The 72,089-nt window shown below is 37.4% G+C and overlaps 1 protein-coding gene across 5 annotated transcripts; it reads right to left on the bottom strand.

Annotated features, from left to right (window-relative positions):
- Positions 1–13,362: 13,362 nt before the first annotated feature.
- On the bottom strand, positions 13,363–57,583 carry LNPK (lunapark, ER junction formation factor). 5 transcript variants are annotated; one of them, XM_086615444.1, is made up of 13 exons: positions 57,500–57,529; positions 52,872–53,026; positions 51,556–51,600; positions 50,158–50,345; positions 46,689–46,747; positions 43,435–43,475; positions 36,541–36,621; positions 36,401–36,455; positions 29,022–29,240; positions 23,731–23,836; positions 22,945–23,015; positions 21,509–21,679; positions 13,363–14,611 (listed from the first exon to the last, which is right to left on the bottom strand). In XM_086615444.1, the coding sequence occupies exons 2-13, from the start codon at positions 52,896–52,898 to the stop codon at positions 14,418–14,420; spliced, it is 1,257 nt and encodes a 418-aa protein (XP_086471570.1). In that variant the 5' UTR covers positions 52,899–53,026; positions 57,500–57,529; the 3' UTR covers positions 13,363–14,417. The 5 variants fall into 5 exon arrangements, with proteins under 5 accessions (XP_086471570.1, XP_086471574.1, XP_086471573.1 ...); XM_086615448.1 differs by having other exon boundaries at positions 36,401–36,452; XM_086615447.1 differs by having other exon boundaries at positions 51,556–51,597.
- Positions 57,584–72,089: the final 14,506 nt, after the last annotated feature.

The raw sequence follows: 72,089 nt of genomic DNA, 5'->3' as shown, positions 1-72,089 counted from the left end.
GAGATTTTTTTGCTTGTTTGTTTTTGTTTAAATGTTCCAAGAAAAAGCAGTAATTTAGTTATGTGAAGTGCAGAACAAAAGCCAAGCCCTGCATTTTCCCACTGCAAGATAAGCAAGAGACTTATCTTTGTCCAGTGCAAACACTTTCTCATACCAGAATAACCACCACAAATACCATGTAATTGTTGACATAAGAGAGCTTCTTCCTCCAGTAACTGCATTTCCCAGAGTCTCCTGTGATTTCTTGGCCAAGATCCTCCCTGCAGTAACTTTAACACAGATGATATTTTTAGTCCTAATAGAAGTTTGTCAGCTGACTTGAAACTATGGGCAGTCACCAACCTCCTCCAGTCAGATGCTGTCTCCATATTTAACCTCTTGAGAGTATTCAAAACTGCCCCTACAGAGTCTGGCAGGGATAGGGTTAACTTTTTTCTTAGCAGCACCTTTAGTGCTGTGTTCTCGATCTGTGGCTAAAACAGCATTGGCAACACAGCAATGTTTTGGCTGTTGCTGAACATGCTGGCCAGCCTCAAGGCTTTCTCCCTTTCCCACTCTGCTCCCCCACCGAGTAGGCCAAGGGTGGGCAAGCATAAATCTTCTGGAAGATTTAATTACTTTTGACAGATTACTAGCAAACAGGACCCACCAAAACCCTTTGCAGGTTCTCCATTGCCACTCAGCTCTTTAACCATTTGTAGTTCCTCTGCATGTTACTTGAGCCACCACAGAGATCTGGGTTTAAGTATAGGTCAGACCGTACACAAGAGCTTATAAATATTGTTGATAGACACTTTAATAAGTTAATCAAGTCTTAGACAGTAGCGGTTTTGGCTACAGAGTTAATTCTTCTATTGCTTCTAAGAGTGCATATCACCTTTCTAGTATAATTCATCTTACAGATGTCTTATTAACTCTTTATTAATCGTAACAGGAACTTGACTATCAAATACAGCCAAGCTCCTGCTTGTGATAGAGGAGTGACATGTTCTGCAACAGTCAATTCAAATCCCAGAGGACAGTCTTCCCAAAGAACCACAGACCTCTATATTCACTGTTCCTCCCACCTGGGGGGAAATAGCTCAAAGACTAGTTGGGTTTTTTTGTGCCTCGTTCTTTTTCCGTGGTCCCTCCTTCCCAATATTTTTTTATTCAGTGAAAAACAGATTCGTTCAATTAAGTTCTCTAGAGACCCTCCTTGGAACTCCAAGAAGCAAAAATTTAAAAATAATTTACCTACAGTCCTAGCATACCTTCAGCATAAAAGACAGTAACCAAATAATTGAGAAGTGCCTTTTCTCTCTATGATCTCCTGGACTCCTATCTTACACGGAAAATGGCACTCATTGCCCATGATCAAGGAACTTCCAACTAAGCATTACAGAAACCATTAACTGTTTTATCAAAAATGCTACATAATTCAATTCTAATCACTTGCACAAATATCACATTTGAACAAGATTTCTGAGGAAATAAATGATGCCATAAAGTCATGTTCAGTAAAATTATGGAGATATCCCTTCCTGGCTATATAGAATGTCCTTGTCATTAAGAAATGAAAAATTACTGGTAGACAAACCACGCTGTATTGAAGCACTTGAGCCTTTTGCCAAAGAGAAACCTGAAATGAATCTTGGGTGGATTAGTAATGCTTGAATATTTTAGGACTTAATATTACCATGTTTATTCCTTCTTATATTTGCTGTACAGAAGTATCCATTCGCTTTATTCAAAGAGTGTCATGTTCTCAGTTATCATGGAGTTATCACCATCATTATACTCAACAGTGAACACATATAACCGTAACACAAAAGTTAACTTCTCTAGAATTCTAGCCCTGACTCTCACCCAAGACTTTTCATTCTACAAAGAGATCCACTCAATGAAACGCTCTTAGTCTAGTAAACACCTTAAGGGTTCATTTTTTGTTCTAGTACTAAAATAAAACCAGGTAATATTGCAGCATTGTATAAGCTCAGAGGGAAGAGTTTATTAAATCATTATTTTTGTAAAGGCTGAACAATAAAAACAAATGCTTTTTTTGACTGCTATTAAACAAGTACATATTTACAAAATACGTGCATCTTGTACTCTGTGGATGTATCACAGAATTTAGCCTGAGATGAAGTCCATTGACTGAGAATCCTTATGAAAGATATCATTAAAGTTAGTTTTAACCGGCTCTGTGGAGAACAGAAGTCCAAAGCATAACAAGAGAGCCTTGAAGACAGACATTCTTCAAACACAGCTGAAAGCCCACTCCCTTGACAAGCAACATTTTCGGAGATGTACAGACACACGTTTTCTTGGCCAGTCGTGGGCAACAGGGCATTTGTAGAGCCATGACATCAGATTCTCAACTCTACTGCCCAGGGAATTTTCCTTCATCTCAGCTTTTACATCAGTGAAGGAAATTAAAGGTGGCATCAGCATCCTTACACTGAAAAGTGCGCTTCTGGAAGCCACAGGACTTGGAGGAACTTCCCTTGGTCCTCAGTGTGCCAGCCTTTGGCAGAACCTGCAGAAAGCAACAGCCAGGCAACACACGTCCTACACATCCCTTGATCGTAGGTGCTACATCTATGGAAGGCTCCTATAACCCCAGCTTTCAGTGGGGCACTAATGGCTTAGGGGGAAATCTCAAGGCTTTAACCAGGATACACTGTTCCAAAAGGATAGCTGGATGCCCCATTATCGACTTGAGCATTCACCTATTTAACACCTTATAAACACGTCTGCGTTTAGCGACTGAGCTTTTCGGTATTTGATTATTTTCTCAAGGTACCTTCTGAGCCCAGAAGCAAAGATAATGGAGAATCAGCATTAGTTTCTCTGAGGGAAGGCAAAAGGAAAGATACATTCCTGGGCATCTGTTATGCATGTTTTCGGGAGTTCTACAACTTTAGTTTTGCAAAGCAATTTTCTGACTTTCACTGACAAACAAATCTGATCTGAAAAATCTTACATCAGCAGGTCTGGTTTGCAGATGTTATTTGCACCATTTATTTATCAAAAATAACTAGAAAATATTTTTAAAACATCATTCCAGACTGTACAAATAGGAATGTGACATGGGCTGTCTGTTTTACTTACACTGTTTTACTGCTTCATATTCTGAGCAAACAGAGAGGCTATTTTCCCCAGGGGTTCAGGAGGGCATACTATTTCATTTCTTCAGAAAATTGTTTCTCTGGATTTCAATCTTTTTAGCTAGATATGACAAAATATAATATCAAGAACACTTATGCTTTTTATCAGCTCTATTTTCAAAGCATAAATAATAGATCAGTATACATTTAAGTCAGGTGACCAAGTCTTATTTCAGAAATCAAATAAGCATTTTGCGATTTTTAAATGATGCTGTACATTTTCACTACAGTATCATTATGCCTTTAAAATGCTTTCAAAAGACCAATTTATAAGCATGGAGCGATTTTGAAGATACTTCACTAGTGTTAATAATACCTCACTCAGGTGGCATTCAATTTTCTGAATCCTTGGGTTAATGAGGCAAATAAATCAAAATTAAATTGGCCTTGGAAAAAAAACATTCGAACAAAATTGCATCTATCACATTATACATCCTGAGACTCCTTCAGTACTGTTCACAACGGCTAACAATATTCCAGCTCTCAGAACCATTACACTTACTCATAACACAATCTGAGATTTTAAAATCAAATAGATCAGGCTTCATGACTAGATGAACATAACACCTTATTATAATATATCAGGAGTGTTCACAATAAGCTGCACACGGTCTTAAGTTGAGTATTTTCCATTAAGTGTCCCTAAATTTAAGCTGCCCACCATTTTTTCAATAATTTAACAAACCTCTTCCAGGAGGATTTCACCACTGCAAACCAGTAAGTTTTAAGATAAGCCTTAAAAAGAAAATGCGTTTTGCAACCAGGCTGTCATTCATCTCTTTAAAAAGCCCCTGCAACACACAGCTGTAGCTAAATAGCTGAAACAAATAAAAATCCTAGTATTTTTGAAAAATAAATACTTCTAGTCATATTGCTGTAGTAGGAATGGTGAAAAAAAAAATACTACCTTCGCCCCCTTCTCTAAAGCGTGAGAGAAAGGAAATATTTTCCAGATACTGTAAGAAGGATCCTGATGTTGGGGAATACCAGCGTTGCCAGTTCTTAAAAAAAAAAAAGTAAACAATATACAATACAGAGAAAAACTAAATATGCCTAAGTTGTTACCACAAGTAATAAATTCAGCATGAGCAAACAACAATCAACAAATATTGATGGGCAATGACAGCAATTGCCATTGTTTTGCACTTGTTACTTGTAGCCCAGTAACAAACATGCTTCTTTATCCACAGAATCACCTACCTGCACACAGGCATCCTGTCACCATAAGGAACCTCCTACAAACACAGAGGCCCAGTTGAAAAACAAACTTCCACACAGAGCTATTGTAACCACCTTCATCTGCTAAGTCAGTAGTGTAGACTCAAAATTTCCATATACGCACTATTTACATTTTTTAATAGAAAAAACTGCACAAAAGCAGGTTGGGTATTTTTTTCAAACTAAGTGCTATTAACATTTAAAATTTAATTAAAGTATGCAAAAAAAAAAAGATTTTTTTTTATTTCAAAGCAGTTAAGGGCCCAAGTGTCCTTATGTGACACAGGTTGAAAGCCACAAGGAACAGCACAGAAACATGTTTGCGCAATTTCCCCAGGCAGCACCTTCCTTTGCAAAACCTTCCAGGCTTTGCAAAACAGTTTCTGTGGCCACAAGCTTGATTAGGAGTAATTTATGTGATGATCTAATGTATTTGCTTTACTTCCCAGAGAACAAACGACACCACAGATAGTCAATTTTCTAACTGTTGCTAGAAAAGTAGTGAGAAAATCTGTTAGAGACCCTTCAATTTTGATGAAACTTTCATTATAAAAGTTTAGGTTTATTGTTGATCTATGACTAGTGCGTATGCACAGCAAATGAACAATCTCCACAGCCAGGATTTCAAAAGAGAAAGCTACCCTAGAGAAGGCACTCACCCCTCTGCTCATGGCAGATTTGGGACACACGGGCTCTGTGCAGTCACCATGCCACATCAGTAACTTGGGTCATCTGCCTCCTGCACCAGTGTCCCAGTACCGTCAAACTTTACTGGGGACTAGGGGTTCAGATTTTTGACAGCTTAAAGAAAACCCTTCCAAAAGGTGTTGATTTCACCTCAATATAAAACAAAATCAGCATTTTCCCAGCTCCTGAATTGAAGTTCAGTGCCTAATTCCAGCACACTGACACTGCTCAGCAACCAGCTGCTGAGGAAGCAGATATCTCAGAAGAACAAGAAGTTCTACTTGAAGTTATTCCTTCGAGCTTTGGTCGTGATAGACAGCAGTGAGAGAAAGTCACCATTCAATGGTTACTCAACTGCTTGCTCAGAATGACACAGTAATTTTATTCTGATTTTTAGCTCACAGAACAGAAGCCACAACTGCTATCAGTCCTCTCGAGGCTTTAAGCTCTTTGGCAAGGAGTATTGATTTGTGTTTTTATAGCTTCTACCAGGTGGTGGTTGTGCACTATCATTACCCAATTAATTTATAACAGGTGAGGAAGGAGACTTGGAAACGAAACTAAATGTATCTTGATCTGCTCAGGAAAAAGATCAAACATTGCTGGAGCAGCTAAAAGAGTCTTTTAAATCAATGCATGGTGCAGGTCTGAGATACTCTCGTATGTTCTGAAAGGCACTTAAAAGCATGTAAACTTGCATTATTGTCATGCATGTAACCAATTCTCACAATTATTATCATGGGAGCAACGTGAACACAGCAACACATCAACTGCTCACAAGATCAGACTTTAGGCATAAATCAGAATATGAAACTTAAATGACACTAGAATACAACAAAAAGGGTTAAAGAAACTCCCAGAAAAAAAGTACTGTAAAAGAAGCCAATGGCAGAAGATTTCTTTCTACCACTGAACCAATGCTAATTTAAAAGCCAAGACTCATTTGAAAACATTCACCTGTAAATCAAAAAGTCCCCAAAGAATTATTTCTGCATTTATGCTATTTGCAAAATGTTTAACATAGAGGCATCCTTTTTTTCCTGAAATAATTGCTTACAACATGAGAACTAAAACACAATCTCAAGTGTAGTAAAGGTAATTGCTGCGCTTACTGCTCGTGTCATGTTGATGTATTACTACGTATCAAAGGTCACAGTTCTGTACTCATACATTATCAAATTTGAAAGAGCAATATTCGATTCTGACCAACCTTTAAACTGCCCAGAATGTGTGTGAAAATGGATGTCGGGCTAACTTGGGTTTTAAAAACAATGAACCCATGTTTCGGAAGCTGAGGGGTCAATCAAGCCAGACTGACAGGGTTAGGTGTCACTTCTGTGCGTCTAATACTCTCTTAGATTATCAATGAGGTGCAGTACACTGATCACAAGCTAAAGCAGCTGTACTAATGAAAATGAAACAGTCTGAAAAAATTAGGTAATACAGGTCTGTGACACAGGGCAGTACCTTGTGGACAATAATGCAGGAATAAGGACATAAATCACCATTTAGATAAAATAAAACCTGTAATACCCACGCTGAAACATATGCGTCTACGGAATCGCAGGCCAAAATCAGCATCTCCACAACTCCATACATCCTCTCTGAAGTTGCCACACAATTTTTTATACTGAGTCAAGGCAGGTTTTCCATGCCTCTACTTCACTGCGCAGACAAAATTTTGCAGTCGTATGCCAGCCTGACCTTTGAGGGTGGGCAGCTGGCTGCTCATCCCGTGAGCCAGGCGTTCTCACAATTGGTTGCAGTACAGATAAATGGGTCTTATCAGAACCTACTCAACCTTGAACAACTTTCTTTTCCCACACATGCCAGTCCAACTGGAGGGTGGGGGCTGCACTGAGGAAGCTGGGGCACCCTCATCCCTGTTTTGGTAACACATGAGGTGCTTCAAAAAAAATCCTATGAAATCCAATTGATTTGGTACAGCCAGCACAGAATGAACTACTAAACAGAATTATCATCTTAAAATCATAAATCACTACTATGCGAAGAGTAATCTGACTCTTATCCCTGCCACCATCATAATCCAGATCAGATGAATATTCAACAGCTTTTTCAGAATCAGGTTTTTCCTCAAGAAGTTATATAAAGAGCAAAGGCAGCATATATTCAAACAACAAGCTACATAATTTAATTTCATACTTTTTAATTGCTTCATTTGGTAAAATACTAGATTTCAAAAGGGGAGCATAAGTTTAAATATTTTCTCAATTACAAGCAGAAAAGCTAAGACAGACATTTCATGAAGTCTATTAGACTCTAAGAATTCACACTAATTAATGTCTTTGCCATTGATTTTAATGAAGTTTCAACTGCAGGTGATGTAGCTATTGGTCAAAGCCATAGCTAGGATTAAAATGATATTTCTGATTAAAGATGCTATTTATAGTACATAAACATACATACCCTTTACTAATGCAACAACACGGCTATTACAACAATAAGAACTTAACCATAAATATAAAAGATCTCCCACTTAAATAAAAGCTCAATATACAAAAAAACACAAGTTCAAACATTCCTTAAGAAATACCAACTTTTACATTTGTTCTAAAATATCATTTGAAATAGTTTTCTTAAAATGAATTTTCTTGGTGTTTTTGTAAAATGGTTTTCTTTGTGAGCTGAAGAAGTCTAAATTAAGTTTCATCAACTGAGTAGAACTCCTTGAAGCGATGCAAGGAATTAGAGGGCAGAAGCATTTCAGGAGAGCTGGAAGGTCTCTGTTGCTTGAGGTTTCTACAAATCCCGCATCTCTATTTTCATTTAGGCAGCAAAATGGAGAAAGAAAGAGGGAAAGAATTATTATTTCAATATAAGTTACAAATTTAGAGATGAATTTGAATTTACAAATTGAACACCCAAAATTGCCAAATCTCTAGTATCTGCACCCCTTATTTTCTCCTATATCTGATTATTTCAGGATTTTGCTGCAGGTATTTCTCTCTGGCAGTTGCAATCTCCCTTTTGCATATTATTTTTGTCACACAATAAGAGGAGAATACTTAATGTCACAGTGGCAAAGGCTTATGAAGCCCTCCTGAAAAACATCGGTAATTGTTTACTGAGAATCCTAGCAGTACAACGCTAGGTACATATAGAGGCAGTCCTAAAGTAAGTTTATTCCCACAGTGACAAATAACTAGTATTACGAGAGTCGGCCAGGACCCTCCCTTCTACGCAAGAATTAAGTCGTGATCAAATTGATTTTATGCAACCTTGAAAGGGTTACATTATGATTCAGTGCTTTAGATTTCGTGCTGTTGCCAAGTTAGATAATCTATCAAGAATCTTAGAAGTGTTTGCTTTAATCTCAAAACCCCATGGTTTGGGATCAAATTATTGTATAATCAATACATTTCATTTTAAAACCTTTCTCTCTATCCAGCCATCATACACCTCTCTAGGTCTTATTCTTGCAGATAAAAGATTGAATGTGACCTGACAGGACCCCAGAGAGGTTCACAAATCAAAAGCAATGGTGAAGAGAAGTCAAATTGAGACTCACGATCATAAGGAACAACTCAATTTTTATTTTATTTTTTTAAATGCTGGAGGGTAGCGGTTCCAATTATTAAACGTTATCATAACTTGCTCTAGTTTGTTCTGTAAACAAACTCCTAGTAAAGACCAAGTGCTATGAAATTCCGATCTACTCAGGATGCCATCTACTTCCTCCAAAGAGCCATAATCCAGAGCATGAAGTACACTCGATTTCAGACTAACAGATACAATCTCAAGTACAGCACACTTCTGATGGAAGCTTACAGTTTGACCTCCACAGAAGCTTTGGTGCAATACCACCCACCAAGACCTGGAAGCTGACAGTCTTATGCCAATCAGCCCCCTAGGAACATTTGCATTGGAAGAGTCAGTTTTAATTCCTCACCTTCCATCACCCTACACAAACTTGAGACCTGTGAACTCCACCTAAAGACCACAAGCTGGAAGAGTGGAGCACTGCCACAGGTCAGTAATAACATTTCACACTTTCCTTTCAGTTAATCAAAACTTTCTGGCAACAGTCAAAAATTTCTTCCATGAACCATCACGCAGATCCTGTTAATACATTCTCAAGCGATAATGAAGCAGTAACAGAAGAAACACACACCATTAGAAAAGACCCACGGGTCACAGATAGGAGACCTATTGTCTCCTATTGTCTTCTCGTTCTCAAACTCCATTTTAAAGCTAAGGCCTGCTGCAAGGCTATTTGTCCAAATTATTAGGAACTTCCAGTCCATTTTCTTCCTCGTGTTTATGCATTTGATGCATTTTTAGCCTTTTTTTAAATTAGTTTGTATTAGGGATATTTCTTCTGTACAGTCTCCTGTACACTACAAACACATGGGAAACTTCAGAGGCTCACTACACCAGAACTCTGGACAGGTTTGCTTTTGTCAGCTCAAGAAAGTATTTGAAACATGAGATCTGAGACACTAACTGTTAACCATGTGACTGGACAGGAAAGAACATCTTAGAGATATTAGGCAAAAAAAGAATCCACAAGACATGGAAGGAAATGAGGGCCTAAAGATTTTGCTTGAGAACACTCAGTGAACTGGTAAAATGATTATTTGCCAACAAAGACGCAAAACAAATCTTCAAGGTTGTTGTTTTAGTGAAACATTCACAGAGAGGCCATTCCTTACCCCGTGGACAATCTTCCTCACTGTGGAACACCTAACAAAACCTCATTCCAGAAGCAGCTTTCTTAGAACTTTCTTTACATCCAGTACTCTTGTACTGAGTATGTTCGGACTTCATGAGGATTAAGACTTTTGAAGTTTTTAATAGCAGACTTAGCTATCGAAAAATTAAGTTTCCTCTAGTCTACTCACCCGTCCATCACCACAGATCTACAAGCACACAAATATTGCTTAGTTCAGAATGACGCACCAGAGGAGTGTTTTTCCTAGCCTTTGAAGGTTAATAAGGCTATAAAAATTAGTTACTGCTACAGTTTCACTGATCGTAGAAGTAGAAAAGAAATTCTAAGTTTTTGTTTACATAAAAAGGATAAGAGTAACTTTGCTACCATCATCCCTAGTAACAGCTAGACAGTCTTATTCTACCAAGTTATTGTCATCTGCTTATTCTGGAATTAACTCTAAAAAGCAAACAAGTTTCTCCAATATGATTCATTGCCAATTGCATCCTTATCATTTCTGACATAAGAACATGCTATTAACCTAGGGTATGTGCTGCTATGTACTAACAGGCAAACCCTGCTACGTTTTCTGCAAAATCTTTTCAAGCTCTTTATCTCTTGATTAAGACCTTGTTCTGACAGACAAAACCACTCTCCCTTCCCCCCTCCAATCTGTTTCACTCTGTCATGAATCACATGGGGCTCAGCCTTCTTGTTCTTCACTTCAAAGCAACCACACGCACCCCTCTAGTTAAATGCTTTTGATAACCTCTAGACCAGTCCATAAATTGTCAGCTTTTGCATCATCTTCATTTGCCTTTCCTTGTGAGCTTCTGCTTTTCCTGTATGAAGGCTGAACAGCTTTCTCGAGACAATCCTTCTTCATACCAAGATTCCACTAAATTATCTATTTCTGTCAAAATGTCCAAAGGTAATCAATTGTGTGCTCCTTCAGAATAAGGATTAGAATTTGAAGTAACATTCCCTCATTTCCCTGTTCTGCAGACTTCCTAGTAAAACTTAAATTTGACCAACTGACTCATTTCAATTTATTTGGAACTAGAAAACTCATTTGTCTTTTGTGGCAGATTTTACATAGCCCTGATAATTCCTCCCTCATATATAAACTACATTTGAATAAAAGGAGATCTCTGCAATTACTCATAATATTTCAGAAGTAATAAAGATATGGCACCAACAAGCTTGCCAAGTGTTACTTTACTACCCCACTTAATTTTGCTTTCATCCAGACCATAGGAAGAAAGGGGACTTGTACAATATGTCTCAGAAGTGAGATTTTTCACAGGACCAGGCTTTTAAGTACTTTTGAACAAAATTAAGATTCAAGCACTAGGAAGTCAGAAGACAAAGAAATATGGAACTATAGCATGTTATTTTTTTTTCCCCCCTTTACTTTCTTCCATCTCTTCATCTTTTGAGAGTTAGTCTGCAATTGGATTAAATATCACCAACAATTGCTGCACCTTTTCACTCTATGTATTCTTACTTTCAAGTTTTTTGGCATTACAAACACATGACTAAGTGTGGCTACTGCTGTTCACTGACAGGTATTTTTGGATTTCAATCCAATTCCTGTTGGACAGGCATCTTTCACTATTGCCACACTTGCAGCAGACAGAAGCCAAGAAGCAACTGCTGCAGAAACAGAATCCTCTTCTCACATTCATACCAGGACTGGGGCACACATACTTGGCAGGAGTAACACGTGAATGCTTACTGTAAATTGAGGAAAGTCCAGAGCGTATTACCATCATACGTATCTCCCTTAGCCTGAATTCACTTACAGATTAATTAACCCTCTACCCTCATTTGCTATAGCTGCTTTAAAACCCTGAAAAATTAGAAAGGTAAAAATAGATCTTTCTCTACCAAAATACCAAGACATCCTTAACATCGTTTCAAGCCTTCTGAAGCAGTTAATGGGAGCAACTACTTGGACATTTTTTTATTTTTTTTTTTAGTATGAAAGTCTTTCAGGAAAACTCTTATTGTGCTTAAAACTCACTTCCTCTCCTTAAAAATTCTAGGTAGTCTTACATCTCATAAAGCGAGGTTTTCACATTTTAACAAGTATTTGTTTTCACATCAGGTTGACTGTCTCTACTTGATCCTTCAGTGACATATTAAACAGAAAGCATCAATCATGCCTGTGGCAAGTTGCTAATGTCACATTTAAGAATGCTGGGAGAAATAACGCTTTCCTGTCCCCCCAACCCCATACCAGATACTGAGTCTCTTTTCTCAAAAAAAAAAAAATCTCGGATTCCCAACACTTTAAGCATCAGTTTCCTCGAGAAAAGCAGGAAATCTGAAAACAGACATCTTCCAAGCTAATGAAAAAAATTTTAATATATAGTTACAATATCAAAAGATTATTTTCTCAGTTAATTCAATAGACATTATTTGCATTACAGCTCAGTGGTTGCTTATCATGGGAAAGACCTGAAATTATTATACAAAAAGCCTGACACTTACAATACAAATTTTTAAAAGTAAATAATACATGGGCCTAGAATAATCTTAACTTCTGAAGTGACAGTAATTCATGTGTTCATATCCCATATGAGGGATCGTAATGTCAAATTTTACTTATTTTTAGTGCTTATAATCTAAGTTCATTCAAAACTTACTGTGCTGAATTACTGAAGTGCTCTGTGATGTATTTTCCTCTCCAAAGAAATCAGCCTTTAAACAGATTAGTGAAGTACAAAATGCAATGTAGAGATTAACACCTGAAAGTCTGTTACAAAATAATGAGTAAGCTTTGACACTTTCCAGGCAAAATTATTTCTATTTTAAAGTTCTGGAATGTAAAACACATTCTCTTAAAATATTAAAGAAGGCATTCCGCTATCACTTTGCATCCTGTACTTTTAACATACTGTAAGACAGGTTTGGAAAAGAGATTGTTTTCTTTATATTCCCCACTAAGACAGTCACACACAAGGTGATTACCTAGTTTTACTAATTGTTTACACAAATATAGCCAAACATCTACAAGTATGCCTTTAATCATAAGCCTACATTCTGTCTATTAAGATTACTAAAATAAGAATTGCAGTTTAGTTATTGAACCAGAAAAAAATTTCTTCATTTATCTAAATACAGACCAAACTTGATTCTGACTGATGTAAGGGTTGAGCTTCTAAACTAACCCCAAAGAATCAGAAAATAAAGCACACATTTGGAAAAAGAAAATTAATCATTGCTGTTCACGTAATAATTATGTCCCATATAAAGACATGGACACTAAGGTCATATTTAGAAACATGTTTTTCTTGGAGAGGCTTTTGTGCTACTAAGATTTAGCTTTATGCTGCCTTTACAGTGTAAAACCATTTCACTTTGGAATCAAGACAACAGATAAAAAAAACGTTTCTGATGTTTCTCCTTTTAACATACAGTGAGGTACACAGAACATCACACACAATAAAACTTTTATCAGAACTACTACTAAATCAATCAAGTTACACACAGTCAGAATTTATTTCAGGGAAAAAAAAAAAAAAAAACCACAATCTGATTTAAGTACCTAACTTCCAGGCACCAGAAAAAATTCTAGTCCAAGTTCTCCCAACTTTTACATTCAACAGAAAATGTTTAACGAGTGTCCTTAGCTTGAAAAGCTATACAATAAAAAAAACACACAGTTTCAGTAATCCAGAAGCAAATATTCACTGTAATTTTAACAAGCCGTATCAACAGACTTTAGACACAGTTAGCAGTGCAGTATCTTTCAGCAAACACATGTGCTTCCCCTATTGATCAGGGATCTATTTCTATTTTATCAAAGCCACCTTAGGTACATATAGACATGTTCCTTTCAAGGTGTCATACTCCTTCTGAACTTCCACAAAGTAACTGTAGAATAGCTCCATACAGCAGAATAGAAATTCTCTTCAGTTTTAGGAACCACAAAGCAAGTATTGCTGCTAGATGTTTTTATTTTCCTTTAACAAAATACACAAAGGCACAAAATTCACTTATATCTTGTCATTATTGTACAGGTATAAATAGTGCTTTGTATTCAAGTACAATCAAGTGCAGAGACTTTCTATATTTTATGTAAACACAAAACAGTTTTATACGTACGTGCCTCTGGTTCATCTGCAATGCAAATACCAAAGGAGACGCCATTTATCTGAGTGCCATTTAACTGAATTCTGTCAAAAAGTTAGACAATGAATAATACTAACACCACTGTAATGACACTTCCATACTCTCAAGTCCAATGTCGGATGACACTTTAGCTTGTAAACATTTGTGTATTTAAAGTGTACTTAATTCATTTTAACAGGGAAGCATTTGAAAAGTATCTTAAGTTGACTAGACCAAACATGTCAGGTCAGTTGCTGCCAGTATTTGCTCTTTAAGTGTGACAGCTAAAGAGATGTCAAATTATAGGTCACTCTCAAAGCTTATACTTTTAAATATGCAAACTGAATGATGACTACTACTGTTAGACTTCAACTAACTATACATTCTGTGAGTTAAAGACACATGCTAAATTTACAATACCCACTTTCACACATAGCTTTGACATACTGTGGCAGTCGAGGCAGTTTAAGCTCAAGCGAGATGTAAGTTGTACCATTAAAAAAGCTCACCTGAATAGTAACAACAGGCATGAACAAAGCTAAAAACTAGCAACAGAAGGCACTTGAAGTACTTTATTCTCCTTTCAAAGATTCTTCACTTTGTTCAGCTGAAATAGACTCTGAAATAGAGTCTTCAGTTGTTGAAATGTTTTCTGCTTCTTCTTTTTCAACTTCTTCAGCTAGCTTATCATTTAGCTGCTCAGGACTTGGTGCTTTATCATCTGTCCCATTTGTTTCAACGATCTGGGTCGTGTCTTTTTCAGGTTCTGTGAAAAGAGAAATAACTAAATAACCACTTCCAGATATGAAGAGTTAGCTAATATTCTTAAAAAGCAAACAAAACAACATTTTGCAATCACACACAGGTTTTGACTAGTCACTGCATGAAGTTCTCAACTGTTAAAAACTATTTTATTTTTCTACCAAGAAGGTCACAGGTAAAACCTGTAAAATTTAAGAAAAAAGAAGTACTATGGAAAAGGGTTCGGATCTCACTATGAAAATATTACATATTACTTGTTCACTCTCAACAGAATCTTTCTAAGCTTGTTCATTAATGTGAGACAGTGTCAGAACTACGACATGATGGTAATTCCGCTTCTTTGTGCTTAGAAACAGAAGTTTTACCAACTGTGTAGCTTTTTCTGTAAGAGTTCAACCTGTGCACAGAACCTGATCATTCTATTTGGTGGAAACTTCTTTAAACATAAGGAGCCAGATAACCAGAAAAAAAAAATTAGAATAATCTAGTTCTCAACATCTCAAAACAGACAATGAAAACTAGTGCATATTCTCAATCTTCCCAAAGGAAGTGTAGGAAGGATACTCAGGAGTATCTTTATTCTCAATTTGAGATGAGAGTTTCTTTGATAATAGGCATATTTTGAAGAACAGTCTTATCATAAGTACTACCTCTAAAGAAGTAAATCTAGCTTCACAACAGGATTTCAGTAGCTTATGAGAAATAAGAGACAGTCATATTTTAAAATAAACATAAGCACTGAAAAACTGAACACTAAGTGTTGCCCTAAACACCACAAAGGTACTGTAGAATGATACTATTGATGGCGGTTTATTTTTTGACTAGTATTAGTCAATACTACACAGCATTCATGTAAACTGTGAAAGCAAACAGTTTGCAAAACTGATGCCAAGTTACAGTTCAAAAACATCAACCTTATCAAAATGTTTGTAATTTCATATTTATCAAACATGTTGGGTGTCTGAAAGTAAATCAGACTGCTCCAGGCTGATACAGAATTCAAACAGGGATGAAAGTTTCAGAACCATTTCTCTGGCTCTTTGGGTCATGATTGACAAAAGTAGCTGCTGCACACCCTTGTCCAGCAGACCTGGTCCAAACTGCTGTCTGTCACCAAGATCTCCAGACCCCTCTTCCCACACACATTCCCATCTAGCTAGTTCCAGGCTCCACTTCAGACTGCTCAGCAGATCAACTTCTCCATTTCTTCCTCTCACTTGATCTTCTACCTTAGCAAGTTTGCAGCCGACCTACCTCCTGATTCAGCTTCCTTCCCTGCTTTCTCAATAACAGGCTGCTCAACACCTGCTCTGGCTTCTTGTTCCAAAATTTGTCTGGAGTCATCTGTCATACGGTCAATCCTCCTATTTCTGCCCAAGCAAATTAATGTTCCCAGTTTCTTTCCAGACTATTCCACTCTCCCTTCCTGCTCTTCAATTTCAATCTTGATCCCATCCCAGCCTGTGCTCAATCTTTATCTCCCAACTGTCAGTTTTCTTTCTGTCTCATCTCTGCATTTTTTCTTCAGCCTCAAATTCTATGAATAAGTTTGTGCCTTTTCCTGCTACAATCCCTCCACACTTGAGTTATATTCCTTCTTTATTGCTGCTGTTTAGGCCCAAGTCAAAGAAAGTATAGGACGTGAGGAAAAGACAACTCCATGCCCTCTCAACTTATTTGTGGCATAGCTCAACCATTACTTATTTACAGTTTCAGTCCTGCAGTCCTCAACTGAATGAAGCTCAGCACTCTGCAAAAGCGACTCATTCTTAGTCTGATGGAGGTAAAGAGACTATTTATTCAATCTGATCAGGAGGATGCCGATCATCTACAACATGTTTCAAGACAGCCCCAGAGATAATCAGCCATTAGTAGAAGCAAGCAGAAGCTTCTCATGAAAAGGAGAAAACCTGATCAAGTGCATGTTCTAACTATCTATATTCAAAGGAAGAGGAGAAGGATGCTGCTTTCATTTTTATATTCTACTAAAAGGTATGGAGACGTTGCTTCTCTAAGAAAAAAAAATGTGAGGTATTATATGACTTTTTCCTTCACCTTATCTTGATTAAACTTAGTGAAATTCTTGACATGCTCCAGGATATACAGTTAAATCAAACAAATTTAGATGGAAAATTTTGGTCTAATAATTAAATCTGACAAAGTTGTAAGGAACTAAAGAGTAGGGCCTTCAAATGAGTAGTCAGGGCAATCACAGTAAGTGGTGCTATCAACTGCTACTAACTCCAACTATAAATATGACCAACCTTCATTAAACATATACAGTGATTCCATTTTAAATACACCGATTAATGAAAAGCTTGCCTAAAGTCAACTTGAACTTAAACAATGCAATATTCAGATATTGTAAGAGCAATAGCTAACAAGAGAAAGCTCTGATCATAGACTTAAAGAAAGGACAAAAGAAAGTTAGTGTCCTTGATGATTAATATTTAATCCATGATGTAACTGAAGAATGCAGCTACACATACATGATCTCAACGCCAAACAGCCCTGGCCTAAGGCAAATTTAAGAGCTGTATCAATACAACTTTAAAAAAACCTGCTCCCGGCTACTCCTTTTTCCCCCCGCAATGTTCCTGCGTAATGCTTAGTACTTAGAAAGTATATTGTAAGTAGTCAGCTACCTCTCCTTGTTGCAGAGAACATTTCACTGCATAACCCGTGAAATCACAATACTGCACCACTATTGAATTAAGTAGATGATGTATGTCTTATGCAGCAATTTGCAAAAAACAGTACAAAATAACTGCACTAAAATATAGCTTCTTTACTCGTACTTCCAAGATCTTTGGGACAAGTTTTCTTCACTACTGCAGCTCCCCATTGGAGCAGACTTTCACACAGTGTCATGTGTCTGAAATATCTTTAAGGAACATCTGCTTTACAGTACTCTGTGTTTATGGCTTTGATATCACAAAAAGCTATTGTGAAGCCTTTGAAAGAGAAGCCCGATAATAGCATAACATTTGACTCCCTGTACCCTTTACGTCCTACCAAAAAGGTAAGTTATGTTGTTCAGCAAAACTGAACTGTGGTAGGCTGGAAATATAATACACTTTTAAACCAAAAGAACTTGTTTACAGGTAATTAAACTCAAGGTGAATGGACCCACTGTCTGCTTGAGAAATCATTGAACTCTAGCCATATTAGCTGAACGATGGAAAGAGCACAGCAGGCAGAAACACATCTTTGAAAAGAAACAATAGTTACAAAAAATATAGTGGGCTCATGATGTCCTATGAAAGCAGAGCATATTTGATAAAAAGGCAAGCCAAATTTCTGAAATAGAAGATGCCTTCAGTCCAGTTTGGTTTATTTTTTTGTTTTGGTGGTGGTTTTTTGTGTTATTTTGTTTTTTTTTTCTAAATACTAAATTCAGACCATTCTGACCAGAACAAATACTCAAGCTTATTTCTCAGTTCTTTGTCCTCATCAAGTTTTATCCCTAGATAAAGATTCTTTTCCACCTATAACACTTGCCCAAAGCCAAGCTCTACTTTTGGTAGAACTCAAATAAGCACGCACTTGAAGCAGCATTACTGTGAACCCTTCTGTTGAAAAAAACAAGTTTCTGCATCCATCTTTTAAATTGAAGTCCTTTCAAATATACCAGCAGTTGCTGTATTCCAAGAATCCTTAACAGTGACAGAGATTAAATCATCATAAAATATTTCATCATGATGGTCAAGGAATTCCATGAAAATCTGGAGACACCACAAAAAGCTGTCTCTAAAAAGTGCTGATCATCATGGCGACATCTGAAGTTCAAAGCCACTTAATGAAGACCTTTGAACATCAGCACCACATATTCACCACAAAACACTGAAGCAGTCAAATTTTGTTTCAACCTTCAAAACGTTGTTAAGCGCTAAACCTGAATCAAGAACACAGCGTAACACCACCAAACATAGGCAAGGTAAAAGTAATCAAGAGGATAAAAGCAGTTCCTGTTGGCTTTTTCAATAGGATCCAAACGTTAATACTTTTAGGAGAAGTACATAAAAGAACCAATTGGCCTTTGATGAAAAAATTCAAGATCAAGCTGTTTAAGAAAAAGGTAAGAAAAGACCTGAAGTATATTGCTTCATTCTGGTACTAAAATTTCCCAAGTTACTCTGCTGAACAGAGAAGCATGACGTTTGTGTCACTAATCCACACCAGACTGACAGCTGACGACTCCATATTAAAAGAATTCAAGGTTCAGTGCCAACAGCACTCCCCATAACCATTCTTCAGATCTCTTATCCACAGTAGTTGCATGTAACATGCTGTCACTGCATGAGCACACAACTGAAAAAAGATTCAGCTTCATGCTCTACTCATTAGTAAAAGTAGTTGACGGGTAAAAAAATATTTGTAGCACTTCTGTATCACATTAGCTTGCAGTTTCTTTGAGCTATACAGCTATGATTTAAACGAGTTACAGATAAGAGCTGGATCTGCCTGTGTTGTCAACATTGTGGTGAAGTTGGTTTCCTGACATTAATGTTTGCCCACATCTGTAAGTGAAGATATTCTCTATTCTTGCTATGACAGCAGCTATATTACTGTAGGGAACAAAAGCCCTCCCCAGAGCTGTACCTCTATGAAAGCTTCTAACCTTGAACTTACAATCAAGGAATATGCTCATTTATTAATGACTGCCTGTAAGCAGCTATGCTTCAAATTAGGGTTCTGATGGAAGAAGTGATTTACTGAAAACAGTATTTTCTCATTCATAAGAGACTACTTTGTGGCAAGTCGCAGGCAGTTAATGCACAGTGACAAACTGATAGGGCACAACTGGCCTCTTCCACATCAACGAGACAATCCTAATATATTACATAACTAATATCTGACCACACACTCTATTTCTGGCTCCTTACTAATTATTAAAACAGAATGGTTTATATAATCTTGGAGATGAAATATTCAGAAAATATCAGATATTTAAACTAGAGAAAATCAAAAGTCAGCATACCAGTTACTTCTTTCCTATGCCTCTTTTGAAAAATTTCACCATACACTTCCTAGCAGGAAAAGAGAACTGGGGAAAGAACCCCACAGTGGTTTCTTTTGTCATCGCTTTTAAATAAAGTAGCGCATTAATACAAGACCACACCAACAAAAAACAAGTAATTTTCAGTGTTAAAGGTATTGGTAAAATCACGTTTACTGCAATAAAGCCATTTTATTTTTATCCTCAAATACCTGATAAAATTCTGCTTTCAAAAAAGCAAAAGTTATTTTGCAGAATTTTCACTCCTACGTCTCAAGCGCCTAACAAATACCTCACTCTGATTCTTAAGGTTTTACATTTTTTTTTTACAACATCTATAAACTGACTCAACAGCTCAGACCCATTAAAGGCATAGTTTGATAAATGTTTCCTTCAATGATAACACCAGCTTAACGAGCACCCTGCTCTCTAAAACCTCTAAGAACCTGCAGTTGTGGATAACACTCAGAAGCCCCCGAGGTCCACACCTCCAAGAGCTGAATATCTGTCTTTAAGAGCTTCCCCATTTGATTCACACAGAGGAAAACAAGCAGTTTTGAAGACCTGAGTAACAAATTATGTCTTTTCAATAAGAATTTTCTCATTTTAAAAGTAGCCAAGAAGCTACTAACCTACCCTCCACTCACTGAAAAGATTAGATCATTTGAGGACAAAGATGATGTGCATATTCTTAGCTTCATACATCTGATTTCAGTCTTACTTTCATGCTAGTAATCAGACTTTTAATGAAGTAAGACTGAGTGCACTATGGCACAGGAGAAGAAACCAACCAAGTTTTCCCTATAACGCACCCACAGCAGACCACACCCAGAGATGGCTACGCCTAGATAGGACTTCCCTACCCATTTCATGCAGCCTTCTCATGCCAGAAAGTAAAGGCCAATGCTGTTTTGTACTCTCTGTTAAAGATAACCAAGCAGAAACATTCTTTCTGTTACACTCTGACAGTTTCCCCACAGTTGGTGCGTTTCTAGCCTGAATCTCAGGGCTGTATGCTGTTTGTTAGCTTCCCCCAACACGATTCCTGTTTAATGTTAAATCTCATCAAGTACTCAATAGCACATCTAACTGGAGATTCTCTGGTTTGAAATTATAGTTTCTGAAGTCTTTTAAAACATTGCATCTTCCTGTTGGCTGTACACCAGATGCCTACTGTATCTGCAGACTATAAAACATCTCAAAAGGAACTATGTTAAATTAAAATTGACAATTTGTCTTTGAACTCCCTGATTTTAAGCTGTGCAGTTTTACTAGATTTTCCTGCCCTGAGGAAAACAGCAAAAGGAACAAAGGCAGAAATTCCAACACACCTCAATCAAATGACCTGCTGAACACAGTGGAAGTTAACCACTTCAGGACATATTCCTTTCTTAACTATTTCTGTAATTTACAGTGCTATTTTCTATATGTTCATCAGTAACATTAGAGCAAAAAAATTTGTCATGCCATCATTTGCATGAGACATATTGCCCAATATGAAGAAATTTTAAGGTTCAGGACAGAAGTCAATAGTATCAACACACTAAGCTAGAAGCAGAGACAAGAAGAATTGAAAGAAAACATAAACTGCACCCACTATGAAGTTAGAACAGAATAGACTATTTCAGTTGGAAGGGACCAAACAATAATCATATAGTTCAACTGCCTGACCAATTCAGGGCTGACCAAAAGTTAAAGTACGTTATTAGAGGCATTGTTCAAATGCCTCTTACACACTGACAGGCTGGGGTCATCGACCACTTCCCTAGGAAGCTTGTTCCACTGTTTGAGTTCAGTTGTTCTTATTAAAAAACCCACACTCATCTAGACAAAGCTAGAGACAAGGGGAGATTTCATTTACCATTAAAAAAAAGAAGCAGACTTCATGAGATAAGCACATACCTTCTGTCTGTTGAGTCTCCTGGGGCTTTCTCTCCCTGGGTTCTAGAGGCTCAGTTTCAGATCGCAATTCTTTAGATTGCTTTTTTTCAAAACGGAAGTCTGGAAGTCGTGGAGCCTGAGGTCTAGTTTTTCTTGCAGGATTCAGGAAAAAACAGTAGGCACACCTAAATGCTACACAAAAGCACACCCAATAAGCAACCTCACTAACTAATTTCACACTTCACCTTTATTCCTACTGACTGTACAAAACACTAAAAACAGAGAATAAGTGACTATCAGTACCCGAGAGTACCTCCAACAAATTTACACAAGCTGTTCCATATAAGTCCATTTTTAACTTGAGCATATATTTACTTTTTAAAAACCTATTTGCTTTCAGCTCTGCTGAACTTATGAGTACTGCCCACCACTGTGAAAGATTTGACCACAACAAACAAAATATTGCAATTCAGTATCACAAGATGTTGTCACATGGTATTCTTCTTTCCTACAAAAGAATTAAGTTGGCAGATTATTTCCTCCTCCCACTCCCTTAAAATGCCACTTTCCTCAACCTTCAAGTAAGGGGATATTATGGATTCTGAAGGTATGCCTCACACTGCTTTTTGAGGAGCACTCTGCTTCAGTAGTGCTTAAGTAAGAAAAGGCAGTTTTGTCCTGGAGATGTACTGGATACCACTTAATACTTCAATGCGTATTTCCCCCTCCAAGACAAGGAGGGAAATTGCAATTTCTTGTACAGTTGAATTGTGAACTCACTTGAGCTAAGATGACATACAGACTATGCATGTATCTTCAGTTCCATAGGAAACGTTCAGCTTATTCTTACAATGCTGTATATTTACTCATAAAATTAAGTGAAACAAAATGAAATAGAAGATTTATCTAAGATTCTCTCATTTCTTAAGCATCAGGCTTACACTTGTGGTAGAAAGGAGGCAAAATAAAACATCTGTGTTCAATAACGGGCTGTGTCTGTCTTAAGTTATTGTCAGCCATAAATTCACATATAGCCCCCTAGGGCTTGTTCCCACTCCTTTTCGGATACCTCCCTAGGATCTTCTTGCCAAAGCAAAATTTTGTTTAAGTTCTGGTAAAAGAGGAACACTTTAACGTCAGATAGTTTCTCAATATAAAACTCTTCTGAGAACCATTCATAGCCAGTAGCAATTCTCAGGGATGTATTGGAGGAGGCTTATTTCTACTGAATAGTTTACTACACATAAAATCCTTGGCCTGAAGGTTGCAATAAAGTACTTCTAAGTCTTGAAGAGAATCTAGGATATCGAGTGAGAAGTTAACATAAAACTGTTCCTGTAGGAAGTGGCATTTCACAGTGTCAGTTAAATAGTTAACTGCAACCAAAATTAAGTATGGTGCATGTTAGCTACGAAACTAGTCAACTGCTAGGAAGTCTACTACAGATTAACTCTTACCTATATATTCAAACTCCTCTTTCAAAGCCATACCATTGTGAGAAAAACATTGCTGACATACAAGGGCGTACCTAGAAAACATGAATCATATATAATTACATACCTTTAAGTAACAACATGCTGAAGTAAGATACATTTTACCTTAGATATTGACTAATAGCTTGGATATTTACTCTTAAAAAGAAGTTTCCACTGTGAAATTACTATCCTTTAAATCACACTAAATCTATATATTAAACAATAGTTTTTAAAGTTGGTTTAAAAACAGTGAAATATTCTTAGCTACAATTTAAACCTCATGGTTCAACATATTTTTAATATCATCATTGTCAGAAAATAACACTCAAATTAAGCCTATACTTCATTAGATTACAGTCAATATGAAAAATTACTATTGTTAACATGGAAGCTCTGATACATTTGGACAGTTCTGAAAGCAATTCGAAAACATTTATCATGAAAATAAAGCTTAAGTGCTAAGATAACATTATTTTTTTTTTAGTTCAACATATAATTCATTCACCCAGTTGAGCATAGATTTTTCTCTTTGTATCACATAGCTAACACCACCCAAAGCAGAGATTAATTTTGTAAAAGTGTTACCATTTTCCCTACTAAGAGATTTCAGGTGAAGCACTGAGAAAGGGCCATTTATTTCATTATGAAAATTTCAGACAAATTAATTTGCAATTCTTTTAATCTTGGTGATTCTGGCTTTTAAAAAAAAAAGGTTAAGAAGCTTCCTATCTCTTAAGTGTTTAGGTATTTCCTTTAGCAACATTTTACCTGTTCTGAGGACCATCACCAACCAAATATTCAATAACTCTATCCACAACTCCTCTTTCTCGAGGAAGAATAGGTCTTGCTAAAGGAGGGCCTGGAGGATGAAGACCTAGGAAGACACGAATTATGTCAAAATTATTTTAAACTCTATTGCTATATATAATCTGATATATCACTGTGTGTGCTAGTGCAATAAAGTAATTGCACCTACTTAATATACGGTCATATTTTTTTAGTGCACTAGGAAAGCTGTAAGATTTTTAAACCCACAATAGTCAAAAGTTCCTCTTCTGCTCCTTTAGCTTATAATCTTATTAAATTACTCTATTTTTACACCCTGGATATGTAATTAAATTTATAATGTCTAAAGAACTTAAGGCATCAATAGTATTTAATGATTACTCACAAACACAGGCTTTTTAAGCAAAGAAAAACTCCTTATTTGAGTTTTCTTTATATACTCTCGGCGTTGCATATGCAACACTTCAAGTTTACACCAATAAATCTGGCAAAAATCAATCGCAACAGTAGTAGAACTAAAGTTGTTACCAAAGTATCACCCACCAGTTTCTGTTTAATTACTATACCGCATGAGCATATTCTCAGTCCGTGTTCAGTCTATATGTTAAACCTGTCTAGCCATTTGACATTTTGGTAATCCCATGTTTAACAGCAAGTTGGACAGTTTCAGATTTTTGCTTAGTCAAAGAAGCCAGAAGGCCACTACTAAGATACCATTTTTCATATCTCATGTGTTTAAAAAACTGCTATCAAAATAAAACTCCATTAAGAACAGGTAACAGCAATAGTTGGTACCACCTTTTTCACCTCCGTTTACACATGGCAGTTAAACAGTTAAAGCACAAACTTGTCCTTCCACAAAGTTTTAAACCAGCAGTGCAAGTTGCCAATTTCCATTTCCATAGCTTTGAGTTCCTATGTCTACCTTCCTTTCCAGCCTTAAAACAGAAGATGCCAGGCATAATGAGCAAAACACGATTCGTAAGAAACTCACTCTGAATCATTCAGATGTGACCATGCAAATAACTAAGTATCTGAAACCTTCCCAAGGACGCCCCTGGCCAAGAGAATTTTACACAAGCACAGGAGATATTAAGTTACAGTACTTTCAACAAATAGATACCAGACAGATAGTCTTGAACGCAAGATAACTAAGTCAGCATTCGGAGGGGGGAAGGGGGAAGACTTGAAATATTTCCATAAGACCTTTATGAATATTACATTCAAAGGCCACAAAAAAGGGTGTTTGAGTAGGACAACAAACCAGTCCTTTCAGAACTCTGAAACTGAGACAAAGAGGTCAGCTTCAAGCCATCTGAAGACAAAACTATGAAACCTGACAGATGAGGCTAAGCTTAATGCAATGACAAAACTACTTGTTATAATGCAGAAGTCCTATTCAAGCCTAATATAGTTAAGAAAGTTAGACAAAAAAGAAACAACTAACACTAGCAGGTTTCGTACTGAGATGAGCATACAGTAATGTGAAGCCATGCAAAAACTAAGTATATTTCATTCTTACAAGTAAAATTCTCAAGGCACAAAAAGTGACAGTGTTTTTGCAGGGAAAAATTCTGGCTTGTAGCTACTCTCGCTATATCCAGTAAAAACACATACAAAAAGCATGACTTAAAGGAAAGGCTTTTAGGGACCACAGATTCAGCCTTCAATTCTTTTTTCAATTTGCTGTACACTTCCAGTATTTTTCTTGGGAAGGTATGTTTCACAGAATCCCCCATAATGCCAAAAAAACAAAGAGGAAGCTAAAGGGTAAAACAAACTAAACCCATTGTCTGAAGATGCAAAAAGGTATTTTAAAAAAAATCCAAGTAAAGGACTTCCAAGAGAGCAGAGTTTGCTAGCAAGTTGAACTAATTCAGAAGGATGTTTAATTGAAAGATACCATGGAAAAAAACAGTGGACTTCATGCTTCTCAGAAGACAGATCCAGCTTTCTTGTAGCACCTTACAGGGGACAGCACCAGGACATGCACAAAGTCACAGCTGCCAACACAACCGATGCTCTTTCATAAACATATGAGCAGAACAAATACCTCTTAAGTAAAGTATACACAGGAAAAGACAACAGAGCAAGTCTTACTATTTGATAAACTGATCCAAGATGGGCTTTAAGTTTAAATACAGCACTAAACGTAACTGCCAGCAATTATCATCTCAAGACTTCTACCTTTTAACCTTCAGAGCAACAAAGGAAAAAGGAGTAACTTATGACAGAATGCACTACACTGTAGCAAACCTCAAGCTCAATACAGTATACAGATAACCTCCATCCTGTATGGCAAACGTCAGAAACAGGGTAAGAATCAAACTTTTCAGCAGGGACCTCTCCAAGCGCTACACACAGAACGAGACTAATCTTGCCACTAAGGTTGCAATATTTCTAACAGGACAGCCTGTCAAAACACCTCTCACCGATACTGGATAATTGACCTAAATGGACTGTCCTAATCTTCACAAGCACAATAAAATTTGATCAGAAAATACTGAAATTTAGAACTCTTCAATAAACACAAGGAAGTTTCATGCTCGACACAAATGTTTTCAAGATAACCCCCATTTTCACAAATGAGAGAACTGAATTCAGGAGATATCAATCAGTGAACGCATTACCAAGTTATTCCTGTATTCTGTCAACAAGCAGGAATCTAGATTAAGAAAAACCCCTTACAGCAGCAAGGCAGAACAAATTCAGTGCAACATAAACTGGACCTAATGTTTCGTTTCATAGATTCTGAAAAAACTGTCCAGAGAAGACTTCAGGCAAAATGTGTTTCCTAAAGCTTCAAAAAATCTGAAAGACCCAATACTTCCATTAATAAAGTGAATGGACAATGTCCGACATAGGTGTGAAGTAAAGATCTGGAGCACTGATATAATCTGCAATAAAACTCTAGAATTTGTGAATTTTGTGAAATTTGTGAATGAAACTCTAGAATTTTGTGAATACCTGGCTAACGCTCAAATGTTTATTTAGCCCTATATTCAAAAGACTAAAATTTTCATATGACCTGTATATCACCAATATATGAAACTTTCTAGAAGTTAATAAACGAGGTAAAGATAAAATAAAGTTACCTAGAATGAAACATCACAAGATGCTCCAAGAACAACTTCAATTAGTTGCCTACTAATAACTCAAACCAACCATCTTTAGTTCTCATGCTGTTATGGACATCAGTAATTAATATAAACATCAAAAGCAATCATTGTAGGAAGACTGGTCATTTCTACAAAGCTTGGCAAACTCTCAACTACCTGCTGGTTATTAATTTTCAAACATATGGGAGCTCTGTGGTAATACATGTTAAATTGATTCTCCACTACAAAATATAGTATAACAAAAATGAATTATTAATTTTCTCTAAAGTAGAGATAATTAAGGCTACTTATATTTGTTGCAAGCCACGCATAAACTTAGATGCAATGATACTACTCTTATAGATACTGAATTTACATACTTTTCACTACAGCTACATGACTGAGATTTTATACGCCTGCAAGGTTTGGGGAAATTCAAGAGAAAACAGTGCTTCCACACTAACTGACAACTGCAGTGGCTTCCAATGCTATCCATGGCAAAATAATACATTTGATCAAAATACTAGTTATTAGTGAAAAAAAAAATATATATATATGTGCCTACAAAGCATTATCACAAAAACTACATTAAATATTTTAATTAACAGGCTTGGCAACCGTCCTTTCAAACAAGTAATTTTTTTTTTCCTTTTTCCTCTAAAGCATTTCTGCAGTAAAGGCTGAATTTCATCCAACTTATTCAATGTGCCTGAATCTTCCCCTAAGAATAAAACTATTATATAGCTGATATTATTTTATTACACAGCTATTTTCTTAAACAAGGAGAACGCGATTTTAAAGTCATTAAGGAATTTTCAGTAAGCAGGTTTCAGTAAACGTGGTCTGTAACCAAATGACCCAATTTCCTGGTGCAAGGAGCTGATTTCTGGTACTTCAAGATAAGCAAGACTTACTAATAACTTGCCTTTACATTTCACTTCAGGGATAAAAAACAAATTTAGCAGTTTCATGATACAGGTAAACAATTGCTAACAAAAAAATAAGGCTTAATAGACTCCGCAGAAAAGAGAGATCACAACTTTTCATGACAAGTTTATTCCATTACATTAAACAATATGAACAGGCACTTTAACGTTCAGCTGTCCAAGATCTTCCATTAAGAGAGACCAGGTGTTAACGTTTTACGTACAGCCTTACTTTAGATTGTATCATGCAAGCTGGTAAGTAAGGACATACAGTTTGAGACTTGAGTAACTTAAAGTTAAGAATCAGGAACACAGGGAGGAGAAAAACATTCTTGATCACTGTGAAAAGAACAAAGAACTACTCCACATTACAGTGGTGCTCAGGAGATTCTTGGCAAGTTGCATCCCTTCTATTTTCAAGGCAGCATTTCATCTTTCTTACCTTGTGATCCAACTTGCCAGACATCCTGCAACAAATGAAAGGCCTGGCACTAATCCGTACACAGCCTTACCATCCATGAGGAGAATGGGAACAACGCCTCCCTCCCAAAACTCTAAAGTTTTGCTATCCCTCCTCTGGAAATCAGTTCATGTTCTATTTAATAAATTCCATCCTATCTGAACACAAAGGGAAAGTTGTTTTCATAATATGAAACTGAATTTTAAGGAGCACTCATTTCTACCAGATTTCAACCTATTTTGACTCTTGTACCAAAATAACTGCGATTTTAGGAGAATTCAGCTACAACATCAACAACTTTTCTGCTGTGTTTGGTATTTTACATTTTAACCTAGGAGTACAGATAGCATGACTATACCTTCTAGAGTAAAAACTTAAATAAATGTCAAGATGCATGTTAAAAAAATATGTGCAGGGTTTAGTGAGAAACATGAATGCATTCTGAAAGTGTTCTCCTCTGTACCTGATTTATCTAAGTGTAGAGCTCTTCTAAACTAAGAACATAAAAAGGTATGCTATACTGTTGACTACAGAATACTGCAAAGTTTTATTGCCATTTAAACAAAGAAGCCATAACGGTTAAATGAGCTCAGGCAATAGGTTTCAGCATCAAAAGGTGCCAGCTGTAAAGAGTTATGGCTAATTGAATATGGAACTCCTGCTTAATCAGATAACTGCTCTGCTATTTCCAAATGAAATGCCATTTCCATACTGTCTGAAAATGGCCTATTTTATTGGTAACCAGAGAAAACAATATAAACTGTAAATAACATTAAGTGCTCTGTTTACCCATTCCAGGCACTGAAGTAGCAGGGGATCCAGGGCGTCTTGGTAAAACATTTAACTGCGAGGATGGCACAACAGTTCTTTCTGGGGGCCCACTCAGAGCTGATGTGTGTCTCTGCAGATTAGGAGATGCTGGAACCAGTGACTTCGGAGAGCCTTGTTTGAGAGTCGTAGGCGAGGGTGTAGAAGCACTTCTTTGAGCTGTGGTCCTCTGACGTATTTCTGACAAGAACATATGCATATTGAATTTAACATCAAGCATTATAAGCAAAAGTACATTAATAGTGTTATTCCAATCGGCAAATTACAGAGTCAAACAAAACCAGAAAGGTCTGTAACTAGAAGTCACCAGCTGCCTGGCTGAGCACGCCACAGAAATGAACAGCACACAGAATACTGTACTTCATTAACTGTTAAACACTCAGGGCAAAACTCCAAAAATTAGATGCCTACCTTGCGATTCTGTTCTCTAAGGCAGAATGTTGGAGATATGAGCAGTTAGATTCAAACCACAGTGCGCAGACAGAACTGGGCACTGGTTTTACTCTATGGTTTAAGCATGCTTCCAAGTACTTAGCTTTCCATGAGACCAAAAACTACACAGTCAATGTCTAAAATATCCAGGCTAAATGCCCACAGTTACTAAAAATTTTTCAGATTGGACAAATGAAACAATTCTAAAGCCAGAAGAAAACAATGCTTCATTCAGATCATAGTTTCGCTCACTTTTTTCAGTAACACTCCAAACAAGCCACGTGCCTGTATTGTGACAAAGCAAGAACTGGCTCTGCTGGCACATGTCCTTACTTCTATCTCTTCTCACTCCACACTCAGAGTTAATATTAAGTCACTATTATGAAAAACTTAATAGGTTTCCTTGGTTGTTCTTACCTGAAGCCAGAGCTCTCATTAACACCAATGAGAATATCATCCCAGTAATATATTAAGGTTTGGATACTATATTATTCACGCAAATCTCAAGTTATATTATATTTAGACGCAACTTCGATACCCCAAACAAGCCAGGAGAGTGCTCATGAACAGCAGTCACTATCATCTATTTCTCATCCCACCTATACCTAGTCACCTCAAGGGAGCCTTTGAAATAGACTATCCACAACAAATCAAATTGAAATGTAACCCTCACTTCAGGGCTGTGGACATTAACATGGTTAACGAGTGACAGCTTAGTCTCTAAAAGATACACCCCAACAACACCTACACTAAGGTGCTAGTGCCCTACAAAGTTAGTGTCTAGCACTCACATTAGCTGCTCATCTTCCTTCACAACAAATAGAATTTTAACATTAGAATTGGAGTTTAAATTCATCTCCCTAAGTTTCAAGATCAGAGATATGTTATCTGCTGACTTTGTATCAGGCTGGAAGACTTAAAATCCTTAGCGGGCACTGTTTACAGGTCCACTGGCAACCAGTCACAGGGAGATGAGTGTGCTGAATTCTGAAGCAATGATCCCTGTCCCTGAAAGTACAATACTACCATGCTAAGCTTCTGTATGGGCTGGAGGAGGCAGGGAGTGTGTGACATCAGCTTACACCAGCTAAGTAAGAGCTGCTATCACTGAAGTACTAGGTCAAACACCAGAAGAATGAATAAGAGACTCTTGGGTATCCTGAGTTAGCAACAGCACAAAGTCTTACTAAAAATCCACCTAGTTCAGTTACCTACAGAGCAGAACAAATTACTGGTTTTCCCCTGACACACCTTCATGTGCATGACTGTGCTACATCACACAACTTTATTGTCCAAGTTAGATCACCCAATGACTGTAAAGATTCTGTATTTTAACTTGGTTTTAGCAAGTTAAGTCTGTCCTCTCACTACTTAAACTGTTCAGGATAAGTTGGTGAGGTAGTTGCAGAAACCTTTTAGGTTTCCTTGGTGACCTGTTTCTATTTTGAAAACTGTTCCTGTGTTGAAAGTTTTATTTTAATGAAGAATTCATTTATGAACCACCTCATCATTGACATTTCTTTGAGAGTTTTCTTGGTGAGAGACCTTAGTAGTAACCTTTCAAGTCTAACTACACTAGAATAATTGCATCATCTTCAAGCCATCTGACCAACAGGCATGACTCATCTACCAACAATATATTGACTCTGCCCCATGATTTATTCATCCATACATTCAAGTCTGTGTCAGTTTCCACTTATTTACTAGTTTCAAAAATACAGCTAAAGGATATGCAATTTCTCAACTCTTCTCAGCTCCACAACCAAAAAAAATGAGCAATAAATACAAAGCCTAACTCCAGTTTTTCCAAGATCATTTTAAATATCTAAAAAGACATTTTAATCCACTCTAAAATTTTCTTCATTCTTTTTCATTACAAAGCCTGCTTTATTATGGTTTTACATATAAAAATGTCAAAGATCATGAGTAAAATTTCTACATTGGATGTTACTTACTACATTTTGAAGGCTGTCTTCCTATATCATGTGGTTTAAGCATGTCAATTTTGGTTGCTTAACAGCTCTGAGTCTGTTTTGATAGGTCACAGATATATTCACATTTATTCTGAGCCCATAATACACTATTTCTAAGAAACTCCCATGCCACTTGCAAGAGCTTTGCCCCTTTTGCCTGTTCTTTCTGAAGGGTCACTTTTGGCAAGCCTCCATTAAAAAGGTTTTCAATTTTTAAAAAGTTACTGCTAATTTAATGACTCTTTCCCTGTATTTTTGCTCCTACGAAGATGTTGAACCCAAGTACTTTACAGTGATTATTACAGAGATGTGCTTCAGTAGTTTTAGTCTCATTACAGAGATAAGAACACAAGACTCATTGCTAGTTTCCATAAAATTATATCAGGTTATTCACAAGGCTTTTTTTTTTCTTCCCCTCCACTTAGAAGTTCATTTAGCTTTCACTCTATTCTTACTTCATATTTAAAAGAGAACTTGCCAACATTCTGCTGCTCCCCAAGTAAGAGAAGTTATCCAAAGAACTTACATTATGAGAACATGAGAAATGTTCTCCTCAGCAAGACCAATAGCCCATCCATCCCAGGATTTCATCTCTTAGAGTGGTTGTAGATGTTATTTAATGACAACACACAAATCTTAATGCCTTCTTTTGCCTACATCTCTGGTACCACCCCCAGGATCCATAAACACATTGCCAGCGACGTTAGAGAGCACAGCCCTGTCTAACCATTTTAGAATCTCATATGGATCCTGTTGTCCATGAACTCCTCTAATTCCTTTTCAGTCTGCTGTCCTATTCCACAGTAACAGTCCTAATATTCTTCTTCAGAAACTGGATATGCTCTATATACTTCTCAAATTGCCTTATGTTGAGATGCAACGTGTTAATAATAAGCCTCTTGCAAAGCTCCAGATTTCCGTAACTCAGGTTCCACGTTAGCTGAGTCACATGTCCATTGGATCCCAACACTAACACAATATGCAGTTACGGCTGATGTAGCTTTAATGAAGCTTTGCAATTTTCCAAGGTCTTTTCTTCCTTGATTGATTTTTGTGCATCCGCAAACCAACTCTATGAAGATAGATAAATAACTTAAAAATAGAACTTTTATTCTTCAAGCATGCTGGAGTCCAAATTCTGCAGTTATTGGCACTGAACAATACAGATACACAAGTAGACACATTACTTAACAGGGCTACTACTCACAACTGATGATTCAGTATGATCTCTTAAAAAACATTAAAATATTGTCAGTGGTGAGACAGCTGTATCTTTCAAGTTTACAAGCATAACTATTTTATTTCTCCCTCACTTCAAAACTCCTTGATTTTTGTAGAGAGGAATATATCATTTTTAAAGTGCTAGAGCAAAATGCAGGTCAATATATAGTTCACATAACTTTTTGGCTTTAGTGGCAAAGACCAGCCAATAATTTTCTTTCTTCCTCCTCATGCCTGTACCCATCCCATAGTTTGCAATATCTGTTATTACATTATTTTTAATTCAGGTCATGGAATGATCTCATTTGCAACACAGCCCTGCTAGCAGTTGTATTAGCACAACGAAGGGAGCAGGTATCAACAACAGGATATCACTGATAAATATTTATTTCCACTGCCAATATATACTCACCCTATTTTTTTACATACGGCCTAAGTACAGAGTAACTACATGCTTATTAACTCTACCCCCTCAAAACATTTCTGAACAGACAAAATTGCACTTCAGTTTTCAAATTCCTTTCCTTCTGGATTTCCAGGTGCTTTCTTATGCCAAACTCAAGATTCATCTGAATCATCTGTTAAAACTACCATTATTTAAGAAGTGCATGTCAAAATCACAAAAATTGCGAAAAGAGCTAAATACATATGAAAATTGGGGCCCTATGAGCTGTTTTTCTGAGAATCAACTAGTATGTAACGCTGATTAAATCTGTCCTAATTAGTAAGATGCACAAGTTTCCATTTCAACTGGTAAGTCAAAACCATATCAACAGCTGCCTTATACACAACATTGTCCAATCCGATTACACATTGGACAATATTTACCCTCTTTTCAAAGACTCAATAACAGAGCTCAAGATGAGGAGTTCTGCTGCCTGGCTAGTTTGTCTCCAAAGTGGGCAAAGAGATCAAGGAAGCTTTAATGTTAACTTGTTAACAGACATTTTATTATTCCCAATCACTATAATTCTGTCACATATTGCATACAACAAAGTACACCACAACCACATTAAGTTGTCATGTAGTTACAGTAAGTTATATACGACACAGAATAGAAGTTAGTATTTGTGTTGGGCAGATATTATTTAGTGTGAACAGCAATAAGCTAGTAGGCTTGTGATAGCTAAAAATCAAAATAATTACTGCACATACCAAGAACAGGTTATTTTAAAAAATGCCTCCACAATTTCAGAACCTAAAGCCAAACACAGCGTGTCCCTCCTGAACTATAATGCATCTACAATAGTCTGAATATCCACTTTTACATGGACAAAAAGCAGCATCAATTCCAAATTCAATGGGTTAGAGAAAAATTGGAAAAAGAGAAAAAAGGAAGTTGTGCTGATGTGAACAAAATTATATAGAATCATTTAGGTTGGAAAAGACTTTAAGATCATCAATTCCAACTGTAAGCCATGATAACGTACAAAACTTATTTTCAAAAATCCTTTCCAAGGCTAAACTGCACTATTATTCAGGATAAAGTAAATTGTTTACTTTGATGTGGATGCACCCAAAGAAGCTGAATAATGTTTGAATCAGAAGTGTACTTTACATTTTCTCAATTGTGTCCCCACTTAGAGGTCTCTGGTTCACACCACAACAGTCTCAGAGAGCAGCACTTACATTCTTCTCAAATGAAACTAAACTGAAAGTTGCCTCCTACCAGGTCCACGAGACCAGTTTACAGCTAGCCCTAAATAAAAACTCCTAAACATATATAGTGTGGGCAAACTCCTCAGCAACAGCTGTTTCACTCTACAAATCTACTCCTATTATACCACGCTTATTAACGTAGATCACAGCCTATAGCGTCTGGGTCTCAGAAACACTTCTAGCTCTCTCAGAACCTCTCCCTCATAGCCCTTCCATTAACAGTCAAGTCAAAAATCAACACAATACACCAACTAACCTGCTTTTGACTCACTCAGAACCCTGGATCTAAAGTACATACTCTGTGCTTTGTAAACCCAAACATACACCAGACTAGTTACCTAATAGAGACTAAGCAACTCATGTGTCACCATAGCTACTTACACAGTCCAGGCAGAGGGGAAGAGCACAATCATACAACTCCTTAGGAGTTTCAAAAATGGTGGTGATATCTCTTAATGAAGCCAGGGTGACTAAAGACTTCTCATGTCTATTTAATTTACAGCTAGTTATCTCCAAATCTCTACATAGAAACACACATTTCCAGGCAGTCTCATCCCCTGATCAGCATTAATTGCATTCTACAAACAGATCTGTCACCCTGCTTCTGGAGGGATTTCTAACATATCTCAAGGAGAAGAATGAATATAAAGAGGCTTTTTTTTTTAAAAAAAAAAAAAGACTACCTAAACATTACAGGTATGACAGAAAATTTTTGGCAACCACCCATGAGCTGTATTAAGACAGAGGACAGAACAGGGTGTCGGAATGGCCTTTCAGCCTTAAGCTATGAATGCTGCAGAAGTGGAACGATGGGAAAGACAGGTAAGGAGCAAACTCGAGAAAAAGCTGTTGTGTCTAGGACACCGGAGGAGATAAAAGCTTTACTGCTAACATGCTGCACTTCAACTACTCACTGTCAATGTCAACAAGTATGGATGGGCTAAAAATGTTTTCATGACAATTTGAAGCTAAGCAAGAAGAACATAACAATGTATTTGACCATGTAGTTTATAAACACTTTTTTTAGTAAATCCAGGTGCTCTGCGCCCATCAAAACCAGCACTCCAAGAGCGAAAAGTGAGACAAATAAAAGTGTGGTTACTTATAAGAATTAGATACAGAGCCGACAATTCTAATATACGCTCTAAAGCAATCTGTTTCTTTATGGAAAGTTATGCACATCAGATTCTGCAGTTCATTTTGACCACCAGCCCCTACAGGTCTAAGTTGGTTATAACAGCAAATTAGTACTCACACTTAGAGGCAGATCTTCGCAGTTATCTTCAGTATTACAATACAAGGTGACTTTTATACTGTGCTAATACCAGCATTTTCTGATTAATTACAGCATATTTTACTCAACTTTAAGAAAAACTTAGTAGTTGTTTATTTGTATAATTTTTTTTTTTAATTTATAGTTCACATTTTTAATGCAAACATTCTACTAGAAGAGTGTGGAGGAGAGATCTTTTCAGTCTTGAAACCTGTGTGTGCAATCTAGAAACAAGGTTTCCTTGAAACATACACACAAGTTTTTTTCTATTTCTTTTATTATTTTATTCAAAAGCACATTTAAACCAGCAAAGAATTGTCCATTCTTTGCATCTAGAAAATATCCGATTTCTGCACTAGCTTTGTGGAATCTCTTCATCCACCATTATAAAGGTAGCTTAAGCATGGCATTAGGAAAGGTCTAACTAGCCAGAAATAGAAACAGAATTGAAAAGTTAAGTCAATGAACATTACATAAGGTTTGAAAGCACCTTAGCGTTCTAGAAAAAAAATGTAAATATGCCACAAGAAGTTAATTTTCTCTCTGCTTTAGCATCAAGCAGCATTAAACATCCTGCTGTCTAGAAGAGCATCAGCCTTTAGTAATAGGTCCCTCGTCTGAAAAATACGGAACAGTACTGGGCATAGTCTAATAAACAGTCTATTAACCCTAAATAAAGGTCAATTGATCTACAAATTTTATCACAGAGAGACTTCTAAAGTGGAAATTGCTATGACAGACAAGTATCTATGCTAAAGAGCGCCATTTTACAGGGCTATTACCTTGTCCAGGTCTTGGGGTTGCAGATGTTCCAGCAGACGGCAGTTCAGCCTCCTGCTAATTAATTATAAATAACATTATCTGAATGCTCAGCTCTATAGTACCTTTCATATTAAATCAGTATCAATACCAAGATTTTTACCTTTGCACTTGATTCTGGATCAAACCTTTCAAGAATTAATTTAGCTGTCTTGTACGTTTCCTTCTCCATTACTTCCTCCAGCTGGAAACAAAAGGTTCCACACATCAATACAGAATTCTTCAAAGTATTTTCCCATTTATAAGCAACTTATTAACATTACCAAAAGGTGAAGCTCAGTCCAATGAACTAGTAGCATATTCAGATACCTGCAGATTTGCTGTATTCAATGGAATTGAAATTTTGCTTTCAAAAATAGTCTCTAAACTCTAATGGGCTACTTGTATTTAACAGCTTTATTGCAAGGAAACACCAAATATTGCTAATTGTTTACATATAATGAGGAGAATAATTACATGCACCAACTTCAATAATGGAATGTGCAAAAATCTATCAGCCATCATTATTGGAAGTTATTAGACATGACAAGCGAATGACAGGCAATTCCTTAGATTTATTTCCTCATAGCACTTAATGCTATTAATTTAAGGAAGGTCGTTAGCCAAGCGCTTTACAGAATAAAGTCTCTGTGCCAATTAACTGCTGTCAGCATCGATTTTAGATTATTTATTAGCAGAAGCAATTAGCTTGCTGCAAATGCTGTGAAAACTCACTAACTAGAGAACAGTCATGGAATTTGCTCAAATGACTTTAAAGACTAGATCTCCATCTTTACAGCGATTCAAACTGCTTTTCAGAAAAAAAGGGGACATGTTAAGAATTTAAATAAAAAAATTTACTGAGAACTATGCATACTTTAGGGAGCATAATTAAAGCACTTCATTATTACAGCGTTTTATTTACAATGCACTCAAGTGGCTTTATAGCTAATACATGGGCTTAATTAAAAAAGTAATCACTAGTAAAGTATCATTTTAGTGGTTAACAGCCAACATCAGAAGAAGCCTAACTTTAAAACAGAGATAGCTGAAGTTATAACAAATAGCTAATATGTATAGAAATCATAATGCATTTTACAGTATCTTAAGCAGACCTTTTCTCCTAGATATGCTGACTAATGGCCATGTCCAGCTAAAAGTGGGGGGTTTGTTTGTTCTTATAAGTTTGCTGTTGGCATAAACTGCAAAACTGAAAAGGTCAGCGGTCAAAAAAATTAAATTCTCTCAAACTCATTTATCACTGCTAAAATGACAAATGGTGCACGTTAACATGACTTTTATACCATTATTTAGCTGGTGAGAAACTAAAGTTTCAGCCATTCTGTGTATACAGACCTTGTAGGGGGTTTACCTTTAGACAGACTTCAGAATTACAAATAGTCCTCAGAAGCTAAATAAAATTCACTGGATTTAACGGATACACAGTATCCATTTAACAGCTCACTCTGACACACACTACCAGAAGTTTAAGGCAAGGAATACTACTCAGGCTGTTCATTAACAACTGTTGAAACAAAAGGAAGTGAAAAGGGAAGTAAAAATCAATTTCCTAAACATGTATTTCAGCAAGACTTTGGAGTTAACCCATTAACTTCATAAAACAAATGCCACTCAGTGCAATAAGATCAGAATTAAGAGTCTAATAGGAAAAAATAAAGTATTTATTGCTTATAAAAGTGAAAACCATAAGGTAGACCGTTATATGAAGGGGTAAGGTTAGCGAGGTGAAGCTGCAAAGCAGGGAAGCGTTAACAGTCAGTGTCAATATCTGGCCCCCAAATCAAAACAAAAAACATTTTACATCAATGAACTCATAATGCATGCAATTGTCTTCATAGCCACAAAGGAAACGAGAAATAATCTTCTGCAGAGCAAAGCGACCTTTAGAAGAGAAAAACCAGAACGCTCCACTATCACTTGCATTAGATAAGGAAAGTGTCACTTCTTACTATAGCACTATTAGATAGGATGGTAGTTATTTGTGGATATATAAGATTTGCAAAAACAGTAACATTATTTTGAAATGGAAAAATTCAGCTCTCATCACAAGATTCAGATGGCAAGTTATTCTTCATATTACATAGTTATTGGCTAATTCAACAAGTTGAAATTCATACGTAGCTTTATAATTCTAGTAAAGCTGAATCTGAACAAGAATTCAGTTTCACAAGTGACTACAAATTTATTGAAAATTTATAGAAATTGTCAAGATTTCTATAAGCACACTCAAAGTTCTCATGGTTTCACTTCTAGGATATATTTCTTTAAAATAACTGAAATTTGGCTGACAATACCAAATAAGGAATCAAAGAGGTCAAAGTTTACTTACTCCTTGAGCAAACTAGTATGATTACTAGAAGCAAGTAAGAGTCTGAAAATTTTAAATACTATCTCTACGTTTGTGTAGCAGAAGAAACTGGCTTGTGCACTGCCACAGTAAGCTCGTTTATAAAAGCACATCAACACACTGACTTCGGGATTATTCGCCATCCTGAAGCATAACCTTGGAAAGGTTAACCTAGTGCTGAGCACTGGCTCGCTAACACCACAAATTGCTCAACACCTCCTGCTCTTTTGCTATAAAGTACTCTTCTCCGAGATCCAAAACTTTTCCCACAAAAACATTTTCTACTTTCTGCCAGGGGTAATTCATAGTCTATTATCAAGCTTAAATGCTGAGTATCCAGGATAACAAGTGAAGTCTCTATGAAAGCTAATACCAGCCTCATCATGGATTTTTCAAACTTATTTCATGGAATTAACCGCATTTTATTAAAGAAGCGTGGTCATGTATATGACCTATGAATAATTACATGGATGGCCTCCTTTCCAACTGGCAACCAAGTAGAATTCCTGTGGCAACGACATCAGTTGCCTATACTGAAAAGTAATATGAGTAATGTATTTTAAGCTTCTTGTAAATGTGATTTAGCAACTGGAAGTCCGAAGCACTGGCACAGTGCAGACTACTTATTCCTCATACCACCACGTGAGTTCTTAAATTGAATTACTTGGTATGTCAAACCTAACTATGGAGAGGTATTACTTTATGTTCACACAAAACCACAAGATTCATTTCAGTCTATGATGTAAGAAATGCAAGTACACATAGTAAAAGTTTCCTTAAAATAGGAAATAAATCATCTGAGTGACAATAATCATGTGTACTCTGATAGATCCATGTAAACAGTAAAACAACTGAAGTAACTGTTTTGTGTGAATGCTGCATGAAAAGAAATACCTGATTCTATGATTCACCAGTAAATATGATTTTTAACCGTATTTTGAGCTTCCAAATGCCTGTTCACAGTACTCTGCAATATACTGCGTAGACAAGACTGGGCTTATACAACAATCAGCTCCTGGTAGAGTTTTTGTCACATACTGAAGGTTATCAAATCTGCCCCTTTTCTACACCTGGAAGGTTAAAGGTCTGCAGTTCATTAAGCAGTAGTTATTTTAAATTAAAAAAAAAAATCATATGCTGCATTTTTTTCCATTACTAACATAACTCCAAGGCAGCCCTGAAATCAGAGGGTTTTTTTATTAGAAAATTAACAGATGCAACTTTCTAAATTCTTACCTGAAACGGCTAGGAAGTCTAAGTCTAATATTCCACTCAGCCTACTATAACAGATGAGCTCAGCAAACTATCGCAAACTTTAATTCTAACATTAGCAAAGTAATTACTATACTATCTTCACAACTCTGTCCTCAGGCTAAGAATTATCCTATCTTTAAGACTGCTGCTTCAGGTAAAGTCTCCACTAATTCCCATTTATAGCAGCTTAAAACATGTCCTGTGCCCTTGCTTTAATATGCTTAACCTTCTGAACTTGCTCATCTATACACATTCAGGCTTAAGGGCTGACATCCTCATTAACTGAGAACTCCAAGGCCAAAATTACAGCTACACAACCACAAACAGAACCGGAGTATCCCTTACAATCAAGGAGAGAAAAAACAAGTTGTATCTTGAAGTACCACCTTAATTTTAGCTAATGAACTTCGTCCCTACCCCCAATCCATAAAGAAACACTCAACATGTTTTAAAACATTCACTAGAAAAAACTAGTGTAGAGTCAGTTCTGTGGAAAACAAGTATTACAAACTTTGAGTCAAAGGATAGACAAAATGAATGTCTATTTATATTTGTCAGTTACTTTACCCACATGAATATCCATGTGATTATGTCACCAACAACTGAAGCCTTTTGAACAGAACTGAAGTTCTATGGAGCAGCTCATTGCAGTCACTGGGGCATTACATCTAGTAGATGAGGAGCCTACTCCGTTATAGGTACCCTTCAGCACGTAAGTAATGTCATTAGGGAAAAGATGAACCGCATGCCTGCAAAACAGAAGTACTGTAACATTTTTCAAATGGAAAACTGTCTTCAATATAAAATTTCTCCAGCAATTGGGTAGCTGAGCTGCAACGAAGTAAAAAACCATAGCTGTTGTGGCAGACTGGCAGTGCCTAGACAACAATTTGCTTCACAAACAAACAGGAAATACATAATTTACCTGTCCCAGATACTTCAAAGATCACAACGTAAATATCTTCGTAACTAATCCTATTTGCAAACTCAGCAGCAAATCAGAATCCAACAGGGAAAAAAATCCTCTCCCTCTCTCCTTCCCATTATTTTACTTGGTAAAGGTTTTTGTTTTGTTTCACTAAAAAGTAGGTGTTGCTACAGTTATTCATAGCCAAAGATATTCCTAAAGAAGTTAAATCAAAAACAAGACCAAATCTGAATATTATAAAAACCAAATTATTACAAAATGCAGTTTTATAAGTGTTCTTATCTAAAATATAAATTGTATTCTGTCTCATTACCTGCATCCACTTGTGGCTCATTTTGACATGCTAAGTTTCATGTACTATGATTCAATTGCAATGCTTAATTGAATACCTTTAAATTATGATGAAACTCCCGAGTCAATCTCCTGAGTGAAAAATACCAACACCAATACCAATGTTGCAAATAAGTCTTCTATTTCTGGTTCCTCGCTAAGAACCAGGTACTCACAAGATCAGGAGGCAATAATAGACGTTTTATTCCCCTCAGATTGAAAAATAGCTGAGTTATAGGTTACTGAACTTCACGGAACTGTTTTACTCATCCTATTTAGAAGTATGTCTTTAATGATTAAAGCTTGACATGAATGTATACAATTGCAATTTATATTTCCAGGTTTTAACTCTCCATAGTTACATTAATTTCTGTATTGTTCACAAAGCATTTGTGCAGTTGTTTAATTTTTAACTACTGCCAGCTCTTCTACAATGTTGGCTTGATTTTTTTGTATAGGCAAAATACATACTCACATCTTGTTTCAACAGCAATTCTGAAAGTAACAAAACTCTCCCCTTTACAAACCAGCTTTTTCCTGACTAATATTTCATTCACTGCCTTTTCTCTAAAAGAGTGCTTCTCACACAAAAATTCAGTATTACTAGTTCTTCTAGAATATGAAGATTTTCACGATCACAGAAGAATAAACTTAAACTGAAACAAAGGCTTTATAATTAAGACTCTAAACCTGTTTTTTTCTCCATTGTGCTTTTTCTGTTCCAAGAACTTTCCCCCCCGAAGCTAGTCAATGACTATGTAAATTGGAGAGATTATGAAAACTGCTTAACTGAAATTAGTTAAAGTTACAAACATAGTTATCATACTCATTTATTTTGTTCTCAAAAAAAGTAAGCTTCTCCAACCCCTTTTTATCGCCTCTCCAACGAAAAGGCGCTTCCATTTAATAGATTCCTTAACATGAAGATTAGCAGACAGAAGTATTAGCAAATCCTTTTTACCAAAGGACAATGATGTAATTAGGTTACAAGTTATCATTTTTACATCTACATTTTAAAAGTAATAAAAAAAAACAGAATGGAAGATGACTGAAATTTACCTGACTCCTTTTTGGTAGCTTCGTTGTGGGTTTTCTATTAATTTAGCTACCATGGCAAAATCCAGAAGGTATGAGGAGAACACTTTGCGAAACTCATTAACAATAAAGCTTCATAATACAACTTTTGGAGTTTTGGGGGAAAGGCGGGGCTAGGAAGGAGGTAGTTTTTGGTTGGTTGAATGGTTTTTGTGTTTTGGTGGTGGTTGTTTTTAAGATTTGCCTTGCAAGGCAGGCAATGAAGCCAACAACATCAGTAAATAGAGAACTTCCATATGGAATTATTAAGTAGAGAGGAAACAGCTTCCAATGTTACAAACGTCACAAAGAGTGCAAGTTATCCAAGACTTGGAATCTTTTCCATTCTAAATTTGTCTTACTGAGATTAAGTGTTGATCCAGTTGAAGCAAGTACCCAGCACACACCAGTTTTATACTTTTAACTCATCCACACAGCTCACAAAATAGATGACCTCAAGACGACTGATAGGATTGATACATGACAAGATAATTTTTTTTTTAGAGGAAAGAATGTGATGGAGAAAATACGTAGTACAAAAATAAGATGAAGGAGGACAGGAATTAAGTAGTGAAGCATTTAAGGTATGTTACTTGATGAAAAAGTGAATCTAGGCAAGATAGAAGTCCTTTTTGCTATTTATGAATAACACATTAAGTGATAAAGTAACTATTAAAGATATAGTTGCATTCCATGTTCTTAAATCAGTGCAACATCTAACACTTTATAATCCTAAAGTAAAAGAAGTAATCAGCAATGAGTAGGTTAAAGCATACATTTTCTGACAAAACAGAATCATTTTATATAGATCTAGCAATATTAAAACAGGTTTAAGTTAAACTACAAGGAGGCAATTTATTCTCATATGCAAGCAATCTTTTGTAATTTGGGGGTAAAGAAAACCTTGTGTGATACTAGGAAATGTATGATAACAGAGAAGCGGTAATAGTTTCACCTCCCTCTCTCCACTCTTCCTCTATGTATTACAATCAAACTCAACTTGTAGAGATGCAAAAACACTTTAGTGGACCACAGCAACTAGTTTTTCTCGAAGCTTTACTTACTATTTTTTTCTTTTGAGATTTTAAATCTTCCAGCGCATCATCTAAAAGAAGGACATCATATATTAGTTTTCAAATATAAATAAGAGATAATTTCAGCACGCTCTAAACATTGAATTTCTGTGATCTCCTGTGAGATCAGGAAGTTACGCACTGACCACTACCGATCGATCACACAACATCAGTAAACTTTGCATAAAATAACTAAACTTTTTATGTGAAAATAAATCATTTTAAATCCTGAAACTGCTTATAAGTTATAGCCCACTGTTACCACTTTACAGTTATAACTATTAAAAAGTTTTATGTACCATTTCCTCATTAAGCAAACCAATTCTAGCCAGTGCCCTGCTTTGACCTACATTAAAATGGTACAACAATGGACCAAATACACTTAATCTCATGAGTCAAACTACAGAAAAAAAAGCTTTAGGTCTAAGTATTAATATATCTATTTGAGTACCAGATTTACTGGCTTCAGTATTTCACATAAGCCTCTTAACACACGCTAGTTTCAAATGCCAGGTCAATTCTGAGCTTCAAATCTCACTCTCTTTCACCTTTTCAATACTTTTAGACTACAGCAAAAACCTCAGTTTTGCAAGAAAAGCTACCAGAAGGTCATTTTACTACTAAATGTTAAGAGACTCTTACAACTAGTAGGCACAGCACCTAAACTCCCTAAAAGGAAGGGAAAGAAAAAAGGTCAAATGCATGTGGGATTTTCCTTTAAGTCAATGCTTGCAGCTTAGCACTCATGGAAAACTCACTGTAATAAACCATCATCTAAAATAGAAAATATTCTCTCAATAAATCCATTTTCTACTACCTCCTTCGCAGCAAGAGTTTAACAAAAAACTTTACAACTTTTTCCCATTATCAGTTGTAGCACGAGCAGTTCACTTCCTGTAATATATAGCTACTTTTTACCCATTTTTCAGTTCTCAAAAATAGGAAGAGTTTCACAGAACTACAAGAAGCAAAACCAAAACCCAAACTAAATACGCACTTTTTTGTATCTTTATTTAAATATATTTAAGTATGCTATACACCCTTTTTAAAGTTACTTCAGGAACACTACTGTTACTTGAAATTAAGGGAATACATAATTACTTGAACTTTTCCAGAATGCAGAAACCCATTTTGATAGAATAAAACACTTTATTAAATGTACAAAATACTTAAAAGTTTATGGAATGAAAAGGTAACTACAACAATCCCTTATTAGTTAAGTCAAATACATGGAACAAGACTGTATTTAGCACTGGGCTGGACCACAGTTGACAGACAATTCCAGGAGTTGCTCATCTTTAAATTAATAAGGTACCTCCCTCCACCAAATTTCACATTTATATTAGAACACAGCTTCTCATGTAGCCCCACACAGACTAACACCTTGAAATGCACTGCAACGCAGTATGGCATCATGTAGACAAACAAAATAGCACAATACGGTCAGCTGTTAACAGTTACTTAAGAAACAGAAGCTGCTTTTGGTACAGAAATGCCTAGAACAACTTCAACCACAGCCTCCCACAAAGCAGTGCAATCAGTTTAAAGTGTGGGAGTTTGTTTCTGATCACTTTACCTCCTGTGTTCAACAAGAACCTCAAGAAACACCTGCCCCTTAAACGTGGCCAAATGGCAATTACTGCAAAGTTCTCTCAAGAAACCAATATATCTCATCTTAATTAAACCTACAGAAAAAAGAATTCATACTAGAAAAGTCAATACCTGCAAGATACCTCATTTATTTTCTCCACACTTTGGGACAGATCAGCCTAAATCTTCCTCAACAGTTGTTTGCCTGACCAGTCTTAAAAACTGAAATTCCGTAATCTCTCTACATCACCTTTCCTAGTGTAGGAATTTTCTGCATTCAGAGCATGGTTCCCAAAACTGGTGTATGCTGGTTCCCAGTACAGAGCTTTATAGTATTAAATAATCATCTCCAGTGACTCACTGTGTTATACTAACTTATCTCAGAATAAAAGGCTAGCTCTGAACCACTCATTGCTAGTTTGCTCTCAGCTACGTTTTCTCTTGCTTTACTACTGTAACTCTTGTGCTGCACATTGATTTCTCTTTTCCAAATACAGGACTTGTATCTCTGAGGTAAAACACTTCATTTTTACCCAATCTCTGGAACAACGCAGAAATAATTTATTTTGGCATGTTCTAACATCTACTAAAACCCTTTATACACAGGTTCGACAATAGCACTAGACTTGGTTTTATGCTAAAAACAGCAATGAAGACACTTAAGTAAACTAGGAAAACATACATACAATTCTTTTTCTTATCCAGCCATGAAATGCAAATATATATTTGCCTTAGAAATGAATCACAGCACCACAGAATATATGGACAATTTTATTTCTACATAAAAATGCATGTCCTATGCTTGCATATCAAATGCAAACATTAAGTTTAAGAAAAATTCCAAAAGTGATGTTTAACTCATAAGCTGTCACAAATTAAATACATCATGTTGTTCTGCAAGTCATAAAACATAGTGCAACACTGAGGTTTTCCTGTATTATTGCTCCCATCACTATGAGATATTGTTATAGGCTGGCCTGTTTTCAAAGAAAGTCTCAAATGAATTTTAACTACTGCAGACAAGTGCCACAGATGCAGTTTTTAAATTTTGCATTAGAATGAATCGGTATGTTCTTTAACAACTTTTTATATATATTTGAATACCTGCATTACTTTTTTTTCTGTTACATGACTCACGATTTCCTTAGCTCTCAAAACAGCACAAAAACACCTGCTTATCCCTTTTCTGCTCAGGAAAACATAAGCATGCTTTGGAGAACTTGGAAGAGAAAAAGCTATCTTGACAAATAAATTAAACACATCTGCTATAAAATTCTTCTCTTTATGTATGAAGATAACAGATTAAGACTTGCAAGACGCAAGTATTAAGGGAACTACTACTATTGTTTATATTTCCTTTCCCTCACTCCTACTTCTACACTGTATTTTACTCTATTACACTTTGAAGTATGCAAAGACAGGAGAAAGTTACCACAATTTTCTAAGTGAAGTGAAAGCTTAAGCAGTTTCCTTCTTGTTCTTTCAAAAACTGTGTGGTAGAAACAATAGTTTAGCTAATGATACCCATTTCAGCATCAACCAAAAGGCTACTCTTCTCTTCCTGGAAGCCAAATTATCCAAAATATTTACATTTTCATAGCAAGCATCATTCATAATTAGTTCCATATTTTAAAAAAGACAGAAAAAATACTTACTGTTCCTTTCTGTCCTTTTGGAAAAGAAAAAAATGAGCAGTGTTCTTATAAACCAGATTCTTTAAAACAGAAAGAAGAATTATATTAATGAAAATATATTACAGTAACCATTTCTGAAGTCATTTAGCAAACAGGATAGTTAATGCAGAAGACTTACCAAATGAGATTTAACTTTGCAAATACAAAGAACAGAAATCTTCAAACAATATTTATACAAAAAACTAAAAATTAAATTAGTATCTTGTCAATAAGACATCAGCATTGTTCTAAATAAAATCCTCCTGTCTATTAAAATTTAACCAAGTATTACTATAGGTAAGAACACCAAGGAAGCAGCAGCAAGTAACATCATCACTTGCTAAAGCGTTCAGTGGGAACTTTTTAAAAATCAAGGTATGTGCAGCTAGCTGAAAATTACTTAGTCATCACTTCTTATTTGATAGATTTATGATGCATGTTACCCAGAAAACCAAGCTTAATAGCTAAGGCCCAAAATTAAGACCCAGGAGATTTGTGTGAAGAATTCAATACCAATGAAAACCATGATACACAGGTATTGTACGAACGCTCTCCCAAGCAGAATTAACCAACCTGACTCCTGGCAATCTTAGAGCTCTGAATCCACTCAGTTTCTGTAGGGTTTCAGCTGACTTAGCTCAAACAATGGAGCAGTTTAGCTGTGCTCAAGATAAAGTTAAACTGATCTATGATCATTTTACATTTGAAAGCTCTCTCAGCAATCATCAGGACTTCATTTCTTTTAGCAATTGTAAACAATTCTAAGCTTTAAGTTGACACTTTTCCTGGCAAGTTACTCAGCCTAAGCCAAGTGCTAAATCTCATACTTCAAGCCCTTGCAAGCATCTTATCCAAAACCCTCCTAGTGCCAAGAACTATATAATAAAGCCCAAAGTAGCAATGTTTCATTTAAGAAAAAAAATTCTTTAAGGCTAGAAAGGTTCTCTGAATAACAGCTAGCGTAAGAAAGCATGCAAAAGGCTTTAAGATTTCAAATAGGGTTTCAACTTAACTCATAAGAGCATTTTCTGTATTTATGTAACGGCTGCCCAGTTCAAAATGCTTTCAAGTATTAACAACACAACCTGAATTAGGGAAGTTAGACAAGGCAACTGGAATATGAGTGTGTTCTGGCTTTGGCTGGGATAGAGTTTTCTTCCTAGTAACCCATTCAAGGTCAGAGAAACAGATAAAGAAGTTTAACTCTATCCCATGTTCAAAAGTGTGCTGTAATAACTACTCTGAGAATGCAGATGGCTTTGCCCACTTACAGAATGCAAGATGTGTAGCTTCATAAAGTATCAAAACAAATAAACGTTCTACAGGGTTTGAATTGCCTTAAAGACTGTGTTACACAGACAATAGCATTATTGCTTTTTTACTGTATGCTTAATAAAGAGTCTCCCACCTAAAGTTGTGTTAAATAATAGATATATGGTAGGACTTCATGAAATAAATAACATTTCATCTTTAAAAACTTTGAGGTGAAACTTTAATAGCAGACCATTTCAGACCAATTTTACAAAATAAAAACATATTTTTCTGAAAATCAGTACATGCAAGATGAAACAATTTAATTCAAATTAAAATCATTTCAAGAAAAGCCTTCTTCCAACATGCTAATACATTTCTTCAACTTTTAAATGTATATTGAAATACCTGAAAATTAATGCTCTATATTCCTAGAACTTAACTCGCTCTACCAGCATCAGTAACTTGCCAAGACCCTGAGGGAATGACCTAAGGCAGAAATAAGTTGGTGACTGACTGCAAGTTGGAAAAGGCAGACATATTCCAGTTTGATTAGGGCTGAAAAATCTCTAGAGCTGTTACTGGGCAGCACCAGGCATTCAGCATGGAGTCACCTCTTGACCGAGGACAAAGACAAGCTGGCAGCTGCTTGCCATTCATATCTGCCAGAAAGAGCTGAAGGGGAATAGCTGAAGAGAAAAATCAGATAAGCAGTTGCGAGTCATAAGTGAACGACAGTCTAATTCCAAACGTTAGCAAGCAGATATCTAATTCAGATTTTTATAGAAACTCATCAGTCAAAAAAAAAATAATTGGAGGACAACTGGAGAATAAAAATCCAAAGTGAAAACTCACACTGTAGCACTGTAAGCCTTCACCGTTAGTAATGAAAGTTTTCATTTCTACACTAATCCTAACACACCTAAGTGAAGGGAGGCTGGCAACACTTCCTCTTCTACAAGCCTTCCCTATTAATATGAGCAAGCCTCGCAGGCTAACAACAAAGACTTTCAAATCCTTGTCCTCGAGAACAAAATCAATTCATATCAAAGACTAATTTAAGCCTTAATCTCCATATTAATCCTTTCCAGTCAAGATACTGCTGCCCATGTATCTTCTCCACAGGATTCCAAAACAGCAGCACATTAGTCCATTATGTGTAACACAGCACAACGTACAAAAAGCATCTTCAAGGTTGGGGTGGGCTTTTTGGCATGTTATGTTATGCTGACTCATACTAATCAAAACTTGCAAAGCCTTAAACATTACATTTGACTTTGCTTTTCAAGTCTAAAGCCAGGGCACTGACAAGTCATGTTTTTATACAAAGATGCTGTACAAATATACACTGGACAGTATTTATGATGTTCATTTCAGCAATTAGTAAATGCACTGTGCTCTCCATGGGCAGGAAAGGTGCTCAGTAGGCTGCTTCAGCTCCTCCTTGCTGGTCTGGGGGAAGAGGAGGCAGGGAAGCCTGTTTAGTGAGGTGGGAGCCCATTTTCTTATTTTTAGAAAAGTAGTTTTCTTAGAAAAGCAGAGCCAGTCATGAGGATAAGCAGCCAATCAGCTCAGTGGAACAAAAAAGTAGACAGTATGTTCTCCTATTCACACTCAACGATGTTACGATATTTTCTGGTTGAAGAAAATGATTTTCCAGAAAAACGGCTAATTATGTAAAATTGGTCCTCAGTATATTTAGGCTAACAGGTAAAAGTGAGTTTCTCCATTCATTCTTGTATTTTTTTCCCAATTTTATACACTGCATTTTACATACAGGCGACATACCTTAGGTCACTTTCAAACAGCAGTGTTACTTTTCCAAATAGCAGTAGAAATAAATCCCAAGATCATTTTCTTCTGCTTACACTACATTGCCTTACAGCTGTTCACATACAGGTTTTTCTCTAGCCCTAGTATAATTTTGATAAGCCAAGTAACTTCAGATGCTAACATCTTTTGATGGTAAGACTTAGTTCTACACTAAACCCAGACCCATGAGAGACATTTCCCTCAAATAAAGTGTCTGCCTAACTACTTGGATTTATTTTAAAAGAAAAAAATTCAGCAAGTTATCACAACTCAAGGATTGTCAAAAGCAAACCCAAACCCCTGCTGAGATGTATTTTCCATCTCCTTTGATCAGAGACAGCAGTTAGGGGGGGGGAAAAACCAAACACAAACAGGCGTATTTACTTACATCAATGGAAATGCAAAAAAAGGAAGTGTCATAATCAACCTTGCTGTCCATTCATCAGGAAGACACCACAAATACACAATTAAGCAGGTGACAAGGTAAAGAAGTGAAGAGTAGAGAAGCAGCCTTCCAACCCATAGTTTCTGTAGCCTCTGGTTTTTCTCTCTAAATTCTTCTAATATGTGTATTTCCTGTAAATAAATAGGGTTCAACCTTATTAGTGAAATTAGTTGGTTGTTTTACTAAGCTGCCTTTAAGCGTTTGCTAAAATTAGCCATATCAGTTTGCTACTTGATTAGAAAAGTCAAGCAGTTTTTTCATAAATGACAATATTTGCCCAAAGATAACTTTGACAGTATAAATACATCACACTATTAAGGTTATGATACGGGCCACTTGCACTGTATTAGCAGTAACACATGGCTATTGGCAAGAAATATTACAAATCAGCACTTCTTCCTGTTTGTAATGCATTAGTATATTTAGAACAAGTGGAAAATGCAAACATCTTATGAATGGCAGTCTTTACAATCACATAAATCACGACCAACCATAATTCACATCCTAAAACTTTCATCAGGCACCTATGGAATTTCAAATGCTTCTAATACTTTTCTACTAACATGGGAAATTGCTGAAACCTCTCTGCCATTTCATATGTTTTCATTTCAGTATTTTCCTCATATTAAGAGTGAAATCCTGAACATCTGAATGATGCCTTTGGCATGTTAATAAGTGATCAAGCAACACTCTGCTATGTTACCATTTTGTTTGCATTTCAAGTGACAACAGGAGTACTCCTACTTTCATTAAAAAGGAAAACAAAAAATATCAACAGTATATTTCAAAACAGTTAATTTCCCCATAGAGTACAGACATCTGTCACAAATTCTGGCTAAAAATCACAATTGATTACTGAAACATTTATTCAGTTATTCTGCCCCTGACCTTACTTCTACCACTACAGTTACAACTCTTACACTTAAAACCATACATTGAAGCTTCTCTAATGAGCCTGATGAATGGAACTTTGCATTAACGACACTTTCCATTACAAGGGAGTTTAATCATTAGTTATAATGAAATTGTGTAATTGAGTCAACTTCACATTCATTCCCATTTCAGGCCTTCCAAATAAATATTTAAACTATAGTTTCTCATTATTTATTATATAGTATGGGGTCTTTTTAAACGACTCATAGTAAGGGAAAAAAGGCAGCAGTCCATCTGAAACTCAGAATCTCTAGTACGTCCAATCAGAACAAAAATCGAAATAATTTAAAATTGCATGACAATATTTTACCTAATGTAAAGAAATACGCAGCCAGCAAAAAGGATGCATATTTCTAAACAAAGAAACAAAAAAACACACCCAAAAAACATCAAAAAGTAAATACATACCTTATCAATTTTTTCTAATACTTCTACAGTGGAAGGCTTTGCCTGCTTACAAGGGAAAGAACAAAGACGTTAATCTCACTAAAAAAAAGTCGATATTTTGAGGATTACTGTACATTAACTGTTTTCTAACAAAAAGACATATTCATAATAGATTAATATATTACCTATTTTACACAAAAGTAAGAAGTTTTCCTACTTTAACATTGACAAATAGAAGGGACTGTAATGAATCACTGGTTTACAGTTTATTTTACTATTAACTGAAGGCATCTCTCCTACGCCACAAAAGACTGAAACCTATAATGTATGTACAGCAATAATGGATGTGTGGGCAGGAAGTAAAACAAGGAGAGAATTGATGAGTGGAGGGAACAGGCAAAACAAAGAGAATATATACAGGAAGCTCTAACCTGAGAACTTGAGCTTTTTATGACTATTCATTCCACACAAAGACACATGTTCTAAATAAATTATAAGCAACTGCAAATAAGTGTTATCATCTCCAGTAAAATTCCCCTTAGGAGCAACTTGGAATCCACCTTCTAGGAATCCTTCCTAATTTCTGAGAAGTATAAAGTCATTATCTTCTCCACCCTTCAGACCACAGATTCAAAAACCAAAGACCACACTGCATCACCATGAAAGCATGCTTCCGTCTGTTACACAAAACAGACATTTCACCTAAACTTTTGCCTTTAAAGGAGTTTTGTATGAGAGGCTCTGAAATCAACTTATAATATGTCAAGGCAAACTTAAGACTTGAACAACTCACAACTGCCAGAAAAGTAGTCAAAAATCTCATGCCTCTTCCTCATAAACTCAGTACACCATTCAATAATACACAAGCCAGTAAAAACAGTTATGAAGAAAAACTTGCATAGGTATAAGTAGCTACCAAAATATTTGTTAAAACAGACACAGAATGATATTCTGAATGTACCCATTTCGACCTAAAATAGACATCAATCTTCTAAGTCACAGATGCTACTGTATCTATCCCAGTGAAGCACCACAAAACTATTTAGATTTATACAAATACAGTTTTAGCTCTTTCTGTAAATTAATCAAACCAGTGCCAAGCCTGGTACTGCAAAGGAAATAAAGGACAGCCTCACAGTTTCACAGTTTAGGGTTTTGGCAGAGAATAGTTTTGGTCATTTTTTCTCACTACTGGACTTAAGTGAAGTATTAATGGTAAAGTATAGGACTAACATTCAACCAGCATTAACAGTCAACCAACAGGCATTAAGAAACACGTCACGTGTACTCCCACCTTCCAGACTAAAGATTATTATGTTGTATACGATTTTACTTACCCTCCATCTTGAAATTAATCCACCCATCTTCTACAGTGGGCAAAAGTTGGCAGAGCTATCAATCTTCTATGAGAATTCACAGCTAGAAGTGAAGCATTAAGCACTTAGGAGCAATCTAACACCATAGTCCAAGATTCACGAATTTATTCCAATATCTAAAGGAATCAAAATATTGCATTAAGCCATTAACTAGTTATCTACCTATAAGTTATTTCAAAATCCAGTCCTCTGATTCATAGGCCATCGTCTAAGTTAGTTGACCAGCCTTGATGTGGTCAAACTTATTTTTACTATGGAAATATTAAGCCAGAGGGGAGTCCTTCAAAAATAGAGGCACAAAATAACTGCTAAAAAAAACACAAGAAAATCTTCCAGCAGAAAAACAATTTTTAAAACTTATTATTAAGTAGGATTGTTTAAGAAACTGATTTCCCATTATTTCCTCTGCTGTTCATAAGCACAACTCTCAACGTTCCTTTTCATCTGTCACTCCAGGCATCCAGCGTTCATACCCTACTACTTGCGAGAAAGTTCATCTCCAATAAATCTCCTTCCATTTCATGCTCTCATCAACGAGGATGTATTGGATTGCACTATTGTTCTTCCTTTGTGTGATCAGTTTTAAGTTCAAAGAATCAGTTTCAAACAGATTTCACTTGCTCTAGCACTACATTGGTAGACATTCTCTGCACATACTGCACAGTGCAGTCACCTGCACATCAAATGGTCCTAAAGCAATTCCAAAGGTGCAAAAGTAGCTCACGCTACACAAACCTGGAACCCAGCACTAATTTGACGATCCAGGTCTAGGGTCCTGAAACAAAAGTGTAGCAACTTTCCATCAGCAAGTAGTTGGAATCAATTGACATTGAAGCTTAGGACAGCAGAATTTCTCTCCAGTCATTTAATTTACAGAGCAGCTCTGAGGAGAACAGCTTAGGGGTTTTGGTTGATGAGAAGCTCAACATGAGCCGGCAATGCGCACCTGCAGCCCAGAAAGCCAACCATATCTGGGCTGCATCCAAAGAAGCATGGCCAGCAGGTAGAGGGAGGTGATTCTGCCCCTCTACTCTGCTCTCGTGAGACTCCACCTGGAGTACTGCGTTCAACTCTGGGGACACCAACATAAGAAGGACACGGACCTGTTGGAGCAGGTCCAGAGGAGGGCCACAAAGATGATCCGAGGGCTGGAGCACTTCTCCTATGAAGACAGGCTGAGAGAGTTGGGGTTGTTCAGCCTGGACAAGAGAAGGCTCCAAGGAGTCCTTCTAGCAGCCTTCCAGTATCTAAAGGGGATCTACAAAGCAAGCTGGAGAGGAGTTTTTTGCAAAGGCGTGTAGTGACAGGACAAGGGGCAATGGCTTTAAACTGAAAGAGGGTGGATTTCAATTAGATCTCAGGAAGAAATTCTCCCCCCTGAGGGTGGTAAGGCACCGGAACAGGCTGCCCAGAGAAGTTGTAGATGCCCCATCCCTGGAAGTGTTCAAGGCCAGGTTGAATAAGGTTTTGAGCAACCTGATCCAGTGGAAGGTGTCCCTGTCCATGGCAGGGGGGTTGGAACTAGATGATCTTTAAGGTCGCTTCCAACCCAAACCATTCTACAAATGAAAGAGTGATCAGTTGATAGCAAGCCCGACAATAAACTAACGCTCAATCCCAACCAGGACTCAAACAATTTTAGATGTGGAACGAAACAGTAAGACTTATTCAAACAAAGCACTGATCCAGCTAGGCAGAGATACAAGTGATTATTACCTCATTTATTCCCTTTGGTCAAAAACTGAAAGATAAGGAAACCTAATCTCAATCCAAATTTGTTCCCAAATTGTCTGAGACTGTCAGAATAAATTAATATAATATAGGATACACATTGCTTACTAGCACATACGCTGCTATAGTATGGTAACTTCTTCACCTTCTAAGAAAGTCAAGGACTTCAGAATCCAGAACTGCAGGCCCTATGATCTCAAAAATCAATCCTTAAAGGTAAGGAAATCCATATTTGAAATGCCACCAAACTAAAGTTAGAACTGACGGACAAATTAGCTCTGCTGCTGCCAAATTACTAGCGCAAAGGGGTGAGCCAAAGCAAAAGCACTATTATCCCTTAGACTCTTGAGTAAATTCTAAAAATAATCACTACTACAACAATTCACCTCAGTCATGTTTTTATCTTTCAAACACACAATATTACTGTTCTCTAACACTGAGAACTTTATACAACTGTCACTTTGCAGCTACAGGCGAGTTTTTGCATGACAAGTATTGCAGTAGATCTGAGCAGACACGTTCTTCATAAATATTTCTACAGATAGTATCTTTATTGCAAAACAATATGAAAGCTACGTCCAATAGCCGATCAAGAAGTTTGTAAACTTCACACATGGTTCCCAAATCTAGTTTGCTTCCCTAGCATTGCCACTGCTGCTAGGAGCAAGGGTAGCTCTCAGTTCTGAACATACAGAGACATGGAGATGTTCATGCAGCCTTTGCATGCCACTTTCCTTCAGGCTGCAGGTTGAAAACCTCTGCAGTAGAAGTGTTAGAGGATCTTTTGGGCACAGGTTATCCATGAGCCATTGGTGACATCGACCTTTGTCAATAACACACTTACAGTGCTATCTCTACATGTGTTTTTCAAAATATCTGGCAAATACCTGGAAGGGAAACAGGTTTGAGAAGTGTCACTGTGCGCATAATTTTACATGAACTACAATGCTGACAGGCTTTACGTATGCTGCTCTAAGTCAGTAATACTACCAAAACCCTTCCTCAAAGAGGTATTAAGGGATTAGGGCCACTAGATTCACATCTACAGTTTAGTCACCAAATGCTTAGTTACTAGATGAATTTTCTATGGTTTCTATGGAGTGCCTCAGTTGTCTTCCTTCCCTCCCTTCCCTCTCTTCTTTTTGACATGACAACACAAATTCTCTTCAATTGCTTCAAACTTATTCCTCCTCACCTGCCACTCTACATACCTACTACTAATATCCTACTGTTCATGGTAAGAGTCCTCTTTCCACAAGTCTCCTTCCTTCCCATCTCTAACCACCAAATTATTACACAGCACTTTTTCCTTCTGAAGACTGCAAGCCTTTAGCACTGAGCTGCCCTTTCCACTCACTGAGCGTTGCGGCAATCAGACTTACTTCCACAAACATCACTAATTTAATACACAAATAAGACAGCTGCAAAGTTTCCTAGTCCTAGGCTTAAATTAGACAACAGAAATGTTAAGAAAACACTTAATGTAGAAGCTACAGAAAACACTATTATCAATTCTACCTGACTCTCAAAAAAAAAAAATTAACTTCCTAACAGCCTCTTCTCTACTCCAAAAACATGCAATTTAACTCATAAAAAGCAAAGCAGAAATGCCAAAAAAGCAGTAAGAGCACTAGAGCAGAAAAAGTTTCTCTTTCTAAAGAGGGATGAATCACGCACGATTATCACGCACAATTACAGAAGTCATCCACCAACCTATTAATCCAGATGGAGAAAAGAGTTTGATGATATCATTACACTTTTATTAAGTCAGTCTCAGATTTATTCAAGCTTGTTGTTGATGTTTTAAGATTAAAAGCTCTCAAAAAAAAAATCTAAATCTCCAAAATAAATAATAACTGACATGTTGACATTCAAGACTGAATAACGTCAAAACAAGTCATATTAATAGAAAAAAAGGAAGTTAGAAACTTGAAATCAAGGCTTTGTGTACAGATCTTTCCCTTGAAGGAAGGGGAAAGGCTTTTTAGTTTTTTTGCAAACTCAGTGACTTCACTTTATGTAAATATTTTCAGGTATTTACCATTACAAAGAACACAAGTTCTACCTTTGAAATTGAATCTCCAGTTCTGCTCACAAAGTTTCCACCCAAAAGTCATATCCTCCCACGAGTTACTGACCTCAGAAACTTCCAGAGGGGCTATAAAAAGTTTCTCCAGCTACGAGCGCCGTGGACAAGGAAACAAGCAAAACACCACCAGGAGCATCACTCAACACCTGCTGCTGCTAGCCTGTCCTAGCACCTCTCAGTTAAAACACGACACTGACTTGTCTTCAACTTAAACTTCACTTTCAGCTGTTTCTGTCTGGAAGCGCCCTACGGAAGTCCTGCGCTTCCCAAAGCCTTCATCAAAAAGGCAAACGAGTTCCCACACACAGACTCCAAAGCGATGGAGCCGGGAGCGGGTGGGTCAGGCGCTGTTTTTGAAGCCCAGCCTTGTTCTGCAGCCTGCGAGCGCGGCCGTCTGCGGGCCGGGAGGACGGCGGCAGAGGTCAGCTTCGGCTCCCGGCACCCGCCTTTCCAGCCGGGAAAATCCCACGGCTCCACCGCCCCCCTGCTGCCGGGCGGGCAGGGAAGGCGCTCGCTTCCCCCTGCCCGCAGCCGGTGGCTTCCTCTTCCGAGGCTGCGCCCCGGCCCGCCGCCGCCCCGCTCCCCAGCAGCCGCCTGCTGAGGCGGGGGAGGGCAGAGGCACCGGCTGCCCGCCCTGCGCCGCTTCAGCCCGCGGGTCACGGGCAGCGCCGGGCACCCCTCTCCCGCCGCCCCGCCCACAGCGCAGCCAGCCCCCACCGCGGAGCCGCTCGGGGCCGGGCCAGGCCGCTCCTCCCCCGCCAGCACGTACCTGCCGCGGGCCGGGCCGCGCATCCCGCCGCCACCGCCGCCGCCCGCCGAAGGAGGGGCCCGGTTGCCGGGGCCGTGCTCCCATCAGGCCCCGCGCGGCTCAGGCAGCCAATCAGCGCCTCGCCGGCGCGGGGCGCGCTGTTACGAGGGCGGGCGGGGCCATTGTGCGCGGCAGAGGGCGGGTGCCGGGGCGCGGCGGGCGGTCGGTCTGGGGGGTGGCAGCCGCGCCCTGGGCGGTTCCTCGGGGGGCTGCGCTGAGCCGAATCGAAGTGAGCAGGGGTCGGAGGCGGTCACCGCCGTCGCGCCGCTACAGCCGGCGGGGCTGGGGAGGCCGAAACCGTCCTCCTGCGGCTTTCTTAATAGTCACTTACAGAAAAAAAGAGTGCTTTAACGCTAAAACCCGGGAATATGAGGGCCAAACTGTCACGGGAAGGTTCGCAGCAGCCTGCTGGCACTCCCGTGTTCAGCCTCTGACAATGAAGCAGGTGCTGACAGACGCCGTGCTGGGTGTGCTTTCTCCGCGGCAAGCGCCGGAGTCATGTCAGGGTCACAGAAAAAGGCGGCTCTCACTGTCCCCTTCGTGCCTTGAACCGATCTGGAGAGACGCAGCACTCTGTATTTCTTTAATTTACATTGCTGTAATAGCAGTGCCCTCTCTCTTGGTGGTCTATCAGTGTTCGTACGTGGTGTGATTTCTCGGTTGACACTCACCATCACTTGTCCCATGCCAAGAGGACTGAGGAACAGAGAACTCTTGCTCTGTTTGCGCTTTGTCACAAGGACGTCAGTGCCCTGCTCAAAAGTTTTGCCACTGCGGCTAGACGAGTGGGAGCATGTGCACAGATGTGGAATAAAGTCCTTCAGAGTACCCTGAGGTAGGAACTCATATGCAGAAGCGGTACACCGTCAGCTGACCCTGCATTGTTCAGCTTGTTGTTTGTAACAATGCATCGTAACACAGCCTACATATAAATATTGGGGGTTTTCCAATTGCGATGGGTTGACCATGGCTGGCAGGTGAACACCCACGCAGCCTCTTGCTCACTCCCCCTCAGCAGGATGGGTGAGAGAATAGGAAGAGGAAAAGTAAGAATACTCATGGGTTGGGTTAAAAGAGAGTTTAGTAAGTGAAGGAAAGAAAGAAAAATTGATGCACCCTCCACAAGCAGACCAATGTCCAGCCAGTGTCAGAGAAATTGTCTAAGGTGGAAGGCAAACCCCACCACCTTCTTATTCTGCTACTCCAGTTTTATTGCTGAGCATGATGTTATATGGTATGAAATATCCCTTCGGCCAGTTTGTGTTTACTGTCCTGGCTGTTTCTCCCCCCAGCTTCCTGCCCACCCCCAGCCTACTCACTAAGGGAGCATAGCATGAAAAGAAAGCCTTGACACTGTGCAAGTAGTGTTCAGCAATGGCCAAAACATTGCTGTGTTATCAGTGCTGATTTAGTCACAAAATCCAAAACACATCAGCATACGGGGTGCTATGCAGAAAGTCAACTCCATTCCAGCCAGACCCAGTACACCAATTTTAAAAGTAATTTAAATCCAAACAGAATAAGCAAGGCTTTTAGGCCAGGGGAGGACAAACAAGATATCCCACCACCTTTTCAGGCAACACAATCATCTTCAAGCTTTAAGTAGTAGAGTTGCTGAGTCTGATCATCGGCCAGGCATTCATTCTTGAGTTTTAACATCGGGAAATCAATCCTTTTCGTTTCTAGCAGTGTTCAGAGTGAATCTTGCTGCTCTACATTATCAGCTAGTTACAATACCAGCCAAGTAACAACTTTAGTTGCAAATCATAGTCTAGAATGGGCTTCAAGTAAGTTTATTCAAAGCAAAATAGTGGCAGTCAATGCAGAGCGACTGACTATACTAGTGTCTACATTTAGCCTGTATCTGGGGCTAAATAATAGCCAGCTGTTCTATTACCCAGTTGCCCCTCCTCACTCAAGAAAGGGAATTGGGAAAAGGAAGGAAGACCCGTGGGTTGAGATAAGAGCTACTTAATAATCAAAATAAAATAAAACAAAATGGAAAATAATAATAATAACAGTAATATATACAGACAAGTAATGTGCAGTGCAAATGCTCACCACTCCTTGACCAATGTCGAGCTCAATCCCTGCTAGCAATCCTGGAGCAGGAAAATCCAAAAACCACAATCCCAGAAGAGAGAAAGTAGGCCTCAGGAGCAGAATGATGGTTGAGAACCTCCAGGGACAGCAACAATTGAGAAAGAGAGACTATCCCCAACAAACTTTCCAATTTATAGTGAGCATGACGTTACACAGTATGGAATACCCATTTGCCAATTCAGGTGTCAATCACCCTGGCCACGCTCCCCCCAGGTTCTTGGACATCTGGGTCATGAGCAAAAACAAGTTGAAAAATCCTTGATCGCTATGGATACCTGCATACCATGGCTGGCTACAAACAAAACAAAGTGTCTTATCAACTTTTTTCTCAGGGAATCGGGTGCTGCAGTCTTCTTAAAAATGCAGCTTCCTTCAGAAAGGTAGCTTTTCTGAACAGAAAATTGATACTATTACTCTATCCCAGTGAAAACGGGACAACTAGAAATGCTCTGCTGTCAATTCCAGGGATCACCTACATCTCTAGCTTTATTTTCCTCGTTGGAAAAAGACTCAGTGACTGAGCCTCTCCTTCGCTTCAGCTTGCACTCTAAAGCCACATCTGCTTAAATCCTTGTAGCAATGACTATCCCACTGCTGAGAGGATGTCTTCCTTTTTGGTTTCAAATAAAATACAGCTATAGTCCACTCCTGGTTTTGATAATTCAAAATGGTGTGTTGCTGGAAAGCAGCTGATTTAAATCTTCATCTTTAAGCTAACATATTTAAGCGTACTAACATCTTTTTCCATGGTCTAGCATAGCATCTACTTAAAATAAACCCAAATAATAATGATACCATGTTTAAAGGCTTTTTGAAATGCTGCAGCCAGTACTGGCATCTCCAAGAAGTTTCTCCCCTTTATTTTCCATAATTGTCATAAACATTTCCAAGTCACCACAGAATCCAGCTCCAATTCAGGGCTGAACCAGAATTGTGAGGGAGATCACAGACTCTACTTGTGTCCTTGGGCCCTGTTGTAGAACTGATTTTTACACAGGCCTCCTCCAGGAAGTTCTAATCGCTGCTATAAGACTATGAATCTGTATAACCGATAATTTTTAAAAAGTATTGTTAGCATCCATTATTGAACTTTATATGCAGATAAGTCTCTCAGCTATGTGATGTTACATGATAGCATGCAGGTACCTGTTTCCTTCAGAGCCAAGATCTACCTAAAAGAAGAAATTATGTCCATGTAGCTGGTAAGGAAGGTAAAGCTGAGTATAAAACCATATTTTCGAATCAGTCAGCTTAAAATTTTAACTCATCTGGTTCAAAACTGGCCCCTAGAGAGTATCTAAAACTCTAAATAAATACCCTTCAAAATCCTTTGTTATCGGTGGGATTGCTGTTTAACCTGATTCTGCGTAACCACTCTAACAGAGTACCTCTCCAGAATTTTTCCCAGCGTCATAGATAGTATTGCACTTTTGGTCCCTTTATAGGCAGAACACTGAACAATTAGTAATAAGCTTCTTTTTAAATGTTTTGGTCTCACACTTTAAGACTTTTCTACCTTCAAGCAGAGTTTTCCATAACTCATATATGTTAGCAATATGTGTAGCCTAGTAGTCCAATTTATTTTTCTAAATAAATATATAGGAAAATGATACCTGTTTAAGAGAAGCTTAGTGTTGCTAATTTGTGTTTACTTGAGTTTTTTAATTTAGACTTTCAAAGTATATTCAGCATTCTCTTAAAATAGACCCTTTTGACCCTTTACTGAGGCTGTATAGTTTAACTCATTGAGATGCTGGGAAATTTTAGATGTTGAAACAGAACCATCATTTGCATTGCAAATGAAGAGGTGATTGCAGCAAATGAGGGTACATAGACAGCTTTAAGATCACAGACTCCACTACCCATACTACTATTGACAATGATCTGCATCATCTTACATCCCATCCTCAGCTGAGCATACTGCAGCTGGTGGTTTCAGTATAAGTCAAAACTGAATGGAGCCAATGACGGATTGTGTTTCTCGGGGCCTGAACCCTGTTTCCTCTGCATCTTGAACAGAATGAGTGCGTGCTGGCATTTCATAAAAGACAAATCCGTAGTCGTTAATGCACATTTGGGAATGTCCTGCGTCATTCAGCTTTGGACAAAAAATAGTAGTGAATTATGTATTTGACAAAACAATATAGGAACTTGGTGGGGTTTTTTTACCAGTACAGGAGAATACATATGTAATTAATAACAACTTCCTTCTATATGCATATCTGTAGTAAAAGTTACATCGAAAGTGCACTTTACTCTGTACTGACATGACTGATGCCAATAACTCCAGACTATTTCCATGTCTTGTTTTGTTGCAAGTGTCAGTTAGGACTGGGAAAAGATCTAGAGAAAACTTTTCGGATTACAAGGGACTGGCAGAGTCCTCATAGAGAGAACTGGTGAGCTAGAAAGAGTTGAGGCCTGAATCCATGAGGCAGATATAAACTGGTAGCTGCAAGAAAGACTTAAAAATGGATTAACCAAATAAATTGTGTTTAATTCATAACAATCATTTCAGCGCATACAAAAAAGGTGGCGCTCACCAGATGAGATGACTTCAGTGCCATATTTTGGCATGATGTGCTTCAGAAATGCCCTCTGCAACAGCAGCGCTGAGAAAGATATCATAGCTTTCATTTAATTTTTTATATGTTATAGTATATGCTTCTTTTGATGTTCTGGTCCAGCTGTAATATTTGCAGTGTCAGATGTCTGCATTCTTATAGTTTACTCTTATTCCCTGAGCTTTTTGGTATGTTATCACGTAGAGCATTTTGGCATTCCTGCACTTTTATGAAGTCCTTTGCATCTGACTCTTCCTGATAAATTATTACCTCAAAAAGAAATATATAATCCATCAGGTCAAAAGATATCATTTCAAGTGAATGGCTCAAATACGAGTCTTTTAACAGTTGCATACAATCAATGGAAAAGCCGAGATCAACTTTTCCATTCCATAAATTATTTTTGTGATTAAGACCTTTGCTTCTTCTATAATAATAATCATTATTGTCACCAATACTATTATTACTACTACTTACTGTTACTATTGCTATTGCCATTGCTATCACTGTCACTGCTACTTGATGTTACTATTATCATTGCTATATTACTATTGTTGTTATAATCATTACTATTATTACTACTGTTATCATTTATATTCTTGTTCTGTGGCAAAAATGTAAACATTCAAAAGCTTTAAACAACAAAAAAAAAATCTTAGTGTGTTAAGCCTCTTGGTTGGTACCCTATAGTGTGAACTTTTCCATACTTGAAAGACCCTCAACTTTAAAGCACGACTGGCAGTCTCAACTTCATTTGAGTACTATAAATCTCCTATAATATGCTTAGGAAAATGGTTAAACTTCGGACTGTTTTTGTGGCACAATGAATCAGGAAAGTGATTTCTCATAAAATTCTGAAATGTATGTGTTTGTTCTATCATTAAGGTCTTGTGAACAAACAGAAGCCTAGTGTGAAATCATCACGAGAAGCAGAAAGATGGGTTTGCCTCTATTTCAGATGCGTTAAGCTTCAAATCATGTATGAAGCTTTAGAAGCAGTTATTATACACATATAAGTATATTCCCTTCCCTGATGGGCATGACTTCAAGCTTCTGACTCTTTAATGGTTATAGTGAGTAATATATGTTTATAGTTAGAAAAATTACTGTATAAACAATAACTCAATGTTCTGTAAAAAAACATACTAAATCAATTTTCCCTAGTCTCCAAGTGAAAGCATGATTATTCTCACTGAAAGTATTTGAGCTGTACTAATACCTAAGTCAGCTGTATTATTTTTGCTTCCTGGAGCGGTTTGCTCTTTAAACAAATTAGGGTTCTGATTCAACAGGAATCCTCCTCTTTATTAAACACATAAGTACATCCTTAAATTTTATTAACATCTATTTCCTTGAAGCTAAATGAAATAAAGAATGCTTTCCAATAGCCTTTTTAACATGGTTGTGCCTACTGGGCAAAATGGGAACTAACCCAACACCCAACAAAACGAGGGCCAAATTATGAAGTAATTTGAATGAAACTCCTGTTGACCTTAAGAGGATTTTTACTCGATTAAGAATAATGGAATTTGGAACCAAGTAAATGTGATTCAAGGGGCAAATGAGAATGTGCTGTTCTTACTGCAGCGAGCCTCCCTTCCAGGGTGCTGCACATGTGTGCAGAGCACAGATAAGTGTGGGAATGGTATCCCGTTTCTATTCAACCTGACTGCCTTTTAGTGCTTCCTTGTTAGTCAAGCTGGAGGAGACAGGCGATGAGAAGGAAAGTTCTAATTAGTACATATATTTTGCTTTTGATAACTGCTCAAAATGGTAGACAGAACATTACCTACGTTAAATGCGTTTCATATATACCCTTGGTTGTCACAAGAGCTTGCTTTAATGAAGTATTAAATTTACATATAAAATTGTTTTCAGCAAAGTACCGAGAACTGGATCTGCTAATAAGCTTTGTTCTGGTTGGAAACCAAACGGAACCACGACGTCCCAAAATGCCAGAAATAGGACAATAAATATTTCTGGCACAATTTCAAAGGTACATAACGCCAGACATAGACATGTAAAAATAGTGGCAAGGTCTACAAAGATTATAAAAGAAATAAAATCACAGTTCATAATTCATATAATCATGTTAAATAGCAGGCTTATAAACCAATTCATATAATAAAATCCACATGTAAAAGTATCTGTGATTTCATTCAGTTAAAGATGACAAATATTAGAGCTACCTTTGGAAGCAAATATATATCTTGCAAGCTGAAGGACAACGAACAGTCGCTTTGTGTTTAATGGTATAACCTCTGTTAGTCTTTTCACATATGTGGTTTTCAAATAACTTCTCAAAGAATGTGAAATTTGAAAGTGTTCAGAATTTCAGAACATATTTCAGCTACTGAGTATCCTTTACTACCACTATAACTGCTTCAAGTTTAGATAATTGAAGATCTGAATTTACAATCCATTCACACACAAAACTCCCAGGCAACATGATTGTCTCATAGTATGTCATACTAATAAATGTCTGAAACAGAGCTTGAATGAATTATGTTAGAAGAATGTCAAAAAATATTCCCTTTCTTAAAATAAAGCTATTTCATTAAATGCATGTAGAAGATAGACAAAAAGCAGAACTTCCACTGTAATCACTCCAATGACTTCAAATGATAAGATTCAAAGTCATTCCAAGCCTGCTTTGGCTACACAGAGGTGCTTATATAAAATTAACGTGTCTTGAATTTTAAACACACGTTTGGGAACTGGCATTTCAAAACAATGAGTTGGATTTTTATTGCACATTTTGGGGCACTGTCCATGTTTCAGACAAACTGACCCATAATCAACCAATGGACCCGTAATCAACCAGTGAAAAGTAAGGCCAGTGATAAAGATGTAATAAGTCAAAGGCAAAGTGCAGATGAGATGTGGAGGAAGACAAAATTCTGAAATATAACTGCAGTTCTTTAGGCAAAATAAACCAGAATAAAATGTGTTAGGAAAAACTCATTTTCCAGCACAAATTGAGTCCTGTTGAGACTAAAGAAGGTTACCAGGAAATAGAAATAGCATGTAGTGAAGTCTAGGAGTTTTGCTTTAGGGCAAAATATATATTTTTGTTAGGTCTGGGTTATTTTATTAAGTAATATACATTTATCAATACTAGATCAGTTCTTTCATGCCAGAAAAGTAGAAAAAAATGCTATAGTACATTTCATGCTTGTCAGTGACTTAACTTCTTTACGGGGGATAGTAATTCTACACATTCATTTAATTATCTTCACTTCAAGACAGATAGATGCTAATCTCAAGCATCTTAAGCTAATGTACAATGAAAACTTACTCTCATTTTGTTAGCTGCCTTAGTAATTCGTTCTTCAAAACATCACAACTTCTTTTCATTTTCACAAAAGATCTAATATCATAGTGCACTGAGAGGACCAGTGACAAATAACAATATTTGGCACATTGTTAATAAAACAGTATTACCCGATTGATGGCTCTTCTGCCTTTTGTTTCTTTTGCTATATTTAAGATGTGGACAGTTTGGTGCTGTCTCTGTTTTATGTGTGAGTGAGCCATGGCTAGCAAATTGGATCGTGGGATTCCTGGAAGCTTCCACAATGCAACTATCCATCTCCTGTTCTATAATGTACTAAATTATACCTATCTTATATACATATTGACAAATCATAATCCTATTTGGCTTGTTTCCTTACTCTTTGATTTATCAAGAAAACTTTCAGACAGGTTTTGTGAGATCAGGTGAGATACTGCAATGGATATGATTTTCAGAAAGCACTAGTTGTCTAACCTTTGAAACTCAAGTCCTTTTAAAATGTCTTGAGGTTGACCCAAGACTTTTTGAAATGTCAAGAGCAGAGAAATCAACCCATACTCATTCGTGATTTTTTTAATCTTGACCTATACATAATCTTATTTTTTCCATTATTTTTAGGAAGATAACTTCTGATGTATTCGTATTATTTTCCCTTTTTGTTGTAATACAACTAAAAATTAACAGTAAAAATAAATCATTACATTATTGCTGAGAAAAGTGCAGGCACCACACATATTTCTAACAATCTATAAATGCATTCCTACAAACTTGTTTATTGGATAAGTCTAGCCATAAATTGGCCAGGACACAGAACTTTATATGGAAAGAACAGAACATTGAACAAAAACATTGTAAGTCGACAGTATTAGATTTAAAGTAGAGCAACCACAAACTCCTAAACATGTATCCCAAAACTCACAATCTTTCTAATGAAAGGAAAAGACCACATCATATAACTGTCTTAGCCAGGCAATTCGGCATTTAACTTGCTTATTTTTCAGTTAAACAAAATCCAAATATCTCTGGGGAAGACAATGCTAATAACAAACATAACCACATAAGCTTTGTATATGAAATTCAATTTTAGCTTTAGTAGGGCCTGTCAAATTGGAAATTGCAGTAAGAAGCCAATAAACCTTAATCAAATTCTATCACACAGAGAGATTGGGCATTTTGTTTTTACTCAGTTTTCTCCAGAATTTCTGATCTGATCCTGAGTCCTGAAATACTTGCATTTTCCTTTGATATTATTCTTAGCTTTGCAAGTAATTTACCATAATTTTTAATAAGGAAAATCTGCCTTAATAGAAGAAATCCTGCTTAATGAGCACATTTGAGAAAACTAAGAATATTTGCCTTTTGTTTTTGGGGTTTTTTTACTTTGCCTTTTGATGTTAAGAATTTTCTTGACTATATGATTCCCTACTGGTAGAACTGCTGTTGATTTCCCTAAGAGCAGGAACTGCCTGCTCATGGAACAGCCATCTGCAGTCTGCTGATTTTAAAGCTCTCCTCTTTAGCATAGCCTTCAAAAGTACATTCATTGACATCTATCTATTAATTTGTATATATCTGAAATAATTCTTTGCTTCTTCACATTGCGCTTACCTATTTTTATTACACTGGCATCATCTTTCATTCTTTAACACGTGCTTTCCTTAATTTAGAATTTATGCCTTCCCTGTCCTTTAAGCATTGCGTGAAATTAGACCTTAATCTTTCATCAGAACCTAAGTGTGATATTTCAGCTGCATGCTTCCCCAAAACATTATTAGGGTTCTACACAGTTGTAGAGGTCCACACACAAAGCAGGACTGAGACCTGATTCCCTCTGATAATTCTGCAACAGAAATCTCCTCAATTACTTGGCAGTTTTAATCTATTCTTTCTACTCTTGCCCTTCACAATTTTTGCAGACTAGCGAGTTGCAAGACAGCATATGTTTATTTATTTATCATTGCTGCAGTTTTATCTGAGCTGTGCACTGTCCAGGAGATGGTTCTGTTCATTCAATTTCATAACATGTGTGCCTTCCAAAGTGACAGCTTGTATTGGGAGCCATAGTGGAGAAACAGCACAGATTCTGACTTTTTAGGATGAGTAGACTACATAAAGCATTGAGGGGAAGCAGTTAAAACTGAAGATGTTAAGCATGTGAAAAATGATGGACTCATCTGATCTAAAGTCCTCCTTGGGCGTTCAAATGTTTCCTCACTATCTCATTGTTTTGTTCAAAGGCTTTTCAATTTTAACTTAAATCACATTACGTATGTTTTCACATTTTGACCTAAATTCTGTCTTCACATAAACACAACCAGCTCTTTGACTTCAGCAGAATTTTGTGCAAGGACATCTACAAGCTCTGTGCTAGAGGACAAGGCTTCCATCTTGACTGAAATAATGGAAAAAACTTTGATAAGTTTCCAAAAACACCCTAAGGTAAGAACTATCACCCTCATTCTCAAACAAGAGAAAGAGCACTTCACTGATGCTCATAATTGTGACAGCACTTGTGGCACATACGTAAAAGATTTTTATTTCCAAAAGGGTTTGTCTACTTACAGATCCACCAACCAAGATCCTTCAGCTCATAATGCATCTCCCAGAAAGTCATTTCATATAACCACAAAAGCAGACAACGGAATGGGAGGAACAGAGGTGGGAATGCCTCCATCCACGGCCCCAAAACCACACCAGTGCCATCACACCTGTGACATTTATCACCCACTTTGGGTCTGAGCTGGACATGCCCTGCTGTAGTCAAACAACACAAGGGAGACATCCATCCCCAGTACACAGTCTAAACCACATATCTCCATTTTTGGAAGCAGGTGTGTTATGAGGATTTGATATCTGATTCATTGTATTTTTAAAATCTTTGTCTTTGAAATTAGAATTCAGTGATCCACCCAGCTGCATACAATTAAGAGCAGCAGCTCAGCATAATAAGGTGAGGAACTTTTAATGGGTGTTTATAGGTTGAAAGCATCAACCTCGCTTTTAAATGAAAGAAGCAGTAGAAGAAATAGTAAGTGCTAAAAGATAACTCAGAATTCAGAATTAGAAAAGGAAGATCTGTTATCCTTGAAGCTTCAAAACACCAGGCTTCAGAAGACCTCTGTGTTCCAGTACCGCCAATAAGGAGAGTGGGAAATTACTTTTTAAAATCTTGCTTTGACAAAAATAAAAAAAAAGTTGCTCTAGCATTTTTTAGCTGCTTGGAAGGTTAAAAACATTCCAGCAAAAGGGTCTAGATTGAGGTATGTGAGGCAAAACCAAATATTTCTCCATAAAATGGCTACAATAGCATAAAGAGAAATATTTAGTAGGCTTAAGGTGGGAATTCAGGGAATAGTATTTTTTTGTTTTTTAACAGGAAATACTGTTTAGGCATTTTATATAGGGGGTTCTGCATTTGTGAAGGGATAATTTGCTCTAAAATATGTGGGCAAGCAGCCTAAATTCTCTAATTGAGTAGTTTGCTTATAACCCCAGGCCATTAGGTGAATGTAAACTATTACAGGCTTAGTAAGAAAATAGTCCCATTAGGATTTTTGTATTTGTATGTGGCTGTGGGTTAGTGTGACTGTTTCCAAAATGATGGATTAATGAAAAGGTCTTTTTTTTCCTGAGTTTGCAAATATCCGCTTTGAAATACCCAAACTCAAATTAAGCTGAAAAGTTCTTTTTTTCTATCAAAAATACCAGATCAAGGCTTAACTATTAGTTCCAGCATGAATTATCTAGGATAAATCACAGGTATGTTTGCAATCTATGCAAAATAAATATTCCTACAGAAATACCTAATTCAGCTTTTGCACCATATTTCTTAAACTCTCCTTAATTTTAAGTGCCAGCCATTAGTGCAATCAAAAATGTCCTCTGAGAAAACCATGGTCTTTCTGGAAGTGTAAGTATTTAGCCTTCATGCTTTGTACATGTACTTCAACTGCTAATGTTAAGTTGTCACACAGGCTGCTTATAGACTCATATTTCTATAAGGAAGGAGACAACTTTATGTGCAGCTGCTTTTATACTGCTAGTATTAAATCTTGTCCTTTTCACCACATAATACATCTCTCAGTTGAACAGTCTATTGCTTTTCCTGTTCCCAGGCAAACTTTAGCCTATCACACTCTATTTTTCATGGCCACTGTATGCAAATAATATGGTAAGATACTAAGAAGAGAAAACATAGCTTTAATTAAAATAATAGGAATAAATTACTTGCAAATACACACATTAGAAGTCAGCCCTAAATTTACTGATAACTTCCAGCATCCAGTCTCCTTCCTACAAAACCTGAGAACCAAGAGTTATGAGGAACTGAAGTCTATGAAATGAGGAAAGTCCTGTAATAGCTTTGATGCAGAAGAAGGTAAAGAAAGAGTGTTTGTGTCAATGGTGTCTGAACTCTAAGGGAGAAATGTGACCAAAGAGGCAGGCAGTTCTCCAGATGAAGAGAAGGAGAGGTGCAAGTGTAGCTCAGTATCCCTTGAACCCTGGAAAATACTCACTGAGCAACAGAAATGCCAGATGTGAAGACTACTGGAGTTTTCATGTAAATTGTCAAATTATCAATATAATAGGGATTGGAAGGATTAAAGGAGAGAAGCAGAGATCAGAACATTTTGCAGCCAGGCTGAGAAAAACTGAAACAAAACATTGGAAAAGGAAGCTACGCACTGAAAAAGGGGTGGTATTGCAACATATAAATAATCTGGTTGCTCAGGAGATTAGGGGGTATAACCCCAAAAGCAGCTTCCTATAGAATTAAGAAACTATGTAAAAGGCATTTATTAAAAATAGAATGGTCACATGGCTTGTTCTGCTTCTCTTATAATGTCAGAAGATTTTAAGTTGTTGATGTTTTCCCATTTGATATAATGGGAACATTAGATCAATTTGATATAATGGCAACATAATGGATTCTGTTCATTAAGTAAGAGAGCGATAAATAAGAGATCCTTATTTTGAGGATTTAATAAAGTTAAAAACACTGCAAATCCAATAAAATAATGCACAAATAAGAAGAATGTGAACACAGAATAAGCATAGAAATGCAATCAGGGGGGAACATTGTGCAATAATAGATTGCTCTGGCTATATCTAGAAGATCTGATGGAAATGGAAAGAAAACACAGTAAAAGTCAAAAATTGAGCATTATAATCCGAATAGGTTATCAGGACAACCATTCAAAAGAAAACATGAAGATTTCAGGGTGGTTTTTTTTTTAAACTTAATCTTCTTAGGGCCACAAACAAACCTACTTTAAACTTTCCCTCTCACACACAAAGTCCCTCACAGGCATTGCCATGTTCTCGTCCTTCCATTGTTAAAGGAGAGGCCACTGCCCGACCATTAACACCCCATCCAAGGAGTTTCGCTCCCACCACCTGAGACTTTAGCTGCCGGGACCGGAGCCCCTTCGCAGCAGGCAACTGCAGTGAGCCTATGGGTGCCCCTTCCAATTCCTCACTCACACCTGCTCGCTCTCAGGCACTTCTTCCTTCAGGCTCCACCCCAGGCTTCCTGTAGCAGAGCCTCAAGCTTCGAATCTTATAAAAATAGTATATTCAGTTGGTACAGCTGGAAAAACAGCTTGAGCTGGGTGCCTCTGGAGAGGGACCCTGAACAAAGAAATCCCTGGGCAATTATACCCTTACACCTGTGCACCCGCCCCTCACCTGCTTTTCATGTGCCCTTTTGGTCCAATGGTGATTTCTGGCCTGAGGTCTTCTAATGGTTTATAGGATTCTTTCTCTGTCTCAGGCAGGCCATCAGCTGTTCTGGACCAGTCAGTGGATAAAGAACTGGCTGGATGATCACACTCAGAGTTGTGGTCAATGGTTCAATGTCTACATGGAGACCAATGTCAAGTGGTGTTCCTTAGGGATCTTTCTGGGTCCAGTGCTGTTCAACATCTTTGTTCAGCAACATGGGTGATGGCATTGAGTGCACCTTCAGTAAGTTTGCCAACGACATCAAGTTGTGTGGTGCCATGGACTCACTTGAGGGAAGAGATGCCATCCAGAGAGACCTTGATAGGCTTGAGAAATGGGCCAGCGCAAAATGCATGAGCTTCAAGAGGTCAAAATGCAAGGAAGGTCCTTCACCTGGGTCAGACCAATCCTAGGCACAAATACAAACTGGGCACAGAGTGGGTTGAGAGTAGCCCTGAAGAGAAGGATTTGGGGGTGTTTATAGATGAGAAGCTCAACATGAGCTGGCAGTGCGCTCATGCGGCCCAGAAGGCCAACCACATCCTGGGATGCATCAAGAGAAGCGTCATCAGCAGGTCAAGGGAGGTGATTCTCCCCCTTTACTCTGCTCTTGTGAGACCCCACCTCGAATACTGCGTCCAGTTCTGGTGTCCCCACCATAAGAGAGACATAGATCTGTTGGAGCATGTTCAGAGGAGGGCCACAAAGATGATGCAGGGGCTGGAGCACCTCTGCTACGAGGACAGGTTGAGGGAGCTGGGATTGTTCAGCCTTGAAAAGAGAAGACTTCGGGGGGACCTAATAGCTGCCTTCAAATACCGAAGGGGACCAACAGAAAGGCTAGGGAAGGACTCTTTACAAGAGT

Source organism: Tauraco erythrolophus, chromosome 8 (genome assembly GCF_009769465.1).
Source record: "Tauraco erythrolophus isolate bTauEry1 chromosome 8, bTauEry1.pri, whole genome shotgun sequence".
Classification (NCBI taxonomy): Eukaryota; Metazoa; Chordata; class Aves; order Musophagiformes; family Musophagidae; genus Tauraco; species Tauraco erythrolophus.
This window is presented reverse-complemented; position numbering and strand designations above follow the sequence as displayed.

What these genes read in the sequence shown, in the direction of transcription:
- LNPK (XM_086615443.1), bottom strand. Translation starts at nt 57,583, where the DNA reads ATGGGAGCACGGCCCCGGCAACCGGGCCCCTCCTTCGGCGGGCGGCGG. An exon ending in CAAAAGGACAGAAAGGAACA is followed by an intron (nt 43,476 to 46,688) that starts GTAAGTATTTTT and finishes TCCTTCTTTTAG; the next exon opens with ATGATGCGCTGGAAGATTTA. An exon ending in GGAGACTCAACAGACAGAAG is followed by an intron (nt 14,612 to 21,508) that starts GTATGTGCTTAT and finishes CTCTTTTCACAG; the next exon opens with AACCTGAAAAAGACACGACC.